Raw genomic sequence first — 72089 nt, 5'->3', positions numbered from 1 at the left:
TCCGTCATATATACTAACTCAATAACCTGCGAAGGAAATTCTATTATTACCCCATTTAACAGGTTAATTGAGGTGCAAATGGGTTAATTGTGCAGTGTCACACAGTTGAAAAGTGGAGGGAACAGGAGTTGAAAAACACAGACACCTGCCATGGAAGTGCATCTTCTTAACCCCCGGGCCACAGTGTGATGTCAGGTCATCGTTTTGGTCACTCCCTCAAGAAGCACACATGGAACAGTTATTTTGCTCTGGGCACTGACATACTGAGTGAAGATGAATAAGACATCTTTGCAGTCCTCAAAGAATTCACAGTGTAGTAGGGGGGACAGATAGACATGTAAAAACCAATGATTTCCATGTAATGTCATAAGAACACCAATAGAAGCTGGGGTTAAGGACAGCAGAAGCACCGATATGGTAGGTCTCTGGGTCATGTCCTCCAGAGTGAGGAAGGGGCCCCTTGAATGAACTGAACAGATGAACAGCCTTGCAATAGTAATGAGTACTCAGCAACAGGTGTGGCCAGTCAGATACACATAATTCCCGATAAACTTGGCCTGAAATCTACCTAGAGATAATTTAGGTTTTCGTCAGTTACTCAGCCCATTATTTTCCTGCCTGGATTATCTTTGCAGAAAAAAAAAAAGAAAGAAAAAGAATAGGTAATAAAATATTCTGTGACTCACAAGCAAGGCGGTTGCTGATATTTGTCCTGAGTATCAGTAGAACTGATAAACCGTGAAGCAGGTACTCAACTTATTTTATAAAAATTAAAAGTGCTGTCCTTTGATGTTTATGTCTTCCGATGAGACTGTATTTTCAGTATTAGACTGCAACAGGGTCTCAAGCTTTGTTCTGACCGGAGGAAACTAGAAAGAAATGTCACAGGTTATGTCCTTCTTCCGTGAGGCCATCTTCTGTGTTTTGGATACTCGTTTTCTGAGTTGTTAGGGAAAATGTGAGATGGCAGGACACTTTCAGGAAGGTGGCCCACCAAGTATATTTGTGCTCTTCTAATTTCACTGAGGGCCTGGGAGGGAACTGTGGTTTCAGAGAAAAAGCCATTATTAAAGCAATGCTCACAGGGGGAGCAACAAGCAGAGAAGTACGCTCCTCGGTGAGCAGGGAGCCCAATGCGGGACTCGATCCCAGGACCCTGGGATCACGACCCGAGCCAAAGGCAGACGCTTAACGACTGAGCCACCCAGGCGCCCCAGCATTGTGGCTTTCAACCAACACATCACTTAAAAGATGGAAAACTGGGATGTGTACTCAGCACGCGTGGTTTTCCTTCCATCTGAGGGGAGAAGTAAGCTCCACTGGATTCTAATGTTGCAATTTGGCAAAACAGGCCTTTCCCCACCAAAAAAGATTATGAATTTAGGGAGACCTCTTATGTTGTTGGATCTCCTAGGTAGCTGGATTTAAAATATGTAGGAGTTTTAAGCATTAAAAAAAAAATCCAGTAAGAGAGGATTCCAAGTATAGTGAAATTGCCCTTGTTATGAAACGAGGTCTCATGCTATGAAAGGAGATATTCCCCAGGGCTGTGCTGGTGGCCCTGGAAAGATCAGGGGCTGTCAGGGGACCAGAGCACTGCTGAGGGGGGAAGCAATCCGTGGCCGCTGCCTCCTCTCCTACTAACAGACTCTTAGCATTGCAGAAGGCTTTTCAGTGATCCAGGGCAGTGCCTCTCAAGCCTTTCCCCCCACCCCGCCTCTGTCCCAAACTCCTGGCAGATACGGAATATTTATAGTAAAAACCATTGCAGGGTTGGGTATCAGAAACTCTGGGGAGAGGGATGAGGTTGGCAGGAAGGGATGAGGTGGGGAAAGCAAGGCAGTTTTAAAAAAACAAACCCAGCAGGTGAGTGGGAATTAACATCCTTAGCTGTGAGGAGACAGGGCTGTTCCAGTGAGAGCCACTCCCCTTTGGGACATCTGTGACGGAAGCCACCACCCTCAAAGGTTATACTGGTTCAGATGTAGGCCGCTCCTACATATCTGTTGGCCTTGAGTTTGTTCTCTGGAATTTCCCAGAACATGGCTACTATCCCTCTCCCTATGACTGTTCTTCAAATACTGGGAGTCAGATGCCCTCACACTTCTCTTTTCTAGCTTGAACTTCAGCTGTTTTATTCTTGCCCATCCTACATCTCTTCCTCAGGCCCCCACACTGTGCCAGGTGAAGCCAAGTAATCTGAAAATCAAATCCATGATAGTGTGTCACCAGCGGTCATTAAATTACTCTTACGTCACCAATCACAAAACAGGAAGAGACCTTGGAGGTCAGCTCTAACCAGTTCCGCTAAAGAACTGAAGAGTGCCCTAAAGGAAGAAAGGGCAAGATATGAATAGGCAACTCACAAAAGAAGAAGGAGGAATTATTAATGTTCAAATTAATAACAAAATGAAGGCTAATAAAAACAACAAATGATCACTTTTTTACCTATCAAATGTGTAGATTAAAAAGATCCTCAAAACACAGAGTGGGCAAGGGTAGAGGGAAATGGGCACGCTCCTTCACTGTTGATGGCAGCATAAATTGGTATATCCTTTATCCATGGAAAACAGTGGAGACTCCATGTCACACAAGTTGTTGGTTGGTAAATTAAGACCAAAATCCAAGTTTCCAAGCTCTCAGCGTAGCAGGGTGTGTGCCAGACCACAGTCCTGGGAAACATTTTCACGGGCAGCAAATCAAAGAGTAACTAACTAGGATAAACTAACAATACAATAAAGAAACCAGCCTGCTGTAGCTTTTTGCCTATTTCAACCCACTCCATATCATTTAATTTTACAGAACAAGATCATCCTCAGATCAGTGGGGCTCCCGTTTGTTTCTTCTTATTAAGATAATCATTTGTTATTATTGTTTTGTTTGATGAAATACACACAAAAAGCAAGATGCGTTTTCTCTTATTTTTGGTTGGTAATATTTTAGCTTCAAAGACATAATTCTATGGGTGTAACTAATTTCCAAGATTGAAGGATCCTTAAAGGACCAAATAAAATTACATAGCAGCCATATCATTTACTAGGAAGGAAGCAAAGAGAAAAAAATTCAAAGCAGTATTATTGGTGTGAATATTTTGCCTGGAAATACACAAAAAGTTCATTTTTTAAAACAAACCCTTAATTTTAGAATAGTTTAAGATTTATAGTAAAATTGCAAACATAGCAGAGAGAGTTCCATATACCCCACACCCAATTTCCCTTATTATTAACATCTTACATTAGTATGGTACCTATGACACAATTAATGAACTAATATGGATACATTATTATTCACTAAGATCTTTTCTTTATTCACATTTCCCTTGTTTTTATCTAATGTCCTTTTTCTGTTCCAGGATTCAATCCAGGATATAACATTACATGTAGTCATCATGTCTTCTTAGGTTATGGTATGTTTGGTTATGGCAGTTTCTTTAACTTTCCTTGTTTTTGCTGGCTTTCACAATTTTGAGAGGTATTGATGAGGTATTTTGTAGAAGGTCTCTCAGTTGGGACTTGTCTGATTTTTCTTTATGATTAGACTGGGCTTATGAGTTTTATGGAGGAAGACCAACAACAAATTTTATCAGGAGTATATGCGCTCAACATGACTTGCAGCTGTTGATGTTGACCCTGGTCACCTGGCTGAGGTGGTGTTTGTCAGGTTTCTCCATCATAAAGTTACTCTTTTTTTCCCCTTTACATAATGTACTCTTTGGAAGTAAGTCACTACTAAATGTAGCCCGCACTTAAGAGGTAAGGAGTTATACTCGACCTCCTATGAGCCATTTTGAGTTAATTTTTGTGAAATGTGTAGGGTCTGTGTCTAGTTTTATTTATTTATTTTGCATATGAATGTCCACTTGTTGCAGCACCATTTAAAGACTATCCTTTTTCCACTGACTTGCCTTTGTGCCCTTGTAAAAATTAGTCAACTAGATTTGTGTGGGTCATCCATGCGACACTGAAGGGTCATTTGAAGGTGATTCCTGAGAAAATTAGTTGGCTTTTATTTTATTTCACTGGTTTATTTTATTTTACTAGGTTATTTTGTTTCACTAGTTCACAAATAATTTAATTTTATTGAAATCTTCTACCTCCACATATGGAGTTATCATGGCAGCCTTTGAAAATGGCACCTCTTAATAATAAACAAGAAGTCTTGGGGCACCTGGGTGGCTCAGTAGCTTAAGCATCCAATTATTATTATTATTTTTAAAGATTTTATTTATTTTTGAGAGAGAGAGAGTGTACAAGCAGGGGAAGCAGCAGGCAGAGGGAGAGGGAGAAGCAGACTCCCCGCTGAGCAGGGAGCCCGATGCAGGGCTTGATCCCAGGACCCTGGGATCATCACCTGAGCCGAAGGCAGACGCTTAACTGTCTGAGCCACCCAGGCACCCCAGGGCCCTACATCTCTTTACCCAAAACATGATCATCTATGTCTGTTACAGCTGGAGAAGATGGATACTCTAGATAGCATTGTGACTCAGAGCAAGGGCTCTGGGGTTGGACTACCTGAGTCCAAATTCTGCCTCTGCCATTGAGTAGTCATTTGACCATAAGCATTTATTTAACCATCTTTTACCTCAGTTTCCTCACTTGTAAAGTGAGGGCAATAATAGTATAGTGTTTATTTCACAAGATTGTTGTGAGAAATTGAAGAATCACTTAGAACAAAATGCTTGGCACAAAATTAGCATTCAATCAATGTGAAATACTATTATTGCTAGTTTTTTGATATACGTTGCACTCCACAGTTCATATCTGTATTTAAACCAATAATATACATTCTTTTCATCTGTTTTTCCTGAGTACACTCATCATAATTATTTTAAATGTTTTCGACAACTAAAATATCTGGATTGATATGTCTATTTTTATTTTTTCTTTATGGTTTTTAGTAATTGTTTCTGTCCCCTGGAATGTCTGCTAAATGTCTCCTGAATGTACTAGACATCGTATTTTAAACATTGTAGAGGCTTAGGGGTGAAATCTTTCTCCAGAGAGGCTTTACCCCTTCCTCTGAGAGGGAGCTGACCACTTTAATCCAATCAAAGATAAATCTGACTGCAGGCTGCATTACAGGGTTTTCATTTTTTGATTTTTCAGCCTTTATTTTTTGGAACAGTGTTAAGTTCACAGAAAAGATGAGCAGAAAGTACAGAGTTCCTATATGCCCCCGCCCCTACACATGCATAGCCTCCCCTGCAATCAACATCCCTTGCCAGAAGGGTGCATTTTTTTTTTTTTTTTTTTTTACCAAGAGTGACTCTACAATGACGCATCATTATACTCAGAGTCTGTAGTTTACGTTAGCATTCACCCTAGGTTAGTGAGCCCATTCCCTGGGTTTTGACAAATGTATATGACCGGGATCAACCATCATAGTATCATAAAGAATAGTTTCACTGCCGGGGTGCCTGGGTGGCTCAGTTGGTTAAACGTCTGCCTTTGGCTCCAGTCCTGATCGGTTCCCTTCTCAGCGGGGAGTCTGCTTCTCTCTCTGCCCCTCTTCCAGCTCATGCTCTCTCTCTCTCTCTTTCTCAAATAAATAAATACAATCTTTAAAAAAAAAAAACAAAAAAAGGATAATTTCACTGCCTTAAAAATCCTGTGTGCTCCACCTCTTCATGCCTCCTAAGCCCAAACCCCTGGTAACTGCTGATCTTCTTTTTGTCCTCATAGTTTTGTCTTTTCCAGAATGTCACCCAGTGCATTATAGTTTTTGTAGTTCTTTCCCATCCCTGATCTATCCCTGTTTCTAGAAAGGAAGCCTTTGCTATAGAGTGAATGTTTATGTCTCCCCAAAATTCTCATGCTGAAATTTTCACCTCTAATGCAACGGTAGGAGGTGGGGGCTCTGGAAGGTAATTAGGTTATGAGGGGGGAGTCCTCATGACTGGGAGTGGTGCCCTCACAGAAGAGACCCTGGAGAGCTCCCTCATCTCTCCCACCACGTGAGGACACAGCGGGAGATGATTGTCTATGAACCAGGAGTTCAGCTCTCACCAGACACTGAATTTGTCAATGCCTTGACCTTGGACTTCGCAGCCTCCAGAACTATGAGAAATAATGTGTACTATGTTTGTTATAGCAAAACACCCTCCTAAGATTCAACCTGAGGACCTGGGGTGCCCACTGTGACCTTTACCTCCTGGTAACTCCTTTGAGACTGCAAAATCTCAGCTGTACTTTCACAGATGTTCTGCTCAGTTTCTTACTACTGTTCAGGCAGCATCAGAATTTGGGAAAACAGGTCAAATGGCAGGCTCAGCGTTCCACCCACCCAACTCACTGGCATTCCAGACTCATAAGATTCCAGTTTTTCTCTCCAGCTCCCAAAACTGCCAAAAATTCTGTTGCCTTCTCTGCCTCTTGGTGACCTCTTGCCCACACCCACAGCCTCGTCCTTGGCCTCGTGCTCAGAGTGTGCAGATGCTATCTTACCAGAGGAAAAATCAATTGCACAAGGCCAACTCTCCTCTCCAAGTTTCTTCCTTCGGAATCTCGTTGCTCAAGGCCAAGTTTCCCCAGAAGTTCCTTAATGCCTTCAAGCAGATGTTGTTTGGTGTACTTCATGCAGCTTTTGCGGCCATTCTCGGAGAGAGTGCTGGCCTTCACCTTGGCTGGAGGTGGCCATCCTAACATACGCTCCTGATAGATGTTTCTGTATTCCTTAGTTATTCCATTAAGATTAACAATATAAACAGTTTAGCCAAGTAATCTACCTATTCTACAAACCATTGGTTGATTTTATGGATGATTTGTCATTTGCAAGTCAATCCATACTTTAATTTAGCATGGTGTTACCTTAACATATTTGTTCATCTCATGTATAAATACTTGTGAAATTTTAAAGAATTTTAAGATGAATAATCTGGTGATCATCATCACCATATTTGCTCAGCATATATGAACTTCAACTAACCAGTACAGATATTGTGAAAATGTAATTTTATTATTTTGTAAGTCAACTTAATTTCAATCTTGGGCTCCCGTTTTACTTGGGTGGCAGAAATGCAGTCTCAGTTCATTTGTGGATTTCCCTAGGATTGTGTTTAAGTAACAAGGGACTTACATAGTGCCAAAGCATCCAGGTTGGGAGGAATCTAATGCTCAATGTCATCTGTCCATGATGTATCCAGTGACATAAGCATCAACCTGTCTCCCCATTCAGTGGTCCAATCTGGTGTTTCTTAACCTTCACTCTTATTTGTAAGACCCCTTTAGATCTGTGGGCTTTCTCCATTTACCTTGTTTTCATTCTTGAATGTGCAAGAAACTTTCTGGTGCTCCTGAGCCATTCTAGTGGAATGAAATTGTCCCAACTCTCTAGACACACTGCCTGTTTTTTCTATAGGACTTGCTGCCTCCCGGAAGCTAAGCTCTGACTCTCTTTTGGATCCATCTTCCAATTCCAGGGGAAAGGTAGAGGGATGCTTCACAGTATTTTGCCCCAATATTTTGTTTATATTATGTGGCCTTTCAATTTTCCTGAACACTTAAACTTTTGAAACTCAAAATCCAGCAATAGTTTGCTCCCTGTTGTCCCACGCATTCCCTGAAACCATGACAACACATTAGCCTAGCTGGAAAGGGAAATATGAAATACTGGTGAGAAAAACAAAGCAAAACATTGGTTAATATTTCAAAAAAAATGACTGTACTACGTTCATTCAATAAACTCTTACTTACTGAGCTCCTAATGTATGCCAGGCAAAATGTTGGACACTAGACTGTCATGATGAATGAGATGCAGTCCTCAACTCAGCTGCCTCCAGAACCAGCAGGGGACACACACGGACAAGGAAGAGACAGTTTCAAGACTTCTGGTGAAATATGGCAAAGTAACCACACATTTACTCACCCTCCCTCCCCAAATTGCATAAAAGTGACCGTATAGAGTTTTTTGTTGTTTGTCTGTTTGGCACAAATCTATAAAGGCAAAGGAAAAAAAAAAGAGAGAAATACCCCTAAGTAGAAGATACGGTGGCAATAGAATATTGGAAACTAGAAAGCAGATGGACTAGCAGCAAAGCTGAATTAACAATGAAAAGCAAAGCTGGTGGGAAGGAAAGCTAAGAAGGCTGACGGAGCTACAGGAGCCCCGAAAGGTTTAGAAATATCAGAATAGGGGTGCAGGTGGTGCTCACAGTGGGAGGGTTAGTTGCAGGTCTGTAAGAGAAATGAATTGTCAGCCAAACTTCTACTTTCCAGGTGAGGACTGGTTGAGTCTGCTATGGGAAGCTAACTAAATATAAAAACAAAGAAACAAACAAAAAACAATAAAACAACCTAGCCAGAGCACCCTACAGAAATGTGTACGTGCCTGTTCCAGTCAGATTCTTTTCTTCCTTTATTTTTAAATATGAACAAACAACCAAAGATTACCAGGCAATTAGGGAAAGCCTATGCCATGACAGAGAGAACCAAATCAAACAAACATATGAAGAAAATAGAAATTATGTATGGAGCAGAAAAAAACTTTAAAAACAAACAAACTTTATAGTTCATATCCCCATGTGGTAGGAAGAGATATAGCTTCTGGACAACAATGAGAAAAGGCTATAGAATGAAACTATTCAGAGAACAAAAAATTGCTCTTTGAAGTTAAATAGAAATTTTTGGAAGAAAGTTTAGAAGATAAATTTGAAACAGTCTTCCAGAAAGTCAATCAAAAATAAAGAAATGGAAAATGGAAGAGGAAAGGAAAAGATTAGAGTTCAGGAGGCCCAACACTCTAATAAATAGGAGTTCTAGAAAGAGAGAATACAACAAGATTAGGGTAGGATACTTTTGAAGAAATAATCAAGAAGATTCCCTGAATAGATGATATGAGCTTATAGATTGAGAGATCTCACTTATGCCCTGCATAATGCATGCAACAACAAAAGCTCACAGTAAGGCATGACATTGTAACATTTCAGAACCTTGGAAATAAAGAAAAGATCCTACAAATTCTCAGAGATTAAAAACATACAAAAGATCCAGAATCGGAAAAGCGCCAGACTTCTCACCTGCCTCATGGAAAGCTAGAAATCAGTGGAGTAATCCTTTCAACATTCAGATGGAAAATTATTCCAAATCTTGATTTCTGTTCTGTCAAATTTTCTAACAAGTGTGAAGGCAGAATAAAAACATTTCAGACATGCAAGTTTTATTATTTATTATTTATTTATTTTTTTTTTAAATATTTTATTTATTTATTTGTCAGTGAGAGAGACAGAGAGCACAAGAGGGGAAGAGGCAGGCAGAGGGAGAAGCAGGCTCCCCACTGAGCAAGGAGTTCAATATGGGACTCGATCCCAGGACACTGGGATCAGGACCTAAGCCGAAGGCAGCTGCTTAACCGACTGAGCCATTCAGGCATTCCCAGGCATGCAAGTTTTAAAACTTTTTACCTCCTTAAGATATTTGCAAATGACTTATCAGATAAAGGGCTAGTATCTAAAATATATAAAGACTTATCAAACTCAACACCCCCAAAACAAAAAATCCAATCAAGAAATGGGCAAAAGGCATGAACAGACATTTTTCCAAAGAAGACACACAAATGGCTAACAGACACATGAAAAAATGCTCACATCACTCAGCATCAGGAAAATTCAAATCGAAAGCACAGTGAGATACCACCTCACACCGGTCAGTATGGCTAAAATTAACAAGTCAGGAAATGATAGATGTTGGCGAGGATGTGGAGAAAGGGGAACCCTCTTACACTGTTGGTGAGAATGCAAACTGGTGCAGCCACTCTGGAAAATAGTATGGAGGTTCCTCAAAAAGTTAAAAATAGAACTACCCTATGACTCAGCACTTGTACAACTAGGTATTTATCCAAAGGATACAAACAGCAATTCGAAGGGGCACATGCATCCCAATGTTTATAGCAGCAATGTCCACAGTAGTGAAAATATGGAAGAGCCCAGATGTCCATCAACAGATGAATGGATAAAGAAGATGTGGTATATATATGCAATGGACTATTACTCAGTCATCAAAAAAAATCTTGCCATTTGCAACAACGTGGATGGAACTAGAGGGTATTATGCTAAGTGAAATAAGTCAGCTAGAGAAAGACAAGTACCATATGATTTCACTCATATGTGGAATTTAAGAAACAAAACAGATGAACATAGGGGAAGGGGAGGAAAAATAAAATGAGATGAAAACAGAGAAGGAGGCAAACCATAAGAGACTCTTAACTGTAGGAAATGAACTGAGGGTTGCTGGAGGGGTGGGGGTGGGGAATGGGGTAACTGGGTGATGGGCATTAAGAAGGGCATGTGATAGAATGTGCACTGGGTGTTACATGCAACTCATGAATCGCTAAATTCTACCTCTGAAACTAATAATGCAGTATATGTTACCTAAATTGAATTTAAAGAAAAAAAATTATGTCCTTTTTAGGAAAGGGTTCTACAAAATAAGGAATGGGTTATACAAAATAAGGAAAGAAACCAAGAAGAAGATCTTGTTTCCTGGATCCAGGAAACAAGACCTGAACCAAGAATGAGGCAAAGGGATGTCCAGGTAGGTTGACCAGTTGTTCCAATTTGTCTGGGACTGAGGGGGGTACCAGATGTGGGACCTTCAGCTTTAAAACTGGGCCAGTCCCTGGAGAATTGGGATGAGTTGGTCGTCCTATGTCTAGGATAGCAATGAGGAGAAGTCTCGGGCAGAAAGTTAGCAGCAGACATGAGACAACTGGACCAGACAGGGAGGGGGGTGGTCTGGAAAACACATCCATACATACCTACATACGTGTGTGTGTGTGTGTGTATCTCCTGGTGAATTTGAATGTATTCAATATTAAAGAAATTCCTCTTTTGGGAGGGAATTTAGAGATCAGTAAAGGCACACAGGCAATGAAACCAATGAGGGTAGTGGAGACAATAGGGGAAACAAAAAGTTATAGATGAAAGTGAAATTGGGACATTAACATGGCTCTTTTGTGAATTACATTTCCATAATCATGCTAATGTAAGCACTGAATATTGCTCCACTTCAGCCAATAGATAGAAGTTCTATCTATTGAGATGGTGGAGAAAGAGGAGCAAGAGAATGTGTGTGTGAAGAAAGCTCATAAATCATTGTCTTCAATGGCATGGAGTCAATAGGTACTATCCTAAAAAAAGTACATGTTTAAAAAACATGGAAGCTAATTCCAGAAAAAATAAAAAGTTAAAGGAGTTGAAAAAATCTACTTCTGAAGAATAGAACTTAATAGTAGGAGCAAGTAAGGGAAGAGACTTTTAAATTTTAAACATATTAAAAAACTTGGCTTTTAGAATTATAAACATGAATATTTTTGAAACAATAATTATTTTTAGAAGTAATTATAGTCAGCAGCTTACATTTTAACTTCGTTTATGTAATATTTTATCATTCAGAGTTTTTAATTTTAATGCGGTGAAATGGGTTAGTTTTTCTTTTATGATTTGTTCTTTGATGTCTTAATTTCTTCATGAATATGATATCAAAACCTAAGATACAGTGAAACAATTGTTAATGTGTAGTAAATTACTAATTATATTAAATTTGAAACACACCAAGAAATACTAAAAATGCTATATATTGTTTTTGATTAAAAACGTAAATAACTGGGGTGCCTGGGTGACTCAGTTGGTTAAGCCTCTGTCTTCGGCTGGGATCATGATGCCCAGGGGGCCTGGGATTGAGCCCAACAATGGACTCCTTGCTCAGCGGGGAGTCTGCTTCCCCCTCAGCCCCTCCCTCCCCCTTCATGCTCTGTCTCTCCCTCAGATAAATAAATAAATAAAGTCTTTAAGGAAAAACATAAATAACTAAGATATATAAGCAGGGAATAACAATGGTAGTACTATTCTGTGTCTGTAACATTTTATTTATTTTAAACTATGTATAATTGACAAGGTATTAATTGTAAGAAGGTTTTTTTTTTTAAGATTTTACTTATTTATATGGCAGAGAGAGAGAGAATAAGCAGGGGGAGCAGCAGGCAGAGGGAAAGGGAGAAGCAGGCTCCCGGCTGAGCAAAGAGAAGAGAGTTGGGCTCAATTCCAGGACCCCGGGATCATGACCCAAGACGAAGGCAGTCACTTAACCGACTGAGCCACCCAGGCGCCCCTGTAACAAGGTTTTAGTTGGCAACAAAGCATCGTTTTAAACTTTTCTACAGTTTGAGGTATTTCACAATTAAAAAAAAAAAATCAACAGGCAGCCATAACACACAGAGGCTAGGTTTTACCACAGTGGAAGAAGGTGCTTGGTGCTAGGGAGCCCTGAGTAAAGCACCTAACCCAGACGAGGGGCGTTGGTTAGGAAAGACTTCCCAAAGCAAGGACATCGGAGCTACCACCTTAGGGAGATACTGACGCGCTAGAAGTGGGGGCCTGCGGGTAGAGCTGTATTTCCCTAAGAAAGTAAGGGGCATTTGTGATATGTGTCTTGGGGAAAAATAACAAAGACCTTACAAACCGTGTTCCTGAGTCTGAATTTCATCCCGAGGTAAGGGTGAATCGAATTGAGCAGCAAGGCCTAAACGGATCCTGGGAGACCAGGTGAGGAATCTGGTGTCTGTATTTAATTGGTAGAGGCTCGAATTCTATACAAAATTGTCCCACCCCGACCTCCTCAATGATGCTTCTGCCTTCCCCTTCGCAGATGGAAGCACCATGCATTTGTCCCTGATTGCTTTCCCCTTTTGTGGCGCGCAGGCCCCTGGTCTTCTCAGGTCTGGGCCAAGTGTGTCAAATGCTCCCTTTCGGGTCCAGCAGCAGCTCCCACGTGCCCCTCTGCAGCCCCACTTCACAACTGTGAAGGCTTTGTCAATATGTGTTTTCCCTTTTAGTCTCCTTTCTGTGCCAGAAGCCCTCCTCCTCCGCACCTGTGGGATTCCTGCACGAGGAGTCACGCGCGCAGCGCCCGGACACCTGCCCACTGCCAGCGACTTGTTTGCTGGGCTCCGCTCCATGCGCCTTCCTGCTGTGTGGAGGGTCCCCTTCCTGTGTCTACTGTGTGTGTGCTGAACAGGGCCGTCTCAGAAGTGAGCAGAAGTGAATGCTTTTCTACCCAAGTCCAGCCTGAGAGGAACGCGCTTGTGCTGAGAATCAGCGGGTAGTTATCCTGGCTCCGGCGGCTGAGGTTTATTTTCCTCAAAGGTAGTTTTGGAAATATTTACTTAGGCTCACTTGTGTGATGTGAAGGCTCTTTCAGTGTGGTGTTCTGAATCCCCTGTTTATACCTTCTAAAGAGGTTATCCTTCTAACGCGGAAACAATTAGATTTTGGTATATGCGCTCTTTTTTAATGCTGTCTTTTTTAGAATGAGGTAAAATTTACATACAGTGAAATGAACATAAGCAAATCCTAAATCATGAGTTTTGATAACATATACACCCATGTCACTCAAATCAAGATGAAGAACGTTTTCATCACTTCCAGAAAGTTCTCCTGTTCCTTCTTTTAGTCAACTTTACCCCTACAAAACCTGCTCTTGGTTTCTATCACTATAGCTTAGTTTTCATGTTCCTGAACTTCATGTAAGTGAAATCAGATAGAATGTATCTTTTTGTGTCTTTCGTTCAACATGTTTTTGAGATTATTCCCTGTTGTTGTGTTCTTTTCTATTGCTGAATACCACTCCATTCCATGAATATTCAATTCATTTATCTATTCCCACTTTGGTGACCATTTTAGTCGTTCCTACACACTGAATTTTAAAAGAAGTAAAATGTTTTAAAAAGTTTAGAACTTTACAGTGGAGAGTTTTTTTTTTATGAAATCAAAATTATATTCCTAACTGATTATCTAGAAAATTGGAATTAGATTCTCTGTCCCTATTCTGTAGACTGTTTCTTTGAAAGATAGAAATTTGAATATAAAGGAAAATGTGTCTGGATGGTCCCTCAGTTCCCATTCTGAATCTTTAAAGCCACATTAAATAGTAATAGAATTTTGAACTCTTCCTTTGCAAGTTACTGTATGAATATTGAGCAGCTAATTCACTCAAACACATTTTTTAGAGGCAGAAGGGGCAGAGGGAGAGGGAAAGAGAGAATCTTAAGCAGGCTCCATGCCCAGCGTTAGCCGCAGGAGGGGCTGGATCTCACAACCTTGAGATCCTGACCTGAGCTGAAATCAAGAGTTGGATGCTTAACCGACTGAGCCACCCAGGCACCCCCATTCAAACACATTTTTTAACACAATTATTTTTCCTGTATTTCAAAATGAAAGTGGAGAAATAAAACAATTCATAGGTATCATTCAAAAGCAAGGTGAAGCTTGAGCTAGAAAGATTGAGCCCCTTAAACTTGGAACTTGGGTCTAGAATTTCATTCATGTTGACCTCTGTGACTAAACTATTTGAATTAGTCATCTGTTGCTCTGTAACAAATTGCCCCAAAACTTGGTGCCTTAAAACAGCAAATAATTTTTTGATCTCACCGTTTCTGTGGGTCAGAAATTTAGGAGCTGGTTAGCTGGGTAGAGGTGGCTCAGGGTCTTTCATGAAGTTACTGTCAAGATATCAGGACATATGGTTAAGAGGAACCTTAAGAAAGAAAAATAAGAGAAAAGATGTTTACAACGGGTCTTGAAGGAGGAATAGGAGTTCACCCCCTGAACTAAAAGAATGTAGGGGAAGGTAGAGGCAGGCAGGGGAGGTAACAAATGCAAAACCACGAACTTTTAAGTAGTTTGTTAGCAAGAAAGCAGAGGGTGGGAGTAAAACTGGAGGAAAAGTTCAGAAAGGTCATTATGCACATTGCTAAAGAATTCTATTTTCCACAGGCAGTTTGGATCTGCTAAAAATCTATTGATTTTTCAGCATGGAGTAACACAATTGGATTTGCATTTAGACGGTATTAGAGGAGAAAGTAAGAGGCTAGTAGAAGACTATTGTAATAACAAGTGGGGAGAGGGGGCCAATGCACGACAAGGAGAGTGGTTATTAGCATCTGCTCCCTCACATGTGGTGGTAGATGGGGTTGATGAGGGAAAGTGAAGGATCTAGAAGTACTGCTAGGATTCTGCGTGAGAGATTGACCCTGATGTCTTTAACCAGGGCAGAGAATGTGAAAGGAAGAGTTAATCTTAGAGTAAAAATGATGAGTTAGGTTTGGGCATGTTGGTTTTGAGTTAGCTTTAGGATGTCCTGGTTGAGATATGAGTAGCAGATGGGTAGATAAATGAGCCTAGAGTTCATTGGTGATTCAGGAGGGTAGTTGGTGATGGACAGGCTGCTGCAGCCTGGGTGGCATGTGAACAAAGGGATCATGGAGCTGTGGCTCAGCAAGAAATCAGTGGTTCTCAACTGGGGCCATTTGCCAAAATTGGGAGATAGTTTTGTTTGTCAAAATGTGTGTGTGGGAGGGGCCCCTGACAAACAGTGGGTAGAGGCTGGAGATGCCGCTAAACATCCTACAATGCACAGGACAGCTCTCTGTCCCCCACAACCAATAATTATCTAGCCCAAAATGTCAATAGGGCCATGGTTAAGGGACGCCTGGCTGGCTCAGTCAGAAGAGCACGTGATTCTTGATCTCAGGGTTGTGAGTTCAAGGCCCACGTTAGTTGTAGAGATTACTATAAAAATTTTTTTTAAAAAGTGCCATGGTTGAGAAGCCCTGATTTACAAAAATAATCTCTTTTAGGAAATACTCCAGCAGGTCATGTGATTATGGTGGTGTGTGTGTGTGTGTGTGTGTGTGTGTGTGTGTGTGTGTGTGTGTGTGACTAGGGTCTGTGCCTTTGCTGGTCCAGTCAGATTTTTCCAAGTTGAACTTGGGAAAGAAAGCTGTTGTAGAGCTGGAAGGACATGATCCTGAGGTAATGGTAGCCATGTTCTTGCCATAAAGAGAAAGCTGGTGTATGAGAGAGAAAATGAGCATATGTCATCTGTCATACTTCCCCTTTATTGGCATTTCTGGCTTTTTTCTTTTGCTCCTATGAACTTAATGTGGGAGTGAAGTTTCCTGCTTCCATAAAGTTGAAGCTACAGCTTACTTCCCAAGCACCTTAAGGTCGGAGAGGGCGTGTGATTAGATTCTACCAGTCAAAACCGACTATTGGAGACTGATTCAGGAGAGGGTAACCTTGTCAGGGCTGGGCCAGGCCTGCCTTCTCAGTCCCCCTTGGCTCCTAAACATTGTGTATAGTTGCAAAGCAACTGTGTACCTCATGGGAAAATTGTGGACAAAGTAGCAGGCTCATGATAGTGGCAGAAAAAAAGAAATCATCCAGAGCTTAGAGGTTAGATCCCTGTGTTTTGTGAAAGGGAAAGATAACGTGCTGTGGTGTCACAGAGATATGGTTGGATCAATCTGGCAGGACCTCGCCCTAAATAGACAAAATGCCATCACCGCAAACCCAGGCACGTCTCCCTCCCATGAGGCCTGGGGACATTTGAGAAGCCTCCCTCCCCCCAGACATCTCCCAGATTGATGTCTCCTGGTATGTTTTGCTGGTGGCATCTCCTTTATGTTATTTTACTGTAACTGCCAAATTTATGCAGCAGCATGTTTATTTTTGCCAAGGCTCCAACTCAGTTGAATCTGTCTGGGTTCAGTTAAGAAAAGAAAGGCCACTCTGTTTAGTACAGTTATGAAAAGCTTAATATAGGGTATTAGTGGCTTCACCAACTGCTGGAAAGACAGTGGTGCAGATCAGGGAAGTGCCACTGAATACCTCAATCTGAAGTGCCAAAGACAGTAGGGGTTCTCAAGAGCTGGCCAGGAAGCTGCCGCAATCCTCAGAAAGTCCGCTGTCTTGTTCTGCAGCCCTGTACTGGGAGCTACCGGTTCACCAAACCTTATCGGGAACTTGCTAGGAATTTCAGGTCCAGCCCATGCCTCTGAGGGCAACTCTCACCTCTGCTGTTTTCCAAATTTGGCAAATGCTTCTCATTGACAAATTCTGGCAAGGGGTTCTGGGGAATGTAGTTCCAGGCTTTTCATCCACGGTGGAGAAGAGACCTTGTAAAGAGATGTGGATGGTGCCCAGCACTCCAGTAGTGTGCATGGTATGACCATGGTGTGACCACTTCGGCAAAGTAAGTACACAAACGTTCCACGGATCCACCTTCTGAGATCTTGGCAGAGTAGTGCAGAGAGATGCAAGCTTTCAGAGGCAATAGGGCCACATTCTAGCGGGTTTATGTGCAGCATTAGTTTGCTGGTGGTAGCTTCTTCCCTGGAGAAGTTGGCAGTGTGATTTGGGCATTGTCCAGCCCGCATGCCCACCAAGGATGATTTCCTAGTCTTGCCAGACATTGTGCCAAGGTGCCTAAAATCCTTTCATAATTCTTTGCTTATGATAGTTAGAATGGGTTCTTATTTTTTACAGTTAAAGATCTTGCCAGACACCTTAAAAAAAAAATCCCTCTTTTAACCTCAGCTAGCTTGAGTTGCATTTCTGTCGCTTGAAGCTAAGAGAGTCCTGATATAAACAGCTTTGTTAATTTGGGAGGGAAAAGATTTAAATATAGGTAAGAGTAAGATCATAATCCTGGAGAATGAACCTTAAACCTCAGGGAGGAAGAGGATCTTCTCACCCTCTGAGCAAGAAGGGAAGTAAGAATGGGTGTGGACGCGACGCATTTGTAGAAGGATGAGAATTCAGGGCAAGTAGGCCTGTTGAGCAGGAATTATGGCCATCTGCTGGGAGAAATGGGAAAGCGAAGATCTTAAGGAGAACAGTGAAAGACTAAAATCAGTATCATGCTGGGTGGAGAAAGAGCTGAGCAAGGACATATTAAAGGGTTGCTAAGAAATGCTGAGGGTCCCGCTGAGACTGATAACCCCACATTTGTCGCAGGGCCAATCTGTGGTATGATTGGTTGTGTCCCGTGACACTCAGCAGCCCACATGTGGGGCAGGTGATGGTGTGGTCAGGTCCATGGGGCATGTGAAGACAGTAGACTGGACAGAGAAGGGTGGGAACAATGACAAGATGGTGGCTGTTATGACTACTGACTGGCTGTGATGTGAGGCTGGGGCTGGACAGAGAAGACAGTGGAAGCAGAATGGTCGGTAGGCTGGGTGGAAAGAGAGGAACTAGAGATTTGCGTGATGTCCAAGAGTAATAGGAGATGTGGCTGGAATGGTGGGAGAATGTGGAAGACAGGAGGAAGCCGCCAGGGAGTGGGGATTAGATTGGAAGGTTTTAGAGGAGAATGGCAGTGTCTGGGGTGTGGGGGTGACTATTACAGCATCCTTCAGAGGGTGGGTCCTCTCCCTCGCCTTTCTCAGGCAAAATCCCTCCTCAGTTGTTCTTCCCCGAATGTTCATTCTCATCTTATCCAAGTAATAAGATTGCATAAAGGGGAAAAAAAGAGGCATATTGTAGTTCCTTCCATCACATGCTCTGATTCCTGTTGGGCTGACTGCTGGGACGGGCACATACCCATCCTGCAAAGGCTTTCCTCATATAAGCCTACCGCCTACCCTCTTACCTCGACCCAAATGTTAGCAGAATTCCGCTGTGTCACCTCATTTAGCCTGTTAGACAGAGTGCTCTAACTGGACAGATCCTGTGTAGCTTTTTTTCTTTTAAATCACTGTATACTCAGTTAATATGCCAGGGGCTGACACAGTACATTTGTTGAAGGAGTGAAGAAAACCCCCAGATAAAGAAACCAATGCTGAGAGGACCATAAACTGACCCCAGGAGTGGGAGTGGCCTGGGGCTGAGGGGTGAGTGCTGAGAAATTGGGAAGTCCTGCAGCAGTGGGGTAAAGATTCATGCGGGACTTGATTTTGGTTTTTGAGTGGGATGGGTGGGGACTGAATCATCAGCATGGAAGATGAGGGTGGGGTTTAGTGGTGAGAGTTTTTTGGAAGGAGAAGGAGGGATGAGAAATTAAAACCAGTCTTCCTGTTTATTTTTAGGCATTAAATAAGTGAGCTCATCTAATCCTAACCACCACCCATATTAGGAAAAATCAAATCAATGTCCGAGGTCACACACTAGTGAAGTCATAAAGCAAAACTTTACCCACCCAGGGACGAGTCCTGGGTTCTAGAATTCAGAATCCTTGTCTGAGAATATTATCTATTTCTCTGGCAAAATTCTCTTCCAAGGTTTCCTTTTAACTTTTTTTTCAATCTTCCTCATCATTCTGAATATCAATGGTTTTCAGTTAATGGCAACCACTGTTAAATGTAAAAACCCCGCAGCACACCACAATGGATTCATTCATCCGTTCACTCATTCTTTCAAAATATTGAATGTGCAGCTACTAAGTGCTGGGCACCATGCTAGGTGTCGGGGATTCGGCAATAAAAGAGAAAAAGAGAGGATGCTTGTGCTTTTATAAGTAGGCTGAGTATTTTTACTGTTTGTTACTGCTAATAGCTCTGAAGGTTTCAATCAAGCTTAAAACATTCTGTCTGAAAGATTCCTATGAGAATCTTCTTTACCTGATTATTTATCTAAGACGTACATTCCAGTGTCCTGCTAAGGAAATTGATGTACATTTTACTGGATAAATAGAAATATTGTTTGGAATAAAAACAGTGGAAGCACATCTATAGCTAAACATCTCCTGGGGAGTCTCTGCTTTTAATTTCTGGTGTGCACGTGGATCTCAATAAGGGGAGATTAAAGGATCTTCTAATAATTTAGCACTGTTGGCTCAGGACAAGGTTCTGAAAGTAAATCTGGACCTATTTTCCCTAAGGACACTACCATCACTTTAAATCTGGGGGGCCACCAGAATGCTGGCTGCATCCCAGTGTTACTGCTGGGATGTTGAAGTGATGGGGGAAACAGTAAAATCTGCAGACGGATGCACCTCCTCTTCTCACCACAAGTTGCTCATGGATGGATGAGCTGAGGCCAGGTAGTGGCTTGAATTAAATTCCAAGTGCTTCTGGCGCCCTTGGCACCATCCGATGCGGACTGTGGGGACTTGCTTATGGAGCAGAGTCTAGTTTAGCTGTATGTCAATAGGGGCCTCTGATGGAAGACTCTGGATGGAAATGGTACCAGGAATCATCAGGTTGGGTTGTGAGTGTTGGCGGCCGCCAGGCATCAATCGGCAGGTGATTGGACAGGTCCTGCTGCAGTAGAGCTATGGGACCACAGGAGATGAATTTTGTTTTCATTGTGAGGGTGGGGGCTGAATCATCAGAATAGGAGCTGAGAATCCTAACGTTTTTGGAAGGAGAATCAACCATGGAGAAATGAAACCGATCTAACCAATTGTTAGGCATTTTCACAATTTAGCTCATTTAATCCTAACCACCACTTTAGATAAGGAAACCTAGGATCACACACCTGGTGCGCAGCACAGTGGGGATTTGAACCCAGTTCTCCCTGACCTCAGCAGAGGTGCTCTTTCCAGCTCTAGTCCGAGAGGCAGGGCATTCCTAGTTTCGCTTGGTATCTATCCCCTATCTTCCTTCTCAGGCATTTTCTCATTCCTCTGCCTATTGCAATTCATGTTCCTGTCTTCTCTCTTTCTTCTTTAAGTAATTACAATTTGTAGCAACTCTGTTTATTACACAAAACCAATTTTATTTTATTTTTTTAGAAGATTTTATTGAGAGAGAAAGTGTGCATGCGTGAGCAGGGGTAGGGGCAGAGGGAGAGAGAGAGAGAATCTCAAGCAGACTCTGCACTGAGCGTGGAGCCTGACGCGGAGCTGGATCTCACGACCCTGAGATCATGACCTAAGCCGAAATCAAGAGTCTGATGCTTAACCAACTGAGCCACCCAGGCCTCCCTAAACAAAATCAATTTTAAAATTAGAGTAGTTGAAAATTTTATAATCCTTTAAAACACAAGACTCCCACTCTTGTAAAATTAGGGAAAAGTTGTCTTGTACTTACTTATGCAAAGCCTATTGCCCATTTTTCTCTCTTTCTTTATCGATCATTATGTTTAAGGGAAACAGTGGGTCAGTGGATATATGATCAAAATATTAGAGTTGGAAGGTGGAGAAACTGCCAACACCAAGAAGCCTAGTGACTTGTTTAGAATAAAATAGCTAGTTCTTGAATGATCCAAATAATGGAGGGCAAGAGTGAAAGTGGGAAAATCCTGAGTTTACAAAGAAAATTGAGTTTCAAAAGTTTGTTTGTAAATCAGTTATTGGACATTTAGTATATTTCTTCAATGAAAAGAAAATTTTAAGTAGGAATGCCACCTGATTATCTCATCAGAAAATAGCCGAAATCTATTATTTGTACCCAAGAACAGTACAACAATCAACCCCAATTATTATGCAGTACTTAAATTTAACACAATATAAAGACAACACACTGAGTGAGAAGGATTTTAATTTTAAATGCATGAAAGAGAAGCTTAGGAGGATGAACGAGTTAACTGAAGGGTCTGGTGGAGATTCTGAGAATGATTTTTGGACACTGATCAGGGCCTTTTGGAAATGTATAATAGATAATTGTTTTTAAGAGATAGTAAAAGAAATCTTCTGAGTGCCTACTATTTATTATACCCAGGAGTTTAAAAAAATCGGTCATTCAAAATCCATCAGTTAAATATACCATTCAAAGCAGCATCTAAGTGGCAGTTACTCTTTATGCACTTTTCCCTCCATGCACAAAAGAGCACTTTCCTTCTTTTGGTTTTGCTGTTCACCTAACCAGGGACCATCCTTTCTTTTCTTCATTGCCCTATAAATTATCCTCCTTCAAAGTCCAATTCAAATGTCATATCAATTTTTAGAATCCTCTGACAAAATATTAGCGGTCCTTCCTCTGAAACCAGTTGCATTTTGATTGCATTTCTTTTATGATGTACAGTTTGTCTCCTGTTTTAGTTTGGGGGTGCCCCATAAATAGTGGTCAAATACAATTAAATTGTAATAATTCAGGTTTCTCCTCAAGAAATGCCTTCAGACTACCTTTGCAAAATAATGTTCCCACACCCCCAGTCCCTAGCCCTGCTTTATTTTCTTTATAGCACATATCATACTGGACATAATAGATATTTGTTTATTGCCTGTCTCCTCCACCAGAATTTCTGACCTACTTTCATTTCCCCAGTACCTAGAACTGTGCCTGGTCCAGAGTAGGGGTTGAATAAATCGATGTAACTGGAAGTGAAAGAAATACCAACTGGGATATATCAAGACACTGGTGCTGATCATTGATTGGTTCTATCAGTACTTAGCTGCAGGACACAGAGCAAGTCATTAACCCATGATGGGCATTTCCTTATAGAATCAATAAGATTGTTAGGTCTGATGTCATTTCATTACTCTGAGAGCAGGGCACAAGAGAGGCAATGAATAAATGGAGTTCAGGTAGATGTGTGTTGGAAAAAGAATGCTCTAGGCCAGTTACAGGAGCTACCCTTGGTGAGAGGCAGAAAGAAAGGACAAAGCATAAGTGAGGAGAGAAAGATGCGGAGAAAGGGCTGACTTCAGGTGCATGGGCCTGTCAAGAATGCTGGGGGAGCTGTGAAGTGGAGAGCTGGGGGCCATACAGAAATGTTGGGCTGCTTGAGGAGCTAAAAGGGGAGGGTATGTGTATGTTGCAAGCTCCACATACTTTTCAATTTTGGCTTCCTTTCCAGTAAACAAGCCCTCTGCTGTGATTTTGCCAGGGCCTGATTAAGCACGTGGCCCCCATGTGAAAGCAAATGAGATGTTCTATACCAAGAATCACATTAGTTCTCCATTTAATTTGACAAGGCTTCTTCTTTATTCCCCAAAGCAGACTAGATTCTAATCTCTTATCCTGAAACCTCCACAGCATTGCTCTTCTCATCTGCGAGTATGTGATCTTGTCTAGTGTTGCAAGCTTCTCCTCTTGCCTCGTCGCCCCTGCCCTGGCGCCTCTCCTGCCCTGGCGCCTCTCCTCCCCTACACTAGGAGGTCCACGGAGGACACTATCTTTGCTTTTTCTGAATCAGCCTAGTACAATATCCTGAGTCAGTCTCTGTCTCTCACTCTCTCACACTTAACATATTTCATACTCATTCTTAACATAGAGTATACCTCGAATTTAAGTTTCATTAAAGTTCTAGGCTGGTTTGTAAAATAGGAACTGACCCAGGCAGAGGTTTTGGAAATTTCCTACATAAGCTACCAAAGGGCTATATACATTTCAGAGAGGGCCCTGTAAGAAGTAACCACTGGCACTTTTTTTGTTTACTTAGACACACACTCAAAGCCTCACTCTTTTTTCTATACCGTAGTCAAAGAAACCCTGTCTTTGGCCACAGCGACCGTCTCGCCTTGCAAAAAGTTGGCTACGCCAAGCTGCGTCGGAGCAGCTCTGTGAGGCCACCATTCCTGCGGCCACGGAGGGAGGAGAAGCCCCAGCGCCCCAAAACCCAGAGTCCTGGACAGAGCCCCCACGCCCTTCCCGCTGCGCGAGCACAAGGCAGTCCTGCGGCCCTTCGGGAGCTGCGCCTTCTCCCGCTTCCAGAGTAGAGGCCACCCGGCCCCACCCAGGCTGCGGGGACTAAGACGAGCAGTGCCCCACGCAGGCGCACTGAGGCCGGGGAAGGGGCGGGCCCGGCTCGCGGGGCAGGCTGCGCGGGGGGCGGGGCGGGGAGGGGCGGCTGGTGTTTCCGTTGCTTGGAGTGGGCTGAGAGCTGCTGTCTGGAGCCTATTCTGCTCGCATCCCTACCCTCTCCTGCGCGCCGCCGCCTCGCGCTCCGCCGCTTTCTGGGAGGTTCGGGGCACTTAGGTCCTTCTGTCACCCTCAGGTGAGTGCTCGCCTAGCCGGGGGTGGGGGCTGCGTCCGGAGAGAGGAGCTGCGGGGAGGACCGGTCTGCGGCTCGCTAACCCGCGGTGTCTCTCTTGTCTTGCAGTTTTGCATCGCCTTCTCCTGACCTGAGCAGTCGCCATGGCACAGGTAGGGCCGTGCGCCCCTGGCGCAGCGCTCGTTATTTGCCAACTTTGTTCCCTGTGTCAAGGGAGTTCTAGAATTTGTCTGAAAGCCAAAAAAGTTTAGGAGTAAACAAAATCTGCCTTCGATAAATCTGTTACACCTTTCTTGTTTCTCCTTTCGTTGCTCCCCCCTCCAACCCCTTTTCTGTGTCCCCGGCTTCTTCCCGTCCAGTGCCCGCCGGAACCTGCTCCGAAGCAGCCGGTGGGGCACAGCAGCCGGTGACGTGGCCGGATTTGTGTGCCTTCCCTTTTTGTGAGTGAATGTGTAAAAATGCGCCCTCCCCCAAATCCAAAGAACCGCTAAAATTAGAACCAGAGCAGGAAAAGCTCTTAGCGGTCAAGTGAGACGAACGCGTTTTTTTCCCATGTCTTTCTTTTTCTTTCTTTGCATGCCTGCCTTCTTTCCTTCCTTCCTTCTTTCCTCTCCTCTTCCTTTCCCCCGCCTTCGCCTCCCTTCCCCTCCCATCTCCTCCCTTCCCCTCCCTTCTCCTCCCTTCCCCTCCTTTCCCTGCCTTTTCCTGTATTATTTAAATACTACAAGTGGGCATGGCTTTTTCCAGCAGCGCTCTAGTGAGCTTTTTCCAGTTGCTCAACCCAATTTTACTGAAAGGAACTGTTCCTTGTAGGCACTGCTTCCCCCCCCACCCCGCCCCGCAAAAGATTAAACAGAAGAGCGGCGTTTCTTAAGTAACTCGTGAAACGAGTTCTAAATTGAATTTGCCTTGGGATTGTTTCAGAACTTGGTTACCTAATATTGGTCTTTTTTTGCGCTTAACATTTGTCAAAAATACCAGAAAGAAAAAAATCATTCATATTAAAAAAAAAAAACCGACCGTGTTGTACAGTATTTTGTGAATAAAATATCAGTGCTAACAACTCCACCTCAAAACTAATTTTACAGATCTCGGCAATCAAACTGGCTTGTCAGAGTCCAGATAATTTTTTGAAAACCAGTATTTTAACTGCTCAATGTCCTCTCTTTATACTCTTCATTTATTAAATCAAAACAAAACAAACAAAACTGACTTATCAAAATTGAGTAAAGTTTCAGGGTCCTTTCCAAGAGAACTTGGGAGGATTATGATGACCTGGTAACTTTATTAAATTTCTACAGTGCTTCCATTCTTACTTCCTCTTTTGCACTTAGGAAACATTACAATAAACCAATTCTCCTGTTACTTCAAATGGAAACTTTGGTTTAGGTTCTTCCCCGTATAAAGGATACTTTTATGTGGAATTAAGTTTCCTTCACTAAGAGTCGTTTTTCTTATCTTGATATGCTGGTGTGGTGATGTAAATGATGACTGATCAGGCATCAAAGAATAATTCCCTTTATTCTTGCTCATTTGGCTGTTTCTTGAATCTCTTTTGTAAGTTGACCCAGTGATGTCTGAAGTTTTTCAATCAATTCCTTCTAATTATGTAGACTCCAGATAGCACAAACGAACACGCTTTTCCAATTGTGGACATTAATAATTTTGAGCTATGGAAAGTGTAAAGGATGTTATATATACAAAACCTGGGAGAATGGTGGTTTTCATGATAGAATTGGGTGCATGATCTCTATCACAGTACAACTCCAGGACTGTTTTCTATCAAAACCACAGTGTTTAGTCATCATAAAAGTTACAAGTAATGTTAAGAAAGATACAGTGTTGAATTTTGCACTTTGTTATTAGTGCTCCTTGGAAACCATGGAAGTAAAACATTTTGTTAAAAGGTTTTTTTTTTTTTTAAAGATTTTACTTATTTGACAGAGACACAGTGAGAGAGGGAACACAAGCAGGGGAGTGGGAGAGGGAGAAGCAGGTTTCCCGTGTGGAGTAGGGAGCCTGATGCGGGGCTCTATCCCAGGACCCTGGGATCAGGACCTGAGGCTTAATGACTGAGCCACCCAGGCGTCTCCAAATTTTGTTAAAATATTAACATTAAGATAGAGTTTTGTTGTTTTTATACTTACACATTTGGTAGGATGCAGAATGCGCACATTAAGGACTTGCAGTGTTACTGTCAAAAAATTCCCGGGGCACTTGGGTGGCTCAGTTAAGTGGCTGCCTTTGGCTTGGGTCATGATCCCGGGGTCCTGGGATTGAGCCCCACTTTCTTGTCTTTGCTCAGCCTGGAGCCTGCTTCTCCCCTTCCCTCTGCCTGCCGCTCTACCTACTTGTGCTATCTCTCTCTGTCAAATAAATAAATTAAATCTTTAAAAAAAAATTCCCTTGGACCCCGGTGTAATGGTAGGAAAGCTGAAGTAGTTTCAGTGTTAGGTTTCAAATGGTTTCTATGGTAGTGTGTTTTGTTGACCTGTGGTTATGGGAACCAGAGACCTCCACTCTGGCCATTTGGAGAGCAGTGAAATCAGATGCCTGAGACTTAGAGGTGCATCTTTCAGCCATTTAAAACGTATCATTAAATATTGTCTCTTATTTATTGAAGAACGAAAGTGTAGACTTCCACAGCAGTACATGTTTATAAACTGTACCTCCCCTACCAGTGTTTTGTCTTTTTACTTGACCTTGGGACCACCCTGCCAGTCACAGCCTGCAAAGATCCAGGAATCAATTGTATATGTAGCTTGTGGGCATGACCATCTTGTTAAGAATTTAAAGAGAAAGCACTGACTGATTGATCTTCGATAGATAGTTGGAGTTTCTGTTTTTATATGAAAAATATTACTAGGGATATTTTATACTCTTGTGTATATTTATATTAATATTTTTTGTTTATTTGTTATATAAATAAATTATAAGTTTTATCTCATAATTAATATAATTCATATCATTGCAAATTCTTAAAATTTTACCCTAATGATGTCAGTATAGGTGGACAAATCCATAACAGATATTGTGAACTACATAAAAAGTGATTTATATTATCATGGTGAGTAACTACATTCAGAGCTGGGGGTATTTGTGGAATAACCACCCCTTGAACTCTGCCCTTCTCTTTCTGGTCCTGATCCTCATCCACTAGCACTGAAACATGTGGGGGTCTACCAGTTGACTATTATTATGGAGAGAAGTAGTCTTAACATGAGGCTTCCCAGTCTTTCTCAAAGATAACACACTGGTTAACTGTATCTTTTCCATGACACGCAAGAAAAATAAGAATTACAAATGTACCTGCATGTAAACAGTTCCCGGACAATATTTATTTCTTTTTTACCTTTGAAATCATTCATTTGAATGGTTTTGTATTTGTCTGATTTGGAACCACAGCATCCGTGTTGTTTTGGAATAAACTTTGCTAAATGAATGATAAATTATTATGATTATTGGATCACTAACGTTTTCTAATGTACTAAATTTGGGTACAAGCTAGTTCAAGATACTTACTAAGGAATGGCCAAAGAGCTGTTAATTGCCTGAATTCTCTATATAGAGTATAATATTTTTTGAATCCTTTCATCTTTTTCTTCCAACAGTCAACTTGTGATTATATAAATGAGACTTTTTTTTAAAAATAAGTTTTTAGGGTCATTTTTCTCAATTTGACTTGACTTGACCATACTTTGGGTTGGATTTCTTAAACTGGGTCCTGACCTGTTTCTCTCTTACTGCTTAACTTGCTCATGCGGGTTTTTAAAATCTCACTATTTAGCTAGAGCCAAATTATTTCACAGGTATTCTAATTTATTTTAGGAACTTAAAAGTACATTCTGTACTTCTGTATTCCTTGGTTTGGAAAAATCAGGAGTCAGCCATATTTCAAAGATGAATGATCCATTTAATACATTATAATTCGAGTCTGTAATTTTGTTTATGATAATCAAACTTTAAAAGGATAGATTTTGGGGAGGCACCTGGGTGGCTCAGTTGGTTAAGCATTTGCCTTTGGCTCAGGTCATAATTCCAGAATCCCAGGATGGGAGCCCTGCCTCATTGCACTCCCTGCTCAGCTGGGAATCTGCAGCTCCCTCTCTGTCTGCCCCTCCCCCCTCCTCATGCTCTGTCTCTGCCACTCTCTCAAATAAACAAATAATTTTTCTTTAAAAGATAGATTTTGGGCAATCTGAACTTAGCTTTATAATGTTTATAGAGTTAATATATTTGAAGCAGCAGGAATGTCATGAAGCAAAATCAGGCAACATAATTTTTCACTGGAAACTTCATGAACATCAGATTTCTCTCCTCCGTACATAAATTGTGCAAGGTTTGCTTAGACATTTTTTTGGTTGGTTTGAAATCATTGTACTGTGATAATTTATAAAGTGCCTGTGCAGAACAAGCAGGATCAATGTAAATAAATAGATTAGAGATGAGGTTCATTCTAGAGGAGTTGACCAGATACTGATTGTATCTTTTCATGCCATTCACTTTAAGGTCAACTCTCTCTTTAGAGAGCTCTCTGGGGATCTTAGATCAGGATTACCTATACTGCTTTGGGTTAGTGTCTCTCAGTTCCTGATACCTCTGACTCTTGTTTACATTTTGGATGCTGAGAACTAGACCCAAAACTGCTTGGCTGCTTGGGAAGCCACTGAGCAATTCATTGGCATTCAGCAAATCTTAATTCCCTTATCTAGATCTGGTAACTTTGGACACAGTTGGAGAGCTAGTGAGAGTTGGGCAGTCTGTGGTTTTCTCCTCTTTAGTGACTTAGAAATTTAAAATGGTAGAAATAAAATATTTTAACATAATAGATCAATTTCTGAAATAATTTTATTCATATAACCTGTATACTATTCTAAAACTTTACAAACACATTAGTTGATCTTTACAAAAGTTAGTGCTCCTAAGACCTTTGCTTAAATTCTTTTTTTTTTTTTGGACCCGTCCTTTCAGTTTAGTAGTTTATATAATATGTAAACCTGTATGCAGTTGATTTACTGGAATGAGTGCATATTCCAGTTGACATCATTTCTTTGGACACCTGTTCCTAACTGTTCTATTTACTTCCCGTACGTGTGTGCATTTATGAATGGATGAAGCTTTTGAGTTCCCACTATGCACCAGGTATTGTTAAGACATGGGAAATAAAAAAGGAAATGGGACAAAAATTTATTGGTATAACAGATGCATTGCTAAGTCCATTGTATGCATTATTTAGTGCTCACAGTACAGTTTCGGAAATCAGTATTACTGTTTCAATTTCACAGAAGAGAAAACTGAGGTCACTTACCTGGCAGTGGTCAGGGGGGCCAAGGAGGAAAGGCATTATATGCAGAGGCAACACCAGCCAGGGTGAATTCTCAGAGGTATAAAGGAGTTTGGCCTGGCCAGGAGCCACAGGCAAGATGGTATTGCTGGAGTGAAGCGGTCAGGTGGGGAGATGGAGCCCTGCCTTGGACAAGGATGCCAGAAAGAGCTAAAGAATATGAACCATTTTGTAGGTGAGGGAAGCTATCAAAGAGTTTTAAGTTGGGGTGTGCCATGGTTAGACTTGCATTTAACCAAGATCACCCTGGTGCTGGTGTGATGTTGCATTTCTGAGGGCGACAGAAACTGCGTGATGGTGCAGGAGGTGGGAGGGAAGGAGAGAGAAGTGGAATAGTGGAAGACCACTTAGGAATCTGCCGCTACAATCCCAGTGAAATCTTAAAGACAAACTAGGCAGTGGCTGGGACTTGAGATAGGAGGGGACTGTCAGAAGAGTAGGCAGATTGGGTGCATGAGTGGGGTGGTCATTGGTGGTGAAGGGTCTGATCAGGGTCAAGATGAATAGCTTGCTTGACTGAGTGGTTGATTTGTGTTTTTCTCTGAGAAAGGAATACAGGTTTGAGGTGGGGGGAGTAGGTAGAGTTCGTAGTGGATTTGTTGAATTTGAGTTCCGTATAAAACATTTAGGAGGTGCTGTCTAGTAAGCAGCAGAGTATATATGATCTTTAAATCCTCTTTCATCTCTGTAGGTCATTTATTTATGTATTATTCCTCTTCCTACAACTAAAAATGATTTGAGGCTAACATTTCTTACGTTTGTGTAGGACCAGCCATGTTTATTAGATTTCTGCCCCTTGTTTAGAAACAAAAGGAAAAAAAAGTTGTGAATCCATGCACACTCTTCTTTAATATGAGAAGTCTCTAAGCTTGTTTCCTGAAGCATTGGTTAACGAATTGGGTAGTGATATAGCTTTTCAAGTACTATTTGTAGAATGCCCAATTGAACAGTTAGGTAAAACAGAACCCCCACCCCCCCATTCCCCACCTCAAATGTGTACTCATTGGAGGCTAATGCATTTGCCTACTTTAACTAACTCAAGGCATCACCATTATTCATGGACAGTTTAACTTTCCATTTGTTGGTATTTGCCAAGGGAAGGCATTCTTACACTGGCAGGGAGTCATAGTCATGGGAGCATTAAAGAAACAACAAAAACCTAAATCATACTGACAAAACCTTTATTTCGTTTTCAAAACTTCTTTTCTACCTTTATGCGTAGAACTTAAATTATTTATAATGATACTTTTCCCCTCTTACACTTGATTTTAAGAAAGGGGTCAAGGTAACGGTTAAAAACCAATTTGAATTTAAGGCTTTGAACTTAACTTTCACCTTTTTTGATAAATTTGGAGCAAGGGTAAGAATTAGGGCTTGAGATCTTATTTCTCACCCCCTGTTGTCTGTGTTTATACCCCTCAGTCCTCTTGGAGATTCTAGGTTTTTTTTTTTTTTCTTCTGATATTTATTTTACCTTGCAACTTTGATCATAATCATATCATGCTGGTTTTCCCCTCCTTTCTTGCTCATTTTATTTTTCTTGGTACAGTGACTTTTAATTTTTTTTTCTTTGCTCCTCAGTAGGATGCATTATCACAGGAAATATTAAGGGGCCTGTCCTGTGTACATCAGATAAGACCTGAACTGCTCTGGCTGGGGAGTGAAGGCAGAGTTCTGCCATTGGACATCCCCGTTCCCCACCTTTCTGGGCAGCCTCCAGAGGATTTTTGTCAAGCCTGAGCCTCAGAAGAACCATACTTAAAAATCACCCTGTGACCGCTTAGCAGTTGCTCAGCTGTAGTGGTTTGCTTCCTGGTGTCTGGCTTCCTAATTAGTATTATGAGGAATGCTGGGTAGGTGTTTGATTAAGTATTGATTTCCTTAAACTGGAAGACGGATTTAAAGAGGGTTTCGTTCTCTTCTGAGCCTTCAGGAAGGCTTCAGTTTAAAAGGTTCCAGACAGGTGAATGTTTTCTCATCTTTAAATTTGAAGTTGTTGTTTCTGTTGTTGTTTTCCCGTTTCTTTAAATTCTGTCTAGAAAAGCAACCCTTCACTTGTTTTTTTTTTTTTTTTTGGCTTAATTATGTTCATTTTATTTTGGCACACCTAGTCCTTGACGGTAAAGAACTTTCTCATTTAGCATAAAGGAACAAAAAAAGCCTACAAAATTATAGAACTAGGAGAGTGGATAATTTTGAAGGTGAGAGTTAAAAGAGTGAATTACATGTTTTGGCCATGTATGGTCTGAGAATATATGCTAATGCACTTGAGAAGACCTTGGTGGCAGGGAGTGAAGGTAACTGACGAGGAACTCGGGATGGGGGAAGGGAAGCAGTACCCACTCACAGTTGGAATTAACCTGGGTAAGGTATAAATGTTTAACTTGAGGCTAGTGGGGCTATAGGAAAAAGGAGAAGCCCTCTAGCATGAGTCATGGAAAGTCACATTTACCCAGTGCAGACAATTTTGTGTGGACTGGGATGGGGTTTGGACAGGACATCCAAACAAGGTTTCTGCCCTTGTGACTCACATCTGTGATTCACTTCTGGTCCCTAACTACCACTACGTGGCTTTGGCTAGCTTTGACAGTGACTTGGATCGTGTGGAATGTAGCACGTGTTTCCATTTCTAGAAAGCTCTCAAAAATACAATCGGCAGTTATTTCTTCTTCATAGTCAGTCGCTGAGATTCTGAGGATACTTCCTTCCATCTTTCACCTCATTTCCTTCAGTCTTAGCGGTCAGATGTCTTTTTAAGGCAAATCTCTCTTGTCTCCTCTGTTCTTAACCTCCTGATCTACTAGCAACTCCATAGCCTATAAACTGGATAAAGTATTTTTTTTTAAAGTGAGTTTTTGAAAGAAAAAAAAACATCATTTGTAAAATCGGAGTTCATGGAGCTGCTTTGCCTCACAATTCACTTTTTTGGTGTTCTCCAGTCATGCTTTTTACCACCATCAAAGACCTCGTTATCAAGTCCGCTGGACCCTTTCACTCTCACCTCCTGTTTGACTTCTCTGATACTGGACACTGCCTTTTCTTCTTTTCTTCCTGGAACATTTTTTCCCCTTTGGCTTCTCCATGCCATCACAACCCTTTTTGGAGATTTCCTTTTTGTTTTTGGGAGGCTATGCACCATCATGATTAATAGCCTGCAGTTCCATGGCCTGTCTTCAGGTACTGGCTCTGCTACTTGCTTGACGGTCCCTTGGATGATTCTCCAAACATTTCTTAAGCCAATGTGTTTCTTCACCTGTAAAATGAGATGATCCATGTGAAGCTCTGAACACTGTGCTTGGCTCATTGACACACTGAGCAAGTATTAGGTGCCCAGTGCAGGGGCTTGAACTCATGACCCTGAGATTGAGACCTGAGCTGAGATCAAGAGTTGGACGCTTAACCGACTGAGCCACCCAGGTGCCCCTTAGCTGCCATTCTGATTGTAGGGGACCTTCCCTTCTCTGCTGGTTCTCCTTGCCACCCCACTAACATTGCCTTTTGTGACAGCCTCCTCGCACAGCTCCACTGACCACTTACGTACTCTGGTAACTGACAAAGCCTGCTTCTCTTCCAGTATACCTACTGGGGAGAAATGCAATCCTATTGCCCATCCAAAAAAGGAATCATCCTAATTGGTTCCCTTCTGCCTTGGTTCTGTTCCTCTCTGTCTTCTCCTTTCCATTACCACCGCTCCTGACTTGGATCAGGTCCTGTCTTCTTCCTCGGTTAGTTGTTTTTACAACAGCCTTCCTGTCTCCACTCTTGCCTAGTCCATTCCGTTGTCTCCACTGCTGCCCCAGTAATATTACTGGGCACAGTCGACATTGTTCTTCCCTACTGAAATGTCCCCTAATGACTTCCCCTTGCCTACAGGATGAAGTTGGCACTTCTTAGCATGGCCTTGCAGCTCCTCCTTACTTCCCACCATGACCACCATTTCTTTTCTCTGCATACTTATTGTTTGCTTCAATCTGTTCAAACTCTTAATCCTTTGTCCAAAGCACCAGATTTTTTAGTTCTTTCATGTTTTTATGCACACTGGATTATACCTTCCTGTACTTCTCTACTTTCTTGAACCTGCCTTGGAAAATCACAGGCAACTTTCAAGACATTTTTTGGGAAGTTTTTCTGATATCTTCTCTTTCCACTATTCCCAACTCAGCCCCTCCTTTATGTGTATATGTACCCCGATGAAACCTGTATGTGTGTACTCTACTGCACTTGATTATTTATGTGCCTATCATGTTCTCTTGACTTTTAGAGACCATCACTTTTTCCTAGTGAGTAGTACAATAGTCGCATGTGGAAAGCATTCAAAAAATGGTTATTAAGTGAATGAAAAAACAGACAAGAGAACTAAGTTATCTGTCATGTCAGTCCTAGGTTCTCACACTGAGAGAACCTGTGGTATTTATTCACTTTTTATGATGACATATTGATGGTGTCTTCATAATCAATTTGAAGTGGTTCCACTAAACAGAGGGAAACTGCAGATTGACCTGAGAGATAGGACATTCCTAATCCATGCCAATTTTGGAAGACTGTTTTCTTAAATCGTATCAATTTCTCTCTCAACTTACTGTTTCTTTTAATTATGTTGAACCACATGAAATTGCCAGAAATTTTTTCCTTGTAGGTGATTGTCCTTCCATGCATTCCTAATAAAACACACATGATTATAAACCAACACAAGTATTCTCAGCCCTTCCCCTCTTGTAGCTGTTTTTCCCTCAGTTTTATTTATTTTTTAAATAAAAAAAAAGATTTATTTATTTATTTTAGAGAGAGAGAGTGAGTGTGAATCCACGTGAGCAGTGGGAGGAGCAGAGTGAGAGGGAGAGAGAATCTCAGGCCGACTTCTCTCTGAGTGCAGAGCCTGCCCTAGGGTTCCATCTCATGACCCTGAGATCATGATCTGAGCCAAAACCAAGAGTCAGATGCTCAACCAACTGAGTCACCCAGGCGCCCCTCTTCAGTTTTAGATAGAACCTTAACAGGAGTTTTGAAGGACTTCAAAACCATTTATTAGTAAAAGTTAATGCTGGGATCTTCCTTTTATCATAAGATAAAAATTTAGGACTCAGTATTCATAAAACCTTCTGATTCTAAAGAACTAATGATATTGCAGGTTTTGAGGGGGAAGCCTTAAAATATTTCGATGATTAAAACCACTACATGGGATGCCGGGGTGGCTCAGTTGGTTAAGCGTCTGCCTTTGACCCAGGTCGGGATCCCAGGACCCTGGGATCAAGTCCCACACTGGGCTCCTTGCTCAGCGGGGAGCCTGCTTCTTGATCTGCCTGCCACTCCCCCTGCTCATGCTCTCAATCTCGCTGATAAATAAATAAATAAATAAATAAATAAAGCACTGCATATATGATAAAATAAGCATAACAGCAAAGCTTATGAAGAATGTCTTCCAATATACTTTTATAAAGTTCTTTTTTTAAAAAAGATTTTATTTATTTGTCAGAGAAAGAGAGCTCATGCGCACAAGCAGGGGGAGGGGCAGGCAGAGGGAGAAGCAGGCTCCCTGCTGAGCAAGGACCCCCCCCCCCCGCCCCGATACGGCACTGGATCCTAGGACCCTGGGATCATGACCTGAGCTGAAAGGCAGATGCTTAATGGAGCCACCCAGGTGTCCCTACTTTTATAAAGTTCTAAATTCAAAGACTTGGCATATGAATTACCAAATATTTTTTCAGGCTTTACCAGGTTATCATAAAATCCCTAAGTAAATATAAAGAAACAGGACTAGATGAAAAGTTATGTAGTAAAAATATCACTTGGAGTTGAGTGCCTAGGGCAGGGCATCAAGTTTCAATGCAGGTTCAGCATGCCCTCGATCAAAGTGGCAAGAGACTTAAATGGAAGGAATCCTGCAAGGAAGTGCCCTCTGTGAATCTGGGGGTGTCACCGGGGCATGGACACTGGGGGCAATGCCCAAGGGACGAAGGCCTTGGAAGCCAGACCTTCCCATTAATGGTATTGCAGGTGGACCAGGATAGCTCATGCACTGAATTGGTTCTGCTAATCCAAACTGTAAGTGGTCCTCTTCCCATTTCAAATGGAGTTATCAAATGGTAAATTTATTTAAAGACTGAACATGATATAGAGCAATGGCTTGCTTTGTTATTATTTGCTTTGTCTGTACTGGTCATGCCATGAATAATATCACTGTGTTTCCTGTCCCAGGCTCTTAAAGGCACCGTGGTTGCCTTCCCTGGATTTGATGAGCGGGCTGATGCAGAAACTCTTCGGAAGGCCATGAAAGGCCTGGGTAAATTCAACCTTCCTTTTGTTCTTAAACAAACAAACAAACAAACACGTGACATTTGTTTTCCCAAACAAAAAGTCACTGATTTTAGAGTATTTTATCTGAAATGTATAAAAAGAGGGAAGATACATGAAGGTAACAAAATAATTATGACTGAAATGTATAAAAGGAGGGAAGATACATGAAGGTAACAAAATAATTATGACTGACATATTCAATCTTTGCAACTGATCAGGAAGTTAAATTTGGCCTTTTTGTTTTTTAGCTTTTCAGCTTTACCTGGGAGGTAGCTGACCGAGTAGATAAGCAGACATTCCTGAGAGTGATCAGCTGTGCAGGTCTTTGTCCCCTTTGCCCGATCAGGTGTCTAGTTCTGCGGTCTCTTGCATTCAACTATTTTCTCTTTCCCCAGTCTCCTTTCTAGCCATGTATAAACCTCTCATCTGGAGGATTTCTACACAGAACTGATCTTCTGTCCTCAGGCTCCTTCTATACTAGTGTCCATGAGTGGGGATCCACCTTCTTCAGACTTGGCTCTGACCCCTTCTCACTCCATTCTGAACATCTTGTGAGATTTCCATTGTAGCAAGATTAGCGTTAGCTTTCTGGCCGTGCACGCCCTTCCTTAGTATCCCAGCCCACATTGTCGGACTCAGCTCATGTTACTATTCCATGTGTTCTCTGACCCAACCATGCTGGGTTATCTGCTATTCGTGAAAACCCTGTATTTTCCTACTGCTGAGCCTTTCCCTCATTTTAAAGGCCTGTCCTCTTTCCCTGTATCATGCCTGATAAAACCCTTCCATCCTTCAGGACTCTTTTGGGTGTCACCTTCTTCATGAAGTTTTCCCAAAAGTCCTTCCACCTATCAGCTAAGAGAACCTCCTCTGAAACCCCACTCAACACCTGGACCTCTCCTGAAGCACTTGTAACATTCTGCCTTAGCTCAAGGTTGTCCTTGTGTATTTGTATTTTTCACCCTAAATTGTAATTTGAAACCAGGGTCTGTATCTTTCTCCTCTCTTAATCTCCTGTAACACTCAACACCTGCCTTGTGAATATCCATTGTTTGAGTAACTATCTGTTGCAAGAAAAACTAGGTGCACTCAGTTTTTAAAAAGTCGGGAATATTTTTCTACCTACTTCACAATACATCAGGAATAGGGGATAGTTTATACTGAAAATATAACATGTTATATGTTGTGCATTTTGTAGCTTAATGAATTATTTAATAAGTCTATTTTATGAGGTAAGGAATCAAAGTGACTGGGGTGCTGGTCCCAAAGGTTATTGAAACAGTGGGCACGGGGGAGCCAAGATGTAATTCTTCGAACGTAAATTGCAGGCACTGATGAGGAGAGCATCTTGACTCTGTTGACATCCCGAAGTAATGCTCAGCGCCAGGAAATCGCCGTGGCTTTTAAAACTCTATTTGGCAGGGTAAGACTGCACTTCATCCTAAATTACAATGTGAGAGCCCCGATATGGTTTAAGGCTAGTTTGAACTCTACGAATATTCCTTTGTAAACATTATTTATTCTGTTATTCTGATTTTACTATTCCTTTTCTCTTTTTAAGTTTTTTTTTTTTTAAGATTTTATTTACTTATTTGACAGAGAGGGACACAGCGAGAGAGGGAACACAAGCAGGGGGAGTGGGAGAGGGAGAGGGAGAAGCAGGCTTCCTGCGGAGCAGGGAGTCCGGCGCAGGGCTCAATCCCAGGACCCTGGGATCACGACCTGAGCCGAAGGCAAACGCCTAAGGACTGAGCCACCCAGGCGCCCCATTTTTTTAAGTTTCTTAATTATCAGCTATTGGTTTACAATGTTCACCCAACTTATCCCCATAATTGTTTTCTCTTGCTTGATGCTACCAAAGTGCCTAAAGATCCCATGGTGATAGCTGCCTCTCTTCTTGCCTGCTTCCTTCTCAGGATTGTTTTGTGAGCTATTTTCTAGATGCAAACCTGTATGATAGTCTGTTTTATTGTGACATAGTTTCATTCTTGGTTCCTCATGGAGTGGTATTTTAATAAATGTGTTTTTAGTTCATTGATTTAAATGCTCTTATTTGATTAACAGATCAAATAAAAATTAAATTTGTTATTTAAATGAATTACTGTGTATATGAAAAACAATTTTGTTATTCTGAAAATTTGTTTTCATCAATTAAGAAACAAATGCAAAGCAAACAGAGTATTCTGAACATAGTTTCTGGTTTCCTATGTGCTGAAACTGGAATGGGTGGGGAATACTGCTTTTCTTTTCATAATTATATTTTCTCCGTAGTAGCAGCTGTCTCTCGGTAGTCAGGAGCATAATTATAAACATAATTCATTATGTATTGGAATATTAATAAATATTGAAAGAAAAAATTATTTCATTTGGGTATGATAGGCTAGATTTTGTCATTTGTAAAAATGCATTTATGATTTTATTTTGGGAAAATTGTTTTTAAAGATACACATGTTTCTCAAAACAGTACTTTTAAACTATCTTTAACGTATTTTGTATTCATTTTTTAACTGTTGAAATTCAGAAAAACATTTCTTAAAAACAAATACTTTGACACATAAGTGACTTTGTTTTAGCTTAAGCTTTAGGTCAGATGTCAAAAGTACATTATTCAAAACTGGGGTTTTGTTTAACTCACATGCCTTTTTTCTGCTTGGAGATGGCAACATAAATAATTCATTCGTGCAAAGAGCTATGCTTTATATTTAAGAAGAATCTCCTTAAAATTTCTGCCTCGTTCACAGATTTGTATTTTCTGTAATTTAGGACCTGCTGGATGACCTGAAATCAGAACTGACTGGAAAATTTGAAAAATTAATCATGGCTCTGATGAAACCTTCTCGGCTTTATGATGCCTATGAACTGAAGCATGCTCTTAAGGTAAAAGAATTAGTGAGAGGAACATTCTTGTCATGAATACTATTATTTTGTGTTGGTAATTACAGTTAAAATTTTTGAATTATTTCTGTGAGGGTTTCTTGGAGGACAAAATTGCATAGGAGGCAATAAGAAGAAAAGGAGGGAGAAAATTACAAGTGTGTCATTTAATCTTTTTGTATAGTTAACTCAGTAATAGTGGCTTTTTAAAATTTTAATATTTTTTGCAGCTCTTTATATTTTATCTTCATGCCTGTTTTCTAATTTTGAGATGTGTTAAAAAATGTTACAGGTTAAGTATTTTATCTTTTAAAATAGAAAGTTGCCCGATTATGAAATAATATTGTTAATCATTTTAGGTTAAAAAAATAACGCCACAGAGAGAATTTTCAGATAGGAAGGATTTTCTAATACCCTTTCCTTCTTTCCTATACTTGTAAATACTAAAATAGTATATATAATACCAAAATAGTAGCTGATAATCTTACTATAATTTCATTGTAGCAAATAACTAAATGTATATTCCCTTGACTGGTGTTTGGAATATTGTATAAATATGTCTACTTTGAAACATTTGTTTAGACTTACGGGACAGGAAGTAGTACAATCAGTGGTAGATTTTTTTTTTTTTTTAAAGATTTTATTTATCCGGCAGTGAGAGACGCGGCGAGAGAGGGAACACAAGCAGGGGGAGTGGGAGAGGGAGAAGCAGGCTTCCTGCCGAGCAGGGAGCCCGATGCGATGCGGGGCTCCATCCCAGGGCCCTGGGATCATGAACTGAGCCGAAGGCAGACGCTTAATGACTGAGCCACTCAGTGGTAGATTTTGAATGGGCAAAAGGAGATTTAACAACAGGGATTCTTACTTATGGAGTGAAGGGAGAAGAGGCCTTATCAAGTTAGGAGCTTTTCTGTGCTTATTCTCTTCATTTGCCCACAGTGCTTCTTTTGGAGTAAACAAAATCTCAGATTATTGAAAAACAGCCTTTTTGTGGAGTACTTCTGAAATGTCAGTAGTAATTGAAATTCTGCCAGAGCATAAACATAGGTTTTTCAGTGCTTGATTTTTTTTTTAAGATTTTATTTTATTTTATTTTATTTGAGAGAGAGAGTGAGAGAGAGACCACAAGAGGGGGTAGGGTCAGAGGGAGAAGCAGACTCCTCGCTAAGCAGGGAGCCCAATGTGGGGCTCGATCCCAGGACTCTGGGATCATGACCTGAGCTGAAGGCAGTTGCTTAACCAACTGAGCCACCCAGGCGCCCCTTGTGCTTGATTTTTGAAAAAGAAACAGAGATATAAAGAGAATAATGCTATTTTTAAAAACTAAGTTCATCTCTATCATTGCTTGTAGCTTCTAATTTAGCAGTGTAGATAGACTTTTATCATCAGAAGAAAGAAAACCAACTAAAATTATAGTTAACCTTTGAATGACACAGGTTTGAACTATGCATATACTGATTTTTTACAGTACAGTATAGTTCCTGTCTTTTCCTTATTATTTTCTAAATATCATTTCTTTTTTCTATCTTACTTTATTGTAGGGATACAATTTGTAATGCATATAACATACACAACATGTCTTAATCGACTGTTCATGTTATCAGTAAGGCTTCCGACGCACAGTAGTAGGCTCTTAGTAGTTAAGTTTTTGGAGAGTCAAAAATTATACACAGATTTTCGACTTGGGAGGTAGTCATTGCCCCTAACTTCCACGTTGTTCAAAGGTCAACTGTACGTTCCAAAAATCCAGAAAGCATGTTTCAATTCCTTTGTACTGATCCAGTTCCTAATTACTAAGCAATGCTACATTTATTATTTCCTTTGGTACAGAATTGGAAATTCCATGGAAAACTTAATTTGAGGGCAGGGGCTTTATGTTTTGAGATACAATTGTTTAAGTATCAGTGCTCCTCCACGTAAATTTATGTAAAGTTTTCATTTTTACTCTTTCAGTCTTCTTAATTTCATGTTTCATTAACATGTTTTACTTTTAAACTCTTTAGAATGAAACTATTTAGAATAAAATTAAAAATTTATATAATCTCTTTTGGGTCATATATCACATACATGCAATAAACGTTTTTCATTAGACAAAAAAGGATAAAATTGTCTTTGGAGAGAAAATTAATTGGAAATTTTTTAATTTTGTAACTAATAGAACTTGTATATAAAGAAGGGAATATTAAGTTGGATAGTTTATATAATTATATTTATATAATTATGCAATTTGGGTAACATCTGTTCTAGGAAAATAACTCTTTCATCTTATTGGCATATGTTCTCTATTAAAAATAAATTTCCAAACAGGGAGCTGGGACAGATGAAAAAGTACTGACGGAAATTATTGCTTCAAGGACACCTGAAGAACTGAGAGCCATAAAACAAGTTTATGAAGAAGGTAAACGTTTGGAATTTTATTTCCCCTTCATCTCACTGTCACTTTTTCACTTTTCTAAAGTGAGTGCAGTTCTTCACGGTTACAGGAGGCAGGCCATATGTGATTCCTGAATAAACGAGTGAGCGAATGCATGAATAAGCAACAATTCAAGCTTGTTTTCCTTCAGTAAGGAAAAGACTGCTTTTTCCTAGACCTGTATCTATTTTGGTACTTAAGAGAAGCTTCTGATGAAGATGGGAGTTTACTTTTATGTAGAATTTGCAGCTCGTGTAGGGACATACAGGTTGTTTTTCTTTTCCATGAACTTCAAGATGTAGGTGGTTTTTCTTCCTGAAAAAAAAAAAATCAGTTTTAATATTAGTAGAAATTAAGCGTTATCTAAAAGACCCTTTTGGAATTTGAGAAAAGAAACCTTGTCCAGACCAGAGTTGATGAAAATGTTTGAGTAAATGTGTGTCATTTTAGTCAATGGCAGTGCTTGAATATTCTGCATTTTAATTTTTCTCTTTGGTGTGCCTTTTTTTTGTGAAAAAAAAATCTGTCATTTCAATCTGAAGTATGTTCTGTGAATGGAACCAAGAAAATGAAATAAAAAGTAAAGGGAGACTGTTCTTTGCTCATCACATTTTCTGTACCAGACTCTTTCCCCTACCTGACTGAGCAGACTCCTGAGATTATCAGCTCAGTCAGCGGACCAACAAGCTGAGTGCCTTCAGCTAGGAAAATGTGTCCTTGTCTTGGCATTAGTTTATTTATTTTAGAAATGACATTGTAACTCAGCAAGTCAGAACAGTGTGAAATTTAAATGATTAACTTTCTGAAGTGCTGGATCTTTCTTTCCTGCTTCTCTTGTTAAAGTTGGATAGGTCCCAACCACTAAGGCAGAGGGGATACATGTAACTGCAGAAGATCACCTACGAGTTTTATTTGATGTAATATTCAAAGATCTGTCTCTGGGCGTGTTGACGTTTGTGAGAGAGCCTTTGTGTGCTGGATGACAAACGGGGTGCTGTCATGTACTACGCCCTGGCTGTGTGTCTGGTGGTGCACTGGCTGTCACGAATGACACAAAAGGTGCACATACCATAGCTCCCGTCCTCAAGGAGTGTGCAGTCTCTTGAGGGGTGACATGATTTAGAAACTGACTGCAGCTGTTAAAGGATAGCAAAACCCAAACTAAAGTCAAATACCAAAAAATGTTTCATGCAAGAATCCATTTAGAGCGGAGAGGTCATCAAGGCTTTTGATGTTAGAAGAGGCTCTGTGGTGCAGTCAGACAAGGTTTCAAGATGAGGTAGGTTTTGGGGAGGTGAAGAAAACATTTATGGTGTGTTCATCCCTGTCTGCAATGCCATGGAGATTAGAGTGAGAATAGTATATGGAAGGAGTGGAAAGAAGCTGGCTGTCTTGGAGGGTATGTGCATGTCTCGTGCGGGAGATAAACAGAGTAAATGCAGGCTGTGTTTCGATGGTTTTACATGACTGGGTGAGAGCTTTGCACTTGATTCAGGGGTGGTGTAATGGGCGATGGAGTACTGAAGGAAGGAGATTTGAATCAAGAGGCTGATTAGGTAGCTATACGTGTGGGGAGGTAAGCTAGGCAGTTATGGCCCAACCTAGGTGGGCCATAGGTTGGTGGGAGGTATGATGGGGATAGATTAGAGGGAGGGGAACTATGTGAAAGGATTTGATCATTAATCACTTACAGGTTTTGTAGTACGCGAAGGGATAGAAGAGTCCTTCAACATTTTGTATTTGGGTAACTAGTTGAAATAAAGATGGAGCTCTTCTAGACATATTTATTTATTTAATATTATATTATGTTCAGTTAGCCAGCATATAGTATTTCATAAGTTTTTGATGTAGCGTTCAACAATTCATTAGTTGTGTATGACACCCAGTGCTCATCACCATACGTGCCCTCCTTAATACCCATCACCCGGTTACCCCCTCCCTCTACCCCCTTCCCCTCTGTAACCCTCAGTTTGTTTCCCAGAGTCCAGAGTCTCTCATGGTTCATCTCCCTCTCTGATTTCTCTCCATTTGGTTTTCCCTCCTGTCCCCTGTGGTCTTCTAGACTTTTTAATACAGAAGTGTCAGGCTTTTAAAGTTTGTCTGCTTTCAAATAATGATTAAATACTTAAATGTCTTGGAGCTGCCTTCAATAGTAGCTGTTTGAGTTAGTGAAGAGGGTGCGTAGACTTTTGTAGATTCCAGTTCTCCCCTTTCCTGTGGCATTATGTGGAATAACTGGAAATAGAGCTAGGAAGGGGCATATTTTAAAACATCACTGCTGTCTCTCAGAGTTAACTTTATTTGCTGCAGAGGAAAACATATCTTATTAGGGGAAAGAATGGCCATGCCTAAAGAAAGAAAAACTCAGAATTTTAGAGGTTAGAAGACCTTTGGAAACTAATCATGTAAAACTTTTGGAAGAAAGCATTAGAGTTTAAAATTATGATCAATTGTATGTTAGAGGCTTTCCTGTACCCATCACATGTCTACAGAGTATTAACTGCACTGGTTGAGAGTGTTTCTAAATGGCTGAGTCTGGATTTAGGCTTGAATTGAGTGCTTTTGAGAGACTTTGTTTTCTACCAGTCACTCATTTAAGCATTTGCCTTTAGTCTTTAGAGCACTCAGAGATGGAGTAGAGAACATTTATACTAATCAAATATTCCTTCCTTTATGTCTCTTCCATTTGATTAATGGGGCAGGCTACCTTTTTTAGTTGAAAGAAGCTATAAATAAGTATGAAATTATTCTGTTGCAGAATATGGCTCAAGCCTGGAAGATGACGTGGTGGGAGATACATCAGGGTACTACCAGAGGATGTTGGTGGTTCTCCTTCAGGTATTGGGTAGAGACTGTTTAGAGTTTGATTAAAAAATCTGAAACTGGACTTGTCTGGATTTAGTTAAGTAAGGTCATTTAAAATTCTTTAATCATTTCTCATACTTGCCTGATTGTGGTTGTATGTTGCCTGTGTTTGTTTGTTTTTCAGAATATCTGACCTAAACTCTCAATAGCTAGCTAACTTAACGGTTTTTTTATTTTTTTTATTTTTTATTTTTTTGCTTTATTTAATTTAAGATATCACTATTCTCTTTCATTCATAAGATTTAAAATCAAAAGGGTCAGATTGGTTTTGGACAGTGCTGTGTGATGATGTGAAATATTGTAGAATTGCTATCTTAAAATTGTATTATTCCTAAGAGAAAGAGCTTTATGTGCACAACCATCAGGTGGAACTAATTTTCCTTTTGAATAAAAATGCTCATGTAATTCAATAATGTGACATTATTTCTTGTAGGCTAATAGAGACCCTGATGCTGGAATTGATGAAGCACAAGTTGAACAAGATGCTCAGGTGAGATGTGATATGTGGTGACTTTATTATGACACTTGAATGAAAAAAAGAATCCATGATAATGGAAAATCGTAATATAGATTGTGATAGCATCTAAAAATAATGTTATTTATGGGCCCTTTACAAATCATAAGACTCGTAAGTATATTTTTTCTCATTTTGACCTGGCCAGCTAAATATTTTGTCCCAAAAGGGAAATGAAATAAAATGAGTTACATATAAATAGTGAATTTTGCCTAGATATATATATATTTTTTGGTGATCATGGAAATTCACAAAATGGGTAATTTTACCAAAAACCACAGGTATTATTGATTCCACTGCTAGTGAGGCAGTAGGTGTCTTGGCAGGAGAGGATAAAGAGAAAAGAATGAGGTATTTTAGTGATAAATGGTGTTTTAATACATAGTAGATTATCAGTTACCATAGTATTTGGGAATTCCTCCACCTTTCTTTCGATAGAATTCTAAATAGGATTGTTCTCTTGTCAGCTGCTTTTAAATGACTCCCAAATGAAATTCTGTACTTAAATGGCTTTTAAATCCTAGTATAGTTTCAAGTAATAGTATAGTTAGCAAGTAATCAAATCTTAACTATAGAGAACAAACTGATGGTTACCAGAGGGAAAGTGGGCAGGGGAGTGGGTGAAATAGGTGATGGGGATTAAAGAATACACTTATGATGAGCACGGAGTAATGTATAGAGTTGTTGAATCACTGTATTGTACGCCTGAAACTAATATAACATTGTATGTTAACTATACTGGAATTAAAATATGTTTAAAAAACTTAAAAACATAAGTAGTCAAATGTGGGAAATAAATATTAGGAAATTTGAAACATGAGACTTTAAAACTGGAAATTGGTAATAAAGGAATTCTTTGCATTCATAGAATCAAATACCGTAGTCCTGTTTCTCTGGTCACATGTTTCAAGTAATAAACAATTCTTTTTTTTAATATTTAAAAAAAGATTTTATTTATTTATTCATGAGAGACAGGCAGAGGCAGAAGCAGGCTCCCCACAGAGCAGGGAGCCTGACTCAGGACTCGATCCCAGGACCCTGGGATCACACCTGAGCTGAAGGCAGATGCTTAACCCACTGAGCCACCCAGGTGCCCCAAGTAATATATAATTCTGATTGTTAGTCATACACCATGGAAAAAGGAAGAACCATCTTCACTCCTCCAGTTGACTCTTCTCTATGAAACAACTATTGGATGTGTAATCTGAATTTGCTAATGGGAAAGAGCATTATTATTCTTTTGGGTGGGTAGATCTCTTTGCCTTGCTGGAGACAGAAGGAGAGCAAATGGATGTGTACTGAGGACTGTCTATGCAGTATTTGATGCTTCCCTCACTATCCTCCATAAAATGCAAACCTCTTGTGTCACGTCCCTAGATAAAACCTTAAAACTTCAGTGGATCCCATTATCCTCAGAATAAAGTTCAAGGTCCTAAATGTGATTTATAAGCCTCTTTGTTATCTGTCCCTTGCTTTCTTTTGCCTCCAGCCTCTCTTGCTCTGTCTCCACCTGCCCCTTCCTCCACCCATTCACCTGACTACTTCCTCTTCGGGAGTCAGTCCTCAGGTTAGTTGTTCATCAGGTATCCCTGCCTGATCCCTCCTCTCCCCCCCCTCCCCCGCCAAGTGTATGTCAGGTGCCCCTTACAGGGGCAGTCCAGCTGCCTTATATTGAAGCTATTTACTTGACTGCCTGCCCAGGGCACTCCGAGCTGTCCGTTCAGTTTGTATCCTTTGGATCTAGCATACAGTAGGCACTCAGTATATAACTGGTGAATGGATTAGTATATACCTCTGAAGTACAGGGGAATAATTTCTCTTTTATAGATAAAGAAACTGAGGCTTAGGGATTTGAGAATCAAACCCATGGCCCCCACTGACCAGTAGTGGGGCTGGGATTTATACCTGGGCCTGTCTAACCCCAAAGCCCTTTCTCTTTCAACTAGACAACAGTCTGTGTTCTTGCCTGCTAGTTCCTCTCCCCCCATCGCCTATACCATATAAAAGGCTTATTAAATACAGATTGGAAGCACAAATCCAGCTTAACTCTGCCTTCTTGGAGGAAGAAATTTGCCTCCTTGAGAAAGTGGTAGATCAGCCCTTCAAAACTACTCCCAACTGTTGGAGACTACGTTACTGCTTTCCAAGCATTAATTATTTGTGGGCTTCATAGGAAACGGTGTGATTCTCACCCCTGGACTCTTCAAGAGTAGTCTAGATGTGTTTTGGTGGTCACGGTGGAAGAAGCCAACTCTAGTAGTCTCAGATGACGGCAGTGAGGCCTACATTAGTGGGCAGTGGGCTGATTTCCCAGCATGACTGGTGGTGCAATGAGAGGATTGCTGCAATGTGAGGCCAGGGAGTGGAAACAGGGCATTTTCCCCTTATTTTCATTGATTTCTCTCCTCAGAGCACTCGGTGTATAGCAGTGCTTCTCAGACTTTTAAGTGTTTGTGAATCACCTGGGCATCTCCTTGAACTGCAGGTTCTGACTCAGTAGGTCCGGGTGGAGCCTGGGATTCTGTATTTCTAACGAGCTCTCAGGTGATGCCTCTGGGGTCCTGGGACCACACTTTGAGTACCAGGGCTGTATAGGTGTCACCTACCTGTTGTGCAGAGCATATGACCATTCAGGACCGTGAAGGGGAAACTTTATACATCTGAAAACTGTCTTATGAAGTTACTTTAAAATATCCCTTGAATAGTGGCGCATGTGGGTGGCTCAGTCGGTTATGCATCTGCTTGGCTCAGGTCATGACCTCAGGGTCTCAGGGAGCCTGCTTCTTCCTCTTCCTCTGCCCCTCCTCTGGCTCCTGTGCTCTCTCTCTCTCTCTCTCTCAGCTCTCTCAAATAAATAAAATCTTTAAAAAAAAAATCCCTTGAATAGAATTCAGGTTTTCTTTACCCTTTCGGTGATCAGGAACAACAAAGAACATGCTGCACTGGCTATTAGTCTTTGATTCTTTAAAAACTATTATTGGGGCACCTGGGTGGCTCAGTTGGTTGGGCATCCAACTCTTGATTTCTGCTCAGGTCTTGATCTCAGAGTCCTGAGATGGGCCGCCTCAGGGCCTGGGACTCTGTTCTCAGCAGGGAGTCTGCTTCTCTCCTTTTCCCTCTCTGCCCGCCCCTCCCCCACTTCACACTCACATGCGCGCTCGAACACTCTCTCAAATAAATAAATAAATCTTTGAAAAAAATGTATTATTACTAATGAATTCAGCTTGTTAAAAATAATTTTCCTTTTGGTGTTATGAAAAAGAACACACCCATTTCTTTCTGGTAGCAGGGGCAGCTGGACTGTTGTCACTAATGGGAATTTTTCTTAATTGAGAGTAAGCTGAGACAAAGGGCCCTTTTATAAGCTTTTGAATTTTTTTCTCTGCTGATACCTGGCACTAAGAGGATTCCTTTTATTTCAGGGATTTGATAAGCCACAGTGAGTCATTCACCCAGGAATTCAACATTTTGTAGATAATCCACTTTACTTTCTTACATTTTTATTTTTATTTATTTATTTATAGTGGGGTTTTTTTTGTTTTTTATTTTTTATTTTTTTTACTTTCTTATATTTTTAATGTGTTAAACTGATTTTACCTCCTCCCCCTCTAAATCCTCCTTTCCTGATCTTGGAGATAAACCTGAAGGAGGGGGAAGAAAAGGGAAGAGGTAGGGAATCAATGTTTACTGAGTACCTGCTATTGATTACCTGACACTCTTTGATGCATTCATTATAAAGTTACATAATCTCCATTAATGACTCTGTAGAAATATTAATCCTATTCTAGGTGAAGACACTGAGACTCAAGAGATTAACTCATCTAAGATCTCACAGATAAGGATGAGGCCCAGGTCTTTTTGACTCCAAAACCTCTGCACTTTGCACTGAACCAGAGGTTATCAAACTGTGTTCAACTGTAAATCCCCCCCTGAGGGAAGGGGGGAGGGTGAGGAGGTGTGAGGGGCCTTCATCCGAAGCTGCTCCGTGGATGTTCAGCATCCTCATTTAGAAGAAAGCACTCTTACATTAAAACAAGACAAAATAAAACTTTTAAATAATTGTTCCGCATGAAGGTTATCATTACTGCATATGATTTACTTAATAGTTTTAGAGTAGATATTGATCTCAAACATAATTCTTTCGAGAAAATGAAGAGATTATAGTTTAAAATAGCCATTTCACAAATTATTCCATATAACAGGCTTAACTGCTATACCTACTAGAGGAAATTTCTAGAAATATAGAATAGTTGTTAAGAAAGGAGTGCTTCAGGAATGCTTGTATAGTAGGGGATGCACCCTTTCTCTCTTTTAGGCGTTAATGTGTGTGTATATCTTATCTATGTGTAGAAAACATATTAGAGGTAGTAACCAATATCTTTGGGATATTGGCCTTCATGGTAGTTTTTTTCTTATTCATGTTTTATCTCATACAAAATTTTTCAGTGAACACATGTTATTTTTGTTATTAGATTTAAAAAGTTATTTTAAGACAGGTCTATAATACCATGATATAGTTCTAAAGTTGAGATACTTGCCATGCCTTTCATAGTAACTCTCTTTTCAGTTTTGAAGAACATTCTCACATAACCAGGATTGATATTATTTATTTTTATCATTAAATTGATTTCAAAACTGATTGTAAGGATATGACACGTTTTTTCAAAATTCCCTGGAAATACAACAAAAAACAGATATATATCACCAAAATCTATATTCTTAAACACACTATGACCAAAATTTCTACATCCAAACACGTGCTATGATCACATCACCTTCTGTCCTTATTTGGTTTGCCGCTTGTGAGCATAAAGGCCAGTCCAAGTAGCAGGCTCAGCAAATTGCATTTGTCTTGGTTTAATAGGTGTACTTAACTAGAAATGAACAAAAGGATAGTATAGACATTTTAAAGGTTGATTCACTGGGTTTTAATAAATTATCCACATCTCAATAAGTGGACTCAGGTTTAATGATGGTGTTTGTATATAATTTTATTTTTTCAGCAATTATATGAACACTAAAAAGCATATATTTTCCATGTAAAAAAAGTAAATATGGACACTCAAACTATTCAACAAGTATATATTAGTTGCCTACTATATGCCAGGCATTGTGCTATACCCACAACCTTTTAAAAATTCGTTGTGATCTTTTAGAAATGTGAAAACTCTTTGTAGCTAGTTTTGGTTAAACTGCAGCTGAAAAGAGAAAATATGGAGTTTATTTTTTATCATGTGTTGCTGAACAACTGCCGAGTAAACAAAACAGAAAACATAGTTAAGCTCCTAGTTAAATTCTTTTCCAGTCTGTAAGTGGATGTGTCAACAGTGAGGTAATCAGAAATTTCTACCACCCACACCATTGCCCCCGAAAGCCTGGAAGTACCATAGACATTTTGGGAACACTTAATCTTGCCCTGTTGCTGTGATTTATTGCTTACTCATTAATCTTCTGTGGCACAGTTCAGTGGCAAGCTCCAATGTAGCTCCAGACTCACCTCACTGAGTTTTGGAAACATTAGAATTGAAAAGTAGAAGATGATGAATTAGGCTAATTAATGTACAGGGAGTGAAACACCAGTGTCATTCAGAACCTGGAAATGAGATGGAGAAACGGCTTACTAATTGAGGTTGAAATTTTCACAGGCTTTGTTTCAGGCTGGAGAACTGAAATGGGGGACAGATGAAGAAAAGTTTATCACCATCTTCGGGACACGAAGTGTGTCTCATTTGAGAAGGGGTGAGTGAAAAGAATGTGTACGGTACAGGTACTTTGGTTAATTTTGAAAGTACAGAAGCCAGTGTGCCAAAATATGTGCTTTATAATAGGTGCTTCCTGAGTGAATTGGTTTTTGTATTTCTTCCTGTTGGTAACCTTGAAAAATCTCATCATTCTCTTTGCTGCTGTTTTAGTTTTACAGAACTAGAGATACTTAGTCCCCCCTTTGCTATCAGGGTGACGAGGGAGCTAGGCCTCTGGATTGTTACTCTCATAGTCACTAACCGCTGAGCTGTGGCTCACTTCAAGCATTTCGTCCTAAATAGTGGCACCCACGATCTCTTCTCTAGGTATTCATCAGTTCTTGTGGTATCAGGTGGGAAAGAGCTCAGGTGACACGAAACCCTACTAATTGGGGCCTTAAACACATGGCTGATTTGGCAGGACCTGGGTGGGCTCTCTGTTTTTCTACTTCACTGTCCTTGGTGTTTTGGGGTTTTCTTTCTCGTGCCCTGTACCTGATTGTCACAGGAGGGCTACTGTAGCCCCAAATTTATCAACATTAACAGCAAGAAGAAAAGAAAGGGGTAAACTAATCATATCTGTTTATCACTCTTGATAAGGAAAGATTACTCAGAATCCTCTCTAGTAGATTTACCTTTGGGTCGCATTGGTTATAACTAGTAAGTAGAGGCTGGGAACTCAGTGAACAAAGAACCTTTATAATCCATTATTTAGGGCTTGGGTATATTGAAGCTCTGTGACAAAGTCAGGGTTCTGTCGGCAAGGAAAAAGGGGAGATTTGTATTCAGTGGGACAATACCTGGTTAGAGTATCTTCTTTCTGTACAGAATAATCCTTACAGGATTGAGAAATCATTTTCCTTTTTTATAGTGTTTGATAAATACATGACTATATCAGGATTTCAAATTGAGGAAACCATTGACCGAGAGACTTCTGGTAATTTGGAGCAACTACTCCTTGCTGTTGGTAGGTGGTTTTACAATGTATATAATATTAATGGTGTTAAGAGCTAAAGTGTTTCATTCAGTTGAAGCTGTATCTGAAAATAACCACTTCTCTCTTTATGAAGAGCTTATTATGATTTTTGAGTGAAGCGAACTCCCGCATTTCCAAATCAAAGTCTGTTTTGATATTGGAAATACATGATTATCTGGTTAGTTCATTTAATCCTATGGAAATACTAAAGCAACTGTTTATAAAAATCATTTTGAAGCTTTATTAAAAATATTATTATTTTATTTATTTTTTTAAAGATTTTATTTATTTATTTGACAGAGAGAGACATGGCGAGAGAGGGAACACAAGCAGGGGGAGTGGGAGAGGGAGAAGCAGGCTTCCTGCAGAGCAGGGAGCCTGATGTGGGGCTCGATCCCAGGACTCTGGGACCATGACCTGAGCCAAAGGCAGACGCTTAATGACTGAGCCACCCAGGTGCCCCCAAAATATTATTTTGTTATGAATCTGAAGTGTGGGCATTATCTCAGAGGCTTGTGAATATTGTTTCTGATACTGGGTAGAATTGTAGTATCCCTTTGAATACTGTCCTCACAGCTTTGAGGCAGACTGAGAAATTGGCATCTGAGCTAGAAAAAGTGTCTTTTGTATGATGGAAGATGTGGTGATGGTTGTTTTCAGATTACTTTGGAAATTTGTTTTAGCTAAATATTCAGAATGATCTGGAAAAATTAGAGAACTGAGTTTGTGCAGTTTATGGTAGTATTATATACTGTCCAAATCCAGGGAGAGTCTAGTCTGTGAGTTCCCAGGGACCCTAGTTTTCATATGGGTTTGGAGTGAACGTCTGTTTGTTCTGAGTATTTGGCATTGAGCTCGAGTTTTTGTACTGTCCTCTGGAGAATAAGCTAAAGCTGTGCATGAACCGGCACTAATAGTAGCCTTTGATTTGAGTTCCACACTTAATGAATTTTAATAGAAAACTTTCACACAACCCCTTCATAATTAGAATACACTTAAAATAATGGCGTTTAAGCACTGGAAGAGAGAGAATAACTTCACCCCCCAATTAATGAATTGTTATTTCTGTATATTAAGGAATTTTTATAGGGATAGTTTCTGAAGCTGAGCTGACTGAGGTCTGAGCAGCCCTAACACAGAGTAGATACATACATGTTCAGGGAAGATACTCTTTTCTGTTAACCAGTTTATCTGGTGTCTCTCCTGAATTGGGTAAGTCTCGTGCTGCTCTATGTAAATCATGGGTAGTAAGGCATCTGGGGAGAATACCTAGGGTAAGATTACAGAAAAATAGTCCCAAGATTTGTCAAAGATTAGATGGAGTGGGTACCTTGTGTTATTTGCTTGAATATGTTGGATCAGAAACTTCCAGGATGTTTGTATCCTTTCCTGAGGGTGAAGAAGGTTGTGGTGTAACAGCCCAGGCTGCCCAAACTCTGATAGCAGAAAGGTGCTTAGAACAGAGGGGTGTTGAAAACCTCACACGTCCTGTTCTACACAACTTTCTCTGCAGAACTCAGAACTTTAAGGAAATTCCATCCCAGTTTCTAAGAAAATACTTGGTGAATAAGGAGATCAGATCAGCCTGCAAATGAGCAGTTTTTTAGCGTAGGTTATTTTTATGCTTGTAAATAAGTAGAGCAATAAGCATGAAGCAAGTTTTGATTTTTAATCACTAATTTTTTCTTATCAGTATAGCATCTGACCATCATATTATTTATTTTCTTAGTGAAATCTATTCGAAGTATACCTGCCTACCTTGCAGAAACCCTCTACTATGCTATGAAGGTAAGTGTATATCTTGAATCTTCCATCTAATTAATTTATCTTTCTAGCTATCTTTCCCTTTGTATTATTATGATTTAAATGATAGACTTTGGTTTTTTTTTTTTTAATTCTCCTTAAAACATGCAGTTCAATTCTACCAAATTGTTTTACTTTATCAATTCATCTTAACTCAGGGAAGTTTGATGCTCTGTTTGACATTTTGAAACAGTGTGCCTCCCTTTTTTTCTTTCTTATAGGGAGCGGGGACGGATGATCATACCCTCATCAGAATCGTGGTGTCCAGGAGCGAGATTGATTTGTTTAACATTAGGAAGGAGTTCAGGAAGAATTTCGCCACCTCTCTTTATTCCATGATTAAGGTAGTAGAACCTTTCTTTAAATTATGTTCAGAAATCCAGAGCAGACCAATAGATAGCATGTAAGACAAGAGATGGGAGAACCCACTTGTTGTATAAAGTTTCAAATTTTAGTGGCGTGATTAGAGCCGTGACTTATAAAGCTCGGCTTACAATATTTCCTTAAAGTACAGATGATGGCTCCCAAGTGAAAGATGGACTCTTGGTGAGGCTGAGGCTCTTGGGGAGCTTAGGAACATCATTTAGTAGTGGTGACAGATGACTCATCAAACCCAGCCCCCACCCCTGAAGATAATGTGTTTGTTCTTTCTCTCTTTTATCAGTTCCAGGTGTCCTTATCAGTGCCTCCTTCCTTTCACTTCGATCTTTCTTTATTGTCTGTTATCACCTTGTCTCTGGTATTAGTTCGTAGTTCAGGAAAGAACCAGCCAGGTCATATCAGAAATAAGTAAAGAGTTTAGGTATTACTATCATTTTTGTTTTTTTTAAAAAGCTAGGGAGACTGGCCTATATTTAAATTTGGCTTAAGGCCTTTTGACTTTCTTTTCTTTCTTTCTTTTTTTCCCTTTCTTTTCTCTCTCCTCTTTCTTTTGATAAAAGGGAAAGTGGGCCATATGCAAAGCAGGATCTCAACTAAGCAAGCTTTGAACTTTGTGTGTAGGTGTGGCTGGGTTGAAGGGCACTAGAGACTTCTCACATGCACTCTTTGCTTGAAACATTAATTTATCATACATATCTGTGTGTGAGATAAGCAGAGGTAAAGCATATCCTGCCCCTCTGTCTTTGAAGCAAAAACACAAGAGCCACACAGTCCCAGGATTGCCTCCCTTAGCCAGACACATAGTATGTGATAGTAACTTAAAGGTTTAGAAAGCTCGGTTTGAATGTCATTGTAAAAGCTTCCTTGTTCTCTGCATTACCAGAGGGAAGAACATACTTCATTGTCTCAGAGCTGTGCCTTTAAGGGGTAAAATTAGAAAGTTAAACACATGTTACATTGGTAGGAAACTCCTTGTATAACATTCCTGATGTGAAAGTCACATACACAGAGATTATCCACTTGGGAGCAAAGTCACATGAACAAAACTTGTTGCCAGACACTTAGTTTTTTGATTTTCTGCAGCTTCTGTGACTCATGGAGGGTAACGGAGTACATTCGGGTTTCAGGGTGATACGTCTGGGGACTATAAGAAAGCCCTCTTGCTGCTCTGTGGAGGAGAGAACGACTGAGGTACCAGCTGGAGAGAGATCCTGCGCCATGCTGGCCACAGCCGCCGTGACGCCGGCGACCTTCCTAAGCCTCTCACTGTGCTTGCTTGTATGCCCGTGCCTGACGCATTGCCTTGTTCATACTAGCGTGCTAATGACCAAAACATACATGTTGCAGAAGAAAAATAGCGGTGCTTCTTGCTGATGTTCAGTAAAGCTCTTTCTCTTTGTCTTTTGTAGTACTGAAGCATACTTACATTACTAAAGTCTAAAGTCTGGGTCATTTAGATTTTCTTTTAAAAGATCTGACTGCTTTTAGCCTTTTTAAAAAACTTCATTTATATTAAATTGATAACTGTATTTCCTTAATCGGAACCTTAGCCTTAAAATGATGGAACTCCTGGAAGTGTTATTAATCAAGTTTGCTACTAAACTAAACCTGAAAAATTACGGTGGTTGCATTAAAAGATTCATGAGAAATAAACATTTCCTTCCCCCTGACTCGTGTGGGTGTGTGTTCAGAAAAACTTTTTAAAAATTATTTTTATTTGACTATGGTTGATACAAGGTTCCTTTAGTTTCAGGTTCTCTGTGCTGTGCTCTCCGCAGGATGGCCACCATCTGTCACCATGTGACACTGTTCCAGTATCATTGACCGTAGTCCTTAGGCTGCTGCTTTTATTCCTGTGACCTAGTCATTCCGTAACTGGGAGTCTGCATCTCCCACTTCCCTTAACCATCACTTTGTTCTCCGTATTTATAGGTCTGATGCTGTTTGTTCGTTCAAACAGTGCTCCAAAGACAGAGGGCGGCAAGATACGCTCTACCTCTGCTTATCTCACACACAGGTGCTGTTTGTTCATTCATTTGTTCTTTAGATTCCACATATGAGTGAAATCAGATGGTATTTGTCTTTCTCTGTCTTATTTCACTGAGCACAATACCATTAACAATGATACCTTTTTTCAAGCTATATATATATATATATATCACTGTGTAAGTTTAAAGTATACAGCTCAATGAATTGATTTATATAAATTGCAAAATGATTACCATAATACATTTGGTTAACATCTGTCATCTCATAAAAATTAAAAAAAATTTTTTTTTCCTTGATGAGAACTCTTAGGATCTGTCTTTCAAATATACTGTGTAGCAGTGTGAACCATAGTCATCACATTGTACATTACATCCCCAGTACTTAATTTATCTCAAAACTGGAAGTTTGTACCTTTTGACCACTTTCATCCAATTACCCCATTCCCCATTGCCCACCTCTGGTGACCACAAATCTGATCTCTTTTTCTATAGCTTTGATTTGTTGATGTTGTTTTTTTGGATTCCACATGTGAGCTCATAGAGTATCTTTTCTGTGACTTACTTCACTTAGCATAATGTCCTCAAGTTTCACCCATGTCACAAATGACAAGATTTCCTTCCTTTCTATGGTTAAATAATCTGTTACGTATCACATTTTCTTTATCCATTCATCCACTGATGGACAATTAGGTTGCTTCCATGTCTTGGCTATTTGTAAATAATGCTGCAATGAACATGGGTTGTCTCTTAAACCTTTGTGATTGTCCAAGCAGCCTACTTTTGTTCTTAGTGGCTCCCAGGAGTTGAAGGTGTGCCAAGACCTATTAGTGTCCTAGAATGGGGGATCTCAGTCATTACCTAAATTGAGGCTGATTGGAATCCAGACTCTCAGCAGCTTTTAAGGTATGCAAAAATACCTTTGTCAGGGGAAGACAGAGAGATGGGCATCTCTGTTTGCCTCTTTGCTCTTTGCGCTGAGCCCTAGGGTGATGGCCAGTTAGGAACTGTTTCTTAGTTTGGTACTCTCCCATTGAACTGGTGAACAAAGTCTTTCTGGCCTCCAGAGCCAGGCTATCTGGAGCGTTAACCTGGAGTGGGGCAGAGGGAGGGAATGAGGATGGCACCTGCCAGTCTGCCTGATTGGTGGAGAGGATTGTAGTCAGCCTCTGGGTGTCTATTTGATTAGAAGCTACCCCATAGGCCACAACGATAAAAATTAGCTAATAGGCCTCTTTTCGCAGAAAGACTGGGCACATGTTTTGCTCTACTAGCTCTGTGCTATGCCCCGGGGCGGGTAGCTGGTGGAAACTATTTCTCCATTTGTAACAGCCCTTCAGGCCCTGTGAGCACAAGCCACACTGGCCACCAGAGCCAGGTGATCAAGAGGTATCTCCTGGTGGCAGCTGTAACAATCAGACGAGTGCACAAGCTCCCACCCAGGAGCACCAGTGAGCCAGACCCAGGTGGTGGGAGGCACAGAGAGAGTGCCCATTGTGGCCTCTGTCACCCGAGAGCACCTCAGTAGGCCTGGGGGCTGCTAAACCAGAAGCCTGCCCCTTAGGCTGAAGCTCTAAGACAAGCAAATAGGCCTCTTTCACAAAAGGATTGAGGGTGGGTTTCAGTCTGCCCTCCCTGTGCTTGGGTGTGGTAGCCAGCCCGCACCATCTCTTCCTTTGATCCAGACCCGTCCTTCCCACGACCCTGAGCCCTGCTGGCCGCCAGAGCCAGGTGATCAAAGGGTGTCTCCTGGGTGGCAGCCTTGAAAACGGGGGCACCGGAGATCCTGATCACACGGGGAGAGAGTGAGAAGACAGTGCCAGTCCTCTGAGTGCTTTGGAGAGGGTTTTTTTTTTAATTTTATTTAAATTCAATTAATTAACCTAATGTATTATTTGTTTCAGGGGTACAGGTCTGTGATTCATCAGTCTTCTATGATACCCAGTGCTTTGGAGAAGATTATAGTCAGCCCTTAGGGTGTGTGTTTAATTGCAAGCCTGCCCCTCGGGCTGCAGCTGTGATGAGACCTACTAGGCCTCTCACAGGTGAGGCTCCCCTGTCTGTCGCCTCTCTACTGTCCCCTGGGGGTGGTGCGCAGTTAAGAACTCCTTCTCTGTTGCTTACAGTCCTTTGGGACCTACAAGCGTCAGCCCTGCTAGCCACCAGAGCCGGGTGATCTAGTGGTGTCCCCTGGGTGGCAGACGCACACACCGGGACTTCCCAGGAGTGGACATGTGCCTTTCTGGGAGTTACTGGGGACCTGGAGTGAGGCAGAGGGAGAGCGCAAAAGTGGTGCCTTGCACACCTCCCTTTTAGGAGATGATTTCCTTAGATATGCGTTAAATTAGATGCCTGCCCCTCCGTGCTGATGCTTTTAAGATAAGCAAAATCGGCCTGTTTCACAGAAAGTCTCGGTGCTTTTTGGTTCGCTGCCTCTGTGCTAGCTCCCGGAGTGGGTGAGCCCGCATGAGCCCTGTAAGAACTGTGTCTCGGTTCGCCAGAGCCTTGTGGGTCCTGTGGATGCGAGCCCTGTTGGCTTTCACAGCTAGATGTTTTGGGGGCTCATCTCTCAGGTGCAGGGCTTAAAAGTTGGAGTGCTAACTGTGGGGTTCAAACCCTGTGCTTCCCAGGGGGAGGCTCAGGGTTGTGAGTTCCCTTGCAGCTGTGGGTTGTAGCTTCTCCTTCCAGGGGTGTGGTTTATGGGGAGATTGTGCCGGTCTCTCCTGCCCATTCCCAGGTGGGTTTTTTCTTGTTTGCCCAATGCATAGCAGTCACTCAGCTAGTTTTTTGTTTTTGTTTTAGAGAAAGAGAGCATGAACAGGAGGAGGGACAGAGGGAGAGGGAGAGAGGAGAGAGAATCTTGAATAGACTCCATGCTGAGCTTGTAGCCTAACTCGGGGCTCAATCTCACGACCCTGAGCTCATGATCTGAGCCAAAATCAAGAGTCGGATGCTCAACAGACTGAGCCACCCAGGCGCCCCTTTGGCTTTTTTTTTTTTTTTAGAGGAAATTATTCCATATATGGTTGTAGATTTGGTGTGTCTATGGAAGGAGGTGAGTTTTCTTCTTTTTTCTATTGATAAGGTGAATTATATCAATTGATTTTCCAATGTTAAGCAATCTTGAGTTCTCAGGATCAATTCCGCTTTGCCATGATGTATTATCATTTTAAAATATTGCTGGATTTGTTTTGTTACTATATTTTTGAGAACTTTTTCTGTGTTGATGGGGCATACTGGCCTGTAGCTTTCTTTTCTTGAAATATTTTTGTCTAGTTTTGGTATCAGAGTAATACTAGCCTCATAAAATAAGTTGGGAGTGTTCCTCCTGTCTGTGTGAGAATTTGTGTAGACTTGGCATGAAAATTTTACTTATGTGTTTGGTAGATTTTCCAGTGAAGTCATTTGGGCCTGGAATGTTTTTTGGAAGGTTTTAAGCTGAAAAATCGAATACATATAATTTTTTTAATTAAAATGAAATGTTTACTAAAAATCTATCTCAAAATTAATCATTGCACATCACTGGGTGTTGGCAGAATAGTTGAGAAATAAGATGCCCTAAAATATTCTGTACTCTATTTCCAATTGTTATAAACAATTTTGATCATGTCAGTCTTTTTTTTAATTTAAATTCAGTTAATTAACATACAATGTATTATTTATTTCCAGGGTACAGGTCTGTGATTCATCAGTCTTATATAATACCCAGTGCTCATTACAACATATACCCTCCCCAATGTCCATCACCCAGTTACCCCATCCCTCTACCCCCCTTCCCTCTAGCAACACTCAGTTTGTTTCCTATGATTAAGAGTCTCTTATGGTTTGTCTCCCCCTCTGGTTTTGTCTTGTTTCATACAATTTTTAATACATAGACATCGAATATATATCTATATAGATCACAAACTTAGTGGCTTAAAATAACACAAATTGTCGTATAGTTCTGGAGGTCAGAAGTCTAAAATAAGTCTCAATCGTTTAAAATAAAGGTATTGACAAGGCTGTGTTCCCTTCTGGAAGCTCTAGGGGAGAATCCCATTTCCTTGTCTACTTCAGCTTCTAGAAGACACCTGCATTTCTTAGCTCTTGGGTCCTTCCTCCATCTTCAAAGCCAGCATTCACTTTAATTTCTGCTTTCTGTCCTCACATCTTTCTCTTACTCTGACTCTTTCCGTTTTGAAGGACCCTTGTCAATTACATTGCCCGCGCCCCATAATCCAGGATAATCTCCCCATCTCAGGATCACATCTGCATATCCCCTTTTGTCATAGGAGTTCACAGATTCTGAGGGTTAAGACAAGGACATATGTATTTTTTGGGTGGGGGACATTTTATAGATGGTTTTAGGAAATGATTTTGTAGTATACACACTCTGTTAGGGTAGTAGTGCTGCTCCACATTCTCCGTGTGAGCAGAACTGCCATATAGTAGATGCCTGGTTAATTCTGCTGACATAAATGGGGAAAAGCATTTCTTTACTAGATTTTTTTTTTTTTTTAGATTTTATTTATTTATTTGACAGAGCGCGAGCGAGAGAGTACAAGCAGGGGGAGCGGCAGGCAGAGGGAGAGGGAGAAGCAGGCCCCCTGATGAGCATGCAGCCTGTCCTGGAGCTTGATCCGGCTCATGACTGGGAGCCAAAGGCAGATGCTTAACCAACTGAGCCACCCAGGCAACCCTCTTTACTTGATTTTTTGACTTGTATTTCATTTCAATCATCAAAACCCTCTAGGGACAAGTTTTTCCTTTCTCATATGCCTGTGTGTGTTTGTATTTCACATAAGAGGTTAAGAATCAATTTGTCAATTTGTGTGTGCACACCTGGAGGCCTCTCTGGCCAAGCCTGTGCAGTCTATCTTATGCCCAGTGGGTGGTGCTGTTGGCATAAATTTACTTTCATCACATTCAAACCACTTGTATTTCATAGCAGCAAACTTTAAAATTTTTCAGTATCAGATGACTTTCCAATACAATCGTCCTCACTCTAACACACAGACAAAAAGTCAATCTAAATTTTAACCCCCTTTTTGATTACTTATCTGGCACTTGGTTTAGAATCATCCTGTTTTCCTGGGCTTAGGGCATTTTTTCCCCCTTTATAAAGCACTGGTTTATCCTTTGCCCCAAGATTTTGAAGTCTAATTCCTACCTTTTTCCTAGGTAGTTCCACCCATATTCCTGTGTTATATATAAAAACGACTATTTTCTTCTTCATTCATGTTTTTCTATTGGTTTCCTGCTATAATAGATGACTATTTAAGGTTATTTACTCTATTCCATTTTCTCTTCTACCTCCTCTCAGCATACTTAAGTTACTCTTTTTGGTGCCTTTCATGTTTATCTATGTAACTTTAAGAAATATGTTTACATTTTTATTTCTTGTTCCAACAATTATGGAAAGAATCTCTAGACTCCTCATTTGGAAAGGCTAGGGTACCAGAGACTCTACCTTTCTTCTCTCCTTTCCCCTTTCCGTCTTCCAACTCTGGTTAACTGTAATTTTGCTTTTCAAATTGTCAGCATTGATTCTGTTTACGTTCTATTCTATAATCCCAATTAAGTCATTATATTTGTCAGTGTATTGATTCTACAATTTGGAAATAAAGAATTTCAGATTATCAACTCATAGCTAACCTACCTTTGTTCCATGATTTCATTTCCCTTCTTTTGTACTTGTATGTCCCGCCCTCATTTATTGTTTCTTAAGTGTTTGTAACAGTTCTTGGGTGTTGCCCTCACTACATTCTCCTGGAAATCTAGCACCTTCCCCACGTTTCTCCTCCTGGGATTTCTTTCCTGCAGCTCCATCCTTTGATTTGACTGTTTTCTTTCTAGGTCTACTGCCTATCTGCCTGCCTGCCTGCCTGCCTTCCTTCCTTCCTTCCTTCCTTCCTTCCTTCCTTCCTTCCTTCCTTCTTCCCTCCCTCCTTATTTCTTTTCTTTCTGGCTAAGTATAGGGGTAGGAAGTTGGTGAGAGAGGTTCTGAGCTCCAGGGTATAGTGTGTATATGAGCCTTGTTTCATACACAGATTTACAATTAATTCTTCTGTTTTAGGTCCTGCATGTCATCCTTATCTCCATCCTACTTGATATCTGTGTCACAGGCTTTTCTGGGGTAACATAGAGAAGACTGCCTTTCTTTACACTTGCAGCCTCTTTTTTGTATATTTTCAGTTAGGGCTTCATCACTTTCCATCACTCTTCTTTCAGCTTTCCATTTCCTAGAAATTTGATGACATTTCTCTTGTGCTGATGGCTTCCCTGTCATTCTCTTTATTGTGAGATTTTTAATGCCTTGATTCTCATTTTAATAGTGTCCAGGGCTCATAATTGCTCAGACTGCCATCTTGAACTGGATGTTCTAAAATGACTTCTCAAGGGCCCAGGCTCTTCACAGGGCCTTTTACCAGTCCCGCCTCGTCCCCCATGCCCTTGTCATTCTTGTTTCCCTTCGTGCAACTGCTGTGACTTCTTTCCAGAAGCCCAGTCCTATTCCTACTACCAGGCCAGTGTATAGTTGACCCTTGAACAACATGGGTGTGAACTACATGGGCCCATTTATGTGTGTATTTTTTTCCATAAATACAGTACAGTACTGCTTATGTATTTTCTCTTGTTTATGATTTTCTTAATAAGAAAATGTCTAACATTTTCTTTTCTCTAGCTTACTTTATTATAAGAATAAAATCTATAATTTGTGAAACATACAAACTGTGTTAATCGACTATTATGAGTAAGTCTTCCGGTCAACAGTAGGCTATCAGTAGTTAAGTTTTTGGGGAGTCAGAAGTTAATATACAGACTTGACTGCACATGGGGTCAGCACTGCTACCCCGCACATCGTTCAAGGGTCAACTGTAGTATTTAAAACCGCCTTTGTACCTCCCTCACTGAGGATGATCCTAGTTGCCCTGCAGCGCTACGGACGGGAGTCCTGGTTCTGATCTCTGGGTCCCAGATTTGTCCTGAAGACATGACTTCTCCTGCCTCTTATGCCCCAGACTCCTGGGACATCACTTCTGCTTTCTTTCTGTTTCTAGCAACTTCGTCTTGTGTTGGCCTCTTCTCTTTGCCCATTGGTAGTCTCACGAGTCAACCAGAGCATAGCACACCTCCCAGATGATCATGGCCAGTGTGCCCCAGCCACCATCTCAGATTCCCTGTTACTGTGGACCATCTGTGTCACTGGGCCCTCACTACTTTCTCCTGGAAATCTAGCTGCAAGTTGCTGTCTGTTTGTCCGCTGAGGTGGCCACTTCTTTGAACACTTCCTTGTCCTCCTGGTTGCCCTTCCTGCTTTTCATTCAGTCCGCCTCCAACTGTGCTCTGACCTAACACATCTTCTGTCATTAGGCACCATCTTCTCTCCACTTATTGCTTGCTTGGGCTGCTGCAAAGAAAACAGAGATACTTGGTACTTTCATCTCTTCACGTATCACCCTCCAATTCTCCAATTCCTACAATCTAATATATCCTCAGTGGGGGCAATATCATCCCTAACAGGATAGAAATTGGTTTTTGGGAGCTGAAAAAATTTACTCTTTTTGTGTCTACAGCACAGATACATCACACAGTACATGAACAGATAAGCAGCATATATCTGTGGTATTAAAATTTCACGGGCAGTGGGCATTAGGAAAAAAATGTCTATGAAAATCCCTTGTGTGTTGGGGGGCAATAATTTTTTTTATAATTCATATTTTATTTTTGGGGGGTCTCTTTCTTTAAACTTTACTTCTTTATTTTTTTTTCTTATGTTCAGTTAGCCGCTGTATAGTACATCCTTAGTTTTTGATGTAGTGTTCAACGATTCATTAGTTGCATATAACACCCAGTGCTCCTTACCACATGTGCCCTCCTTAATACCCATCACCCGGTTACCACCTCCCCCCACCCCCTTCCCCTCTGAAACCCTCAGTTTGTTTCCCGGGGTCCACAGCCTCTCACGGTTCGTCTGGGGGCCAATAATTCTTTAAAAAGGTTAAGAAACACTGCTATGATCTTGGCCAGTTTACTTCTCAGGTACCATTTTCATTGTTTGCACTTACCCAGAAACCTTCAGTAGTCCCCACGGTCAACATGATAAAGCCAGAATTTCTTGTTCTGTAGTTTGCTGCCCTTCATACTTTGTTCGCAATCATCTTTCCAGGGCTAGCTCTCACTGGTGTTTCTACGTAAGTCCTCTCTAGCCTCCTAACCACAGCCCTTGCTTTCTTACTTTGCTGTTGCCAGTCTCCTACCCGAATGCCTTTCCCTCATCTCTTCCCTATGAAAATCCATTCAGCTTTCAAGGTCCAGGAAAACTCCAGCTCTGTCTTTAAGTCTTTCCTAACCACTTCAGGCAAAAGCAACCTCCCTTTCTTTTATGTTTCAGTAATTTATCTTACCTATATCATAAAGTAGATGGGAATTTATTATTTTGTGATTTTAATCTACTTAGATCTCTCCCCCAATAGCTGTCTTATACTAGCCTTATTCTAGCCTTATACTCTGCTCTAGTTAGAATAGTCCATGTGCAGTTGGCACTGTTACTTTTTTTGTAATTGATTTAATCATTTCTAATTTTGATTAACAATAAAAGCCCAAATATATATATTGGAGGAAGACATAATAGGAGAAACTTTGTTGATAGTGTGAAGAAATAGATTTACGTGCTTTTTCTCTTTATCTTTCTAATTAATAAACTAAATACGTTTGTCAATGAGCAGAACAGTGTGTGGCAGACATAAACTAAAAGCTTTACAGAAGCCATAGGTCATGGTATTGTCATTTCTCACTGTTAAAAAAATTGATTATAATAGCTAACCTGGAGTTGTTGTTTGCAGTCAAGTAGTTTTAGATATCATAAGAACTTTAAGAAGCTTCAGATAGTGATTGATACTGAGACTCATCTCTCTTTGTGGAGAACAATTATTTCTGCTTAAGAACTTACAGTCTGGTGGGAGATCTCCACTGATGGGCATGACCTGAAGACCCTACCCAGTTCCATCTTTGATACTGGGCCAGGTTGAACTGGATTGCCCACATGAAGACTAGACTTGTGTAAGAGTACCAGAGAGAGGGAAAGAGAGACAGAGAGAGAGAGAGACAGAGAGAGGAAGAAAAGAAATAGAGAGGGGAAAGGAAAAAGAAGAGATATTGATTGAGCTTCAATAAACTTGTAGAATTTTTATATCTAAAAATTTCAAACAGAATTATTTTCTTATAGCATAGTTAAGTTTTATATCATTAAAAAAACATAAAGTTGTGTTTTTCAATACATACTGGGTGGGGACATCCACCAAAACATACTTGGGATGTTAGAGACTTTTATCTTGTCTGGAGGAAGTAAAGATCAAGGCTTTTATTTTGGAGGATCCTGGAGGCTGGGATATATCTCAGATGGGCCTCAGTGGAAGGGATGCTGGCAAGGGAAATCCCAGGGGGCAGCAGTGGATCTATGAATGGGGGGTTCTGGCAGTCATCTGCTCATATGAATCCTGTATGTAAGGAGGTACATAATATATCTCAGTAGGGTAATGATTAAGAGCATGGCTCCTGAGCTAGACTGCCTGACTTAGAATTCCTTCTCCACCATCTACTAGCTATCTGACTCGGAGTAGGTCACTTGATTTCTCTGACCAATTTCCTCATGTGTAAAATGAGAATGATAGGTGTGTACTTTATTGAGAATTACATGAGTTAATACTTGTAAAGATATACCTGGGCAGAGTAAGTTCTCAACCATGAAGGTTTTTTTATTCCCTGCCTCTAGTGCTACGGGTGGCATGTAGAAATCGTGATATTAAATATTTGCTAAATAATAAATGTGGCACCACCTGTGAGAGGAATGAACTAAACCTTTTGTGAGTCTTTGGAGAATGACGATGCAAAGATCCAGATCCTAATAGCTCTTTATTAAACGATAATCTTAAATAAAATTACTAGGTTTTTTTTTTCAAAATTTTGTTTTATTTATTTGAAAGAGAGAGAGTGAGTGAGTGAGAGAGAGCATGAACCGGGGGAGCGGCAAGCAGGGGGAGAAGCGGGCTCCCCGCTGAGCAAGGAGCCCGATGCGGGGCTCCATCCCAGGACCCCGGGATCATGATCTGAGCTGAAGGCAGCCGCTTAAACCACTGAGCCACCCAGGTACCCCTGAAATGACTAGTTTTAATTTATTAAAGTCTATTGCTAGGTTCTATTTTATGTCTATGTGACAAGGGGAATCATTAGTTGTTTCTTGTTTTTCCTTGGTGATGGTGTTGCTGCTGAACGCTCACTAGGAAAGAACAAGGTTTTCATTTCTTCATCCCAACCTAGAAAGGGAAGGCTGGGATTTGTGTTCCTCCAGGTTTAAGCTGTGAGGAGCATCTGTTTCATGTGTTTTCAGCATGAAGGAGGCAGAGATGGAAGTGGGATGGGGAGATTATGCAGGATCAGTCCTGAGCGGGAAGGCTGCCTTTCAGAAGATGGAGGTGAGAAAGGCCATATGGAGGGTGAGGACCGAAGGGGCCTTCTTGAGGGATTGGGCCTATGCTCTGCTCCTTGGTCCCAGGAGGTGCCCTGGAACGTGGCAATGCCTTTGATGGGGCAGCTGATGGAGGGCAGTAGAGGATGAGGGTTAGGGATGTGCTGCCGCTGCTGCTTCAAACCAACCACCTAAACAGCATTGTTCAGGAGAATTAGGATGACTGATCACCACAGAAATCCTTAAAACGTTTTTTTTTTTTTTTTTTTTTTTTTGGTATTGTGTAAGCCCCACTAGTTTCTTGTGTGATATCAATGGAGGGGGAGTGGTTTACAAAGCATGATGAAATTTGAAATTCTTATCAGTATGAAAGATGGGGGATTTAAATTCACACATTTAATTTGATTTAAGAAAAAGAGAATAGCATGAAATTTCTGCCCCTTAGTGTTGTGGGGCACATTTGAAGCCTCTACAGTATACGGTTCAGCTGATGATTAGCTGAAGCTGGACATAAATGGAAGATTTTAAAACTGTTTTTGATACTAGACATTGCTTTGTAAATTTGCAGTTTTAAGGTGTATATTCACAGATTATTTTCTCCTTAGAAAGTTGCTATTTGTGTAAGCTATTATTAAGGCAGACCGTCTGGAAATGCCATAGTGATTTAACAGAGTGTTGTAGTGTTTGCGGTGGTTGACTTGAAGGGGCATCTCTAGAACATTCCCCATCCCCTATTGCCCTCCATCAGCTGCTATATCAAAGGACTTGCCACATTCCAGCGTACTTCATGGGAACTGAAAGTGGGGTACAGTCTCAAGGCTGTCAAGAATTTTCCTCTATCCCTACCCTTCTGTGTGCTCACCTCATCTTCCTCTCCCCTAGGCATGAAAATATATGGCACTCATATTTAAAATATAAAAATAAAATTTAGCATCAAATTAGCTAACTATGAAAATGACTAATTTTCTTTTTTTAAAAATTTTTTTAAAGATTTTATTTATTCACTCATGAGAGACAGAGGGAGAGAGAGAGAGAAGCAGAGGGAGACGCAGGCTCCCAAGGAGCAGGGAGCCCGATGCGGGACTCGATCCCAGGACCCTGGGATCACGACCTGAGCCGCAGGCAGACGCCCAACCATCCAAGCCACCCAGGCACCCAAAAATGACTAATCTTCAATTTCTATAGTTACAAGAGAGATATAATCTAGAAAAGATGTAACATGACTCACGGATGTATGTGCCAGAAACAGAGCCTGGTCTGTAGCGGGCACCCAATGACTGCTTGTTGAATTAATGAACCATAATACCTATGTATTTTATATAGTCTCTATATAGATACTTATAGGAGACAGCATGAGAAAATGCAATGAGTGTGGGCTTTGTTGTGAGAGGAAAGAGATTGAAGTTCTGACTCTTCTTGGACAAATCACTTATCTTTAAGATGGTATTAATAAGACCTACTGTATAGAATTGCTATGAGGATTAAATAAGAAGACATAAGTAACACATTTAACAAAGTGAATAGAATGTAGTTACTATTCAATAAGTATTTTCTGATGGTTAGGGTAAATAATCCTAGCTGCTGTAACATACAAACCCACTATTCTCAGATACTTAACTTTATAAAATTCATCCCTTCCTCATTTCCAGATGAGTATTTCTGGGTGTGTGGTATTCAGTGTGATCATTTTGGAACTAAGGTTTCTTCCATCTGGTGACTTCGTCCTACTCTGTGTCCCTGGAGTTATCTCCATTCAGCCAATGGATGGGGAAAGAGGAAGCAGGATGAAGGGCGGGACGCTTTAGTGACATACATAACTGTCTCCACGTCCCAGGGGCTAAAAGTCTGTTATGGATCCAGCTATAATGAAGACTAGTTAATATAATCTTGTGTGCTCAGAAGAGGAAATGTGTTTGGTGAGCATCTGGTCAGTCTCTGCTACAACTTTATTCCCCTCTCCTCTTCTATTTTTCCTCTCTTAAACTACAGTGGTATTTTAATTTTTATTTATTATTAATTACTACTAAGTCTAATGCTGTTTCTTTTTGAAGGTCTAATTCATTTAGTCATTTCTTGTACATGATAAGCCTTTTTTGTACTTGGCTAGACTCTAGGGCAAAGTTTGCATCAAAACCCTTGAAGAAGTTTAAAGGGTCTTAGGGGGAGAGGGAGGGAGGGAAGGACTGAGGGAGAGTGACAGAGAGAGAGAGAGAGAGAACAAGTGAGAGCGTGAGTGTGCATGAGAGCATGAGCACATATTTAATGCTGGCAAGGAGGAGGCGAAACATGCACTCTCATTGACTCCTGATTAATACCACCCTTCTGGAGAGAAATTTGACTTTAAAATATTTATACTATTTGACATAGTGTTTCTATTTTGGGGACATGACCTAAGGAAATGCTTTGAAACATAGATAAAAATTCTTATGTGTAAAATGTTAACCATAACATTACTTGTAGTACAAATAATTGGAAACAATCTAAGTGAGAACCCTAGAGGGATGGTTAAATAAATTACAGTACATACATATAATGAAATGTGGTGCAGCAATCAGATTTCTAAATAACTCCCAGGAACAAGAGAAAATACACTGCAATGTTAAATGATGAAAGTAGAACATACAATTCTAGAGTTACTATAATTCCACCATAGAAAGAAAATATTCAAGAAATATACTGGATATAACCAATATGTCTATGTAGAGTAGAATGGATAAATTAAAAATTTCTATATCATGCAGTGGATTATTATACAACAATGAAAATAAATGAACTCCAGCTACATTCAATAATGTGGATTAATCTGGCATACATATTGTTGAGTGAAAACATCAAGATATAAAATATGATTTAATTTATATAAAGTTTAAAAATGGACAAAATTAAAATCAAATTTTTGGTAATATATATACTTAGGTGATAAAATTATAATGAAAAGCAACAGAAATAATCACAAAAGTTAAGTTGGTCATTACTTATGGGGGAAGAAGAAGGTGATAATTGGGGAAAGATGTTTGGGAGATTCTGAAGTGATGGTAATTTTCCATTTCTTGGCCTGGATGATGGTTACTGGAAGTTTGTTTTATAATTATTTCTCAAAGTCTGCATTTACATTATGTGCACTTATACACAGGTGTTATATTTCACAATAAAAATATTGGAAATACTAGAAAGAAAATAAACTACTCATAAAAGTATTATTTAATGGTAAAATTATAGTTGTTTTTTGTCTTTGTATCTTACTCTATTTTCCAAATTTCCTACAATGTACACACCTTCCTTTTATCATCAGGGACCCCATCAGCTAAGGCCAGTGAGAAAATCATTGCTGGATTTACCTCCTTGCAGGTGAAAATAACTAGTCTAAGTCTAAGAGTTCAAATGGGATTTTAGAAAACACTTATGGAAGGAAATGCCAGGTAAAGATGGGTTTCCTGCTAGTCAAACAAATGAGCTAACCTCATTTCAGGGTGGTGAGACCCGGAACATGCAGAATGCACAGTCTACTAGTTTACGTTCTTTCCTTGCAAGTAGCAGAAATGAACTCAGGTTGCCTTAGATATCGCTTAGTTTGATTTAACATGAGGGTAAGCAAAAATCCAGCTACTTCTGTCTTAAGCAATTTGGACATTCATTATCTCAAGTAACAAGAAGTCCAGAAGTTCTGGAGCTGGCTAATTTTTCTCCTCTTATGTATTGCCATTACTATGATTCCATTCCAACAACTCCGTCTCTTTGTCTTTTTTTTTTTTAAGAGAGAGAGACACACACACACAGAAAGAGGGAGACCGTGTTTGCCAGTAGGGGGAGGTACAGAGGGAGAGGGAATCCCAAGCAGTTCCACACCCAGCATGGAGCCTACCATGGGGCTTGATCCCACAACTCAGAGATCATGACCTGAGCCGAAATTAAGAGTCTGATGCTAAACTGACTGAGCCACCCAAGTGCCCTATGTCTTTTTGTCTTTAAGTCCAAATTTACAAATATTTGAGGGGCCCAGCTGGTGTAAGTTGATCATTCCTGAAAGCGTATTATAGCTAAGTCGCAGAGCAACAAGGAACAGACAACTGGGAACCCACCTCCATAGGGAGCCAGCCAAGAGGTGTGTAGTATATTAACATTTCATATCTGGTGAAGAGGAAGGGGAGAAGGGATATCCATTCCATGTTTTAATAATCATCTTTTTTTTTTATTTTTCAGTATTCCTGTATTTCGGTAACTTCTCTGACACTATGTGATGTTAAGGAACTATGTATTTTATGACCACACTTAATCCTTCCTCTAGGCAGTGAGCGTGGCTCAGGAGGGAGTCCATACATGACTTCCAAGCAATGTTAGTCAACACCCTTTTAAAATTTTAATATGGATCCTGGGGGAAAACAGGTTACTTATCTTTTCTCTGAATTCGTGTGCTGAGATTACCATTTAAACCAGGATCTGCTGGCGTCTATCATTACCAGTGAATGGAAGAAAGCCTGCTGAGAATAAAGCCAACACAAAAAAGAGCAGAGCAGAGATGGAGTAGGTAAAAGTCCTGATGAAGTGTTCTAAGCAATTTGATCCATTCCTGCCTAAAGCTACATCAACTCTGCTTAAGCTAGTTTCTTTCATAGTAACCATGAGAGCTGATCAACATACATTTTCTCTTTCATTCTGTGTCAATGCAAAAGAAAATGGAGAAAGTATGAAGTGGGTGTGAGGTCAGCTATATGCATGAAAGTCCCAATAAGAAAGCAATTTGTTTTCCCTATTGCTAGCTCTATTAAGGGAATAGCATCATACAGTATTTAGCTAATGCAAATCTAACTGAGAGAAAGAGAAATATTGGGGGGAAGGGCTTTGGGTGATTCCACATAACATTACCTGTAAGACTTCTTTACCTGTAATGGGAAAGGGTGGGGAGAGGCATTCCCTTGTGCTCTCATAGCCTGAGCACCTCACCACAATGAATCTGATTCTAATGTTCAATAACACATACTTTTCATAAAACATGGTTCCACATGAAGAAATAGCAGTTTGTTCCAAAGCTCTAAAAAATTGCCTGCTTGAAAGAGAGAACTTTATCAGACCTTGATATGAAGTGCTTTAAAAAATGCTAAGCTGAGAAAACAAGTGTTGGATAAGATGTTAGTGAGGCATTTTGGTTGCAAAATTAAATCACAAAGATGAATCGATTGAAAACAACACATTTCTACAAAGGCCTCTTGCTTTCAGATCTCTTGCTTAAGGAGGTGAAGAGGAATTCAAAGCCAACTAAGGTAGGTACAAATGTTTTACAATCTGCTTTAACCTCAGGATACGTAACACTTTAATTATTTTTTAAAGATTTATTTATTTATTTATTTAAAGATTTTATTTATTTATTTAACAGATAGAAACAGTGAGAGAGGGAACACAAGCTCGAGGAGTGGGAGGCAGAGGAGAAGCAGGCTTCCCGCCGAGCAGGGAGCCTGATGCAGGGCTCGATCCCAGGACCCCGGGATCGTGACCTGAGCCGAAGGCAGACGCTTAACGACTGAGCCACCCAGGCGCCCCAAGACTTATTTATTTATTTGAGAGAGAGAGAGAGAGAGAGTGTGCGCACGCGCTCACACACGTGTGCACTTGTGGGAACGGGGACGGGGTATAGGGAGACCGAGAGAGAATCTCGAGCAGATTCTCCGCTGAGCGTGGAGCCCACAGCAGGCCTCCATCTCACAACCCTGAGATCATGACCTGAGTCAAAATCAAGAGTTGTACCCTTAACCAACTGAGCCACCCAGGCATCCTGCATAACACTTTATAATTTAGTTATCCATCTAAGCACATATATCTTATATCTTATGCGATTGTGATTTAAGGAGTATTCAATGTTAATCTTGTGATTTTTGCCCTGTTTACTGAAGATTAGCCATAGTTCCTCTCTGACTTGAAAGACATCAGGAACTTTTTCTGAGCATAAAATTTCCATTTCCTTATTATGAAAACAATATTTTATAATTATAAAATAATAGGATCATATTTTAGAAGATTAAGGATAGAAAGAAAGGAAAAATACCACTCTAACAACTAATGTGTACTGTTTCAAAATTATCTTTCCTTCTCTTTGTTGAGGTCTCCCAGGGGATTCCAATGTACAGAAACCCTCTTCTCTACTTGGTTCTGATCAAGTTAGTAAATTACAACAAAAATTAAGGCAGAAGAGGTCCAAAAGTTACCTGTATTGCTGGCATAGGGACTCTAGGCCTACCACATGCGTTTGCTAATATGGAACCCCAGAATTAGGCAGATGAACCAGCAGTATGGGATGGAGGAGGCCTCCCCAGGAAGGGGATGTATCCCTTGGTGTGTCAGAGGAGCATCACTAAATTGAAGCCAAGACAGGACCGAGGGTGGTCCAAGCCAAGCACACTCAGTTATTTTTCTGAAACCTAGCAATCAGTTAACTCACTCTGCTTCTCCAGGACCAGTGTGAGTAAAGGGAAGAGGGGGGAAGCTAATAGGGGAGCTTAGAGAAAAATCCTCCTTATGGAAAATGTGAGTAGAAAAGGCAACACCTTTTCTTTTTACAAGTAAACAAACAAACAACAGGAACAACAACAAAAAACCCCCACAAAAACCAGTGTGTGTAGTATTCCAAAACTCCAGGAGAACAATTCCTTGGTTGTAATGGAGATATGATTATTATGTCAAGAAATATGCACCGAAAGCAGTTAACATAGCAGGACTGAGACTGCTCTCTTTAAAAAAGGCCTGCTTGCAAGATTGGCCTCTGGTTACCCTCTGGGAACCTGGGTTTTGAGAGGGTTCCCATGATGCCTAC

The 72089-nt window shown here is 40.6% G+C and overlaps 1 protein-coding gene and 1 long non-coding RNA gene across 3 annotated transcripts; one reads left to right on the top strand and one right to left on the bottom strand.

The window, feature by feature from the left end:
- The first annotated feature begins 23496 nt into the window (after positions 1–23496).
- Positions 23497–54525, top strand: ANXA5 (annexin A5). 2 transcript variants are annotated; one of them, XM_025874110.2, is made up of 13 exons: positions 23497–23653; positions 23759–23802; positions 35190–35274; positions 36617–36711; positions 38052–38165; positions 40470–40560; positions 43334–43413; positions 43874–43930; positions 49600–49693; positions 50567–50662; positions 52401–52459; positions 52696–52818; positions 53983–54525. In XM_025874110.2, the coding sequence occupies exons 2-13, from the start codon at positions 23794–23796 to the stop codon at positions 54043–54045; spliced, it is 966 nt and encodes a 321-aa protein (XP_025729895.1). In that variant the 5' UTR covers positions 23497–23653; positions 23759–23793; the 3' UTR covers positions 54046–54525. The 2 variants fall into 2 exon arrangements, with proteins under 2 accessions (XP_025729895.1, XP_073748315.1); XM_073892214.1 differs by having other exon boundaries at positions 53939–54525.
- LOC112826030 (uncharacterized) lies at positions 40753–52132 on the bottom strand. The gene is made up of 3 exons (XR_003208830.2): positions 52002–52132; positions 48730–48828; positions 40753–40890 (listed from the first exon to the last, which is right to left on the bottom strand). It is a non-coding gene; the product is annotated as an uncharacterized lncRNA (long non-coding RNA).
- Positions 54526–72089: the final 17564 nt, after the last annotated feature.

The sequence above is a fragment of the Callorhinus ursinus genome, unplaced genomic scaffold, assembly GCF_003265705.2.
Source record: "Callorhinus ursinus isolate GAN/ISIS: 27379988/994484 unplaced genomic scaffold, GSC_fseal_2.0 scaffold4, whole genome shotgun sequence".
Lineage (NCBI taxonomy): Eukaryota > Metazoa > Chordata > Mammalia > Carnivora > Otariidae > Callorhinus > Callorhinus ursinus.
This window is presented reverse-complemented; position numbering and strand designations above follow the sequence as displayed.

Excerpts from the sequence above, each read along its gene's own strand:
- ANXA5 (XM_025874110.2), top strand. Across the intron at positions 43,931-49,599 it reads AAGTTGAACAAGATGCTCAG|GCTTTGTTTCAGGCTGGAGA; the intron begins GTGAGATGTGAT and ends AAATTTTCACAG. Across the intron at positions 49,694-50,566 it reads TGTGTCTCATTTGAGAAGGG|TGTTTGATAAATACATGACT; the intron begins GTGAGTGAAAAG and ends CCTTTTTTATAG.